Source organism: Papaver somniferum, chromosome 1, assembly GCF_003573695.1.
Source record: "Papaver somniferum cultivar HN1 chromosome 1, ASM357369v1, whole genome shotgun sequence".
Classification (NCBI taxonomy): domain Eukaryota; kingdom Viridiplantae; phylum Streptophyta; class Magnoliopsida; order Ranunculales; family Papaveraceae; genus Papaver; species Papaver somniferum.
The window spans coordinates 44837890-44909978 of NC_039358.1; the positions used below are offsets into that span (position 1 = coordinate 44837890).

General features: G+C 37.8%; 2 protein-coding genes and 1 long non-coding RNA gene across 5 annotated transcripts; all 3 read right to left on the reverse strand.

Moving 5' to 3' along the window:
* Positions 1-14917: 14917 nt before the first annotated feature.
* On the reverse strand, positions 14918-18839 carry LOC113284774 (F-box protein At3g07870-like). Its single transcript, XM_026534180.1, has 2 exons — positions 17451-18839; positions 14918-15044 (listed from the first exon to the last, which is right to left on the reverse strand). The coding sequence occupies exon 1, from the start codon at positions 18759-18761 to the stop codon at positions 17487-17489; it is 1275 nt and encodes a 424-aa protein (XP_026389965.1). The 5' UTR covers positions 18762-18839; the 3' UTR covers positions 14918-15044; positions 17451-17486.
* Positions 18840-50297: 31458 nt separating this feature from the next.
* Positions 50298-54106, reverse strand: LOC113284790. The gene is made up of 2 exons (XM_026534181.1): positions 51991-54106; positions 50298-51859 (listed from the first exon to the last, which is right to left on the reverse strand). The coding sequence occupies exon 1, from the start codon at positions 52977-52979 to the stop codon at positions 52050-52052; it is 930 nt and encodes a 309-aa protein (XP_026389966.1). The 5' UTR covers positions 52980-54106; the 3' UTR covers positions 50298-51859; positions 51991-52049.
* Positions 54107-55182: 1076 nt separating this feature from the next.
* Positions 55183-58377, reverse strand: LOC113284806. Of its 3 annotated transcripts, none has more exons than XR_003328405.1 (3): positions 57959-58377; positions 55711-57828; positions 55183-55592 (listed from the first exon to the last, which is right to left on the reverse strand). It is a non-coding gene; the product is annotated as an uncharacterized LOC113284806 (long non-coding RNA). The 3 variants fall into 3 exon arrangements; XR_003328403.1 differs by having other exon boundaries at positions 55711-55872; positions 56125-58377; XR_003328402.1 differs by having other exon boundaries at positions 55711-58377.
* Between the last annotated feature and the right edge of the window lie 13712 nt (positions 58378-72089).

Below are 72089 nucleotides of genomic sequence, written 5' to 3' on the forward strand. Positions count from 1 at the left end.
TATTCCAGGTGAAGTATGGTCCCTCGTAACCGAAATCTTCCAAAGTAGACCTTTTAAGGAGCGTATTGCACGGTTCAACCAAAAAATGGCTATTTGGTTGCTATCTGTTTTATAATATATAAACCAAGTGTCGTGGATGAAGCTCAGTGGAGAACCCATCAATCACTTAAAACCAGAAAGAAAAAAAACTATTCTGACAACACAAAAAGTAAAAAGATATAAAAGTAATCCAAAATTTATCTCATAGTCTTAAATACGACATTGTAATCTAAAATTTATCTTGTGACCCAAATTTACTTCAAGATCTAAAATTTATATTATCAGCAAAAAGAAATTAACCAACTCCTAAAAATTTATGTTGTAACTAAATTATGTTATGCGACCAAATTAGTTCTTGATTCAAAATCTAAGTTACCAAAGATAAAGTTACTGAGTGATGATACCAGTGACCTAAGTTCGAAACTCGCCAGCACCAAATTTAAAAAATAAAATAAAATCTAAGTTACGACTCAGAATCTATCACCTTTCTGCACCTCCATCTAAAACTTGGATTGTCGACTTGTCTTCAGGGATCTATCACTCTAACCCAAAATTTACACAGCCTCGTTACCTAAAATTTTCACATATACCCCTACCTTTGTGACTCAAAACGTGTCTCATAACCCAAAGAATGTCTCGTCCGCAAAGAATTACTCCACAACCCACAATCAACGTCTGGACGTAAAATTGCACCCTGATAATCGGCCACTTCATGAGAAAATATGTCTAAGATTATTACCCAAAATCCGCTAGTGTGACTTAAAATTCATTTTGTGGCCGAAAATCGCATGGGGACCTATATTATACCTCAATTATCCAAAATCTGGGGTGTGGTTCAAACTTTACCCCATGACCCAAAATCTTTTTGTTAACTTGAATCTTGTATCGAATCTAAAATCTGCCACTACGACGCTAATTTTGTTTCGTGACTTAACATTTGAAATATAACGAAGCCTCGATAGTTGCTATGCATGTAAACACACAAATCACGAAGGCATCCGAATGCTCACAACCAATCATCGTAATCTAGAGAGATTTGTGATGATGATATCCTAGTGTTGATTCCTTGGCTCAAAACCTTCGGGTTTATCATAGCCTCATCTAACAACTCCATGCGAGGCGTTTGCGCACGGTATATAGGTAAAAACAAAGAAAGCAAAACGTATAAGTAAAGATACATGGGATTAGACAAATATAAAGTGCTGAAATGTAAACAAGACCGAGGTTTACGTGGTTCAGCACTAAGGCCTACGTCCACGGGGTTTGTTGTTTCACTATATTTTTCACGGTTACAAGAGTAGTCGAATGACTTTTGGGTTTACATGTTTTTTCTCTTCTAAAGGATTAACTTACACTTGCAATCTCTCTCTCCTTCCCTTCCTGATTTTTCCGATCCCCCTTCCTCTTGGTGGAGAGGGGGTATTTATAGGGTTAGAGTGTGGGACCCATCTCTGAAGGCCGTTGGAACCTTATCTTCTAGTGTCTTGTGTCCATCACGCAGAGGTCTGCGTTTGCCACTTGATCACGCAGAGACATCCTCGCTCGTTCCACGGGTTGATCGACACGTATACTGCTCAGAGTGTTTAATGAAGGTGGTTGAGATGCCTGCTCGTGTCAGACAAGTGTCTTCTGCCCCTGTCACGTTCGTGTCAGCTAACTTTCTCTCCACCGTTGATCTTAGTTTCTTTTGGGATGAGATAAAGTAACTCCTTGGGGTTTATTTGGTGTTCCGTAGTGCATCGTATTTTGATGTCCTGGCCTGCATGCTTTCCACGTATTTTTCTATATACACGTGTCTGATGGTGAGATATATGTATACACAATTTGCCCCTTTTCTTCGGGCTTGAATGTTTAATGGGTGCATTGAAGATAACAAGTGTTGCATATTCTTCTATCTCTCCTAATAACTTTTCCTAGATACTTGGGCACGTCTTTTATTTGTGCATTAACTGCTCATGTAACGGGCACGTTTCCCATTCCTCCATTAATTTCCTTCTCTTTCTTTCGGGTATATTAAGGAGAGAAAGAAAATTAATTTCATTCTTCCTAAACATTCTCTCGATTTTAATTCTTCATTCTTCAGCCCTTAAATTCTCTGTCAGTCTTCATTCTTCAGCCCTTAAATTCTCTGGCAGTCTTCATTCTTCCGCCCTTAAATTCTCTGTCAGTCTTCATTCTTCAGCCCTTAAATTCTTTCCACTGAGCATTAATCACGCTTGCCTCCTCTTTATTTCTGATTTGTTCTTTCTGCTGCTGTTTTTACTGGTAAGTTTTTCTTTTCTTTGTTTCCATGGTTTTACGCTTTGTTGATTTGCAAGTTTTCTGTTACTGTTGTTCCTTGTTTGTGATGAAGAACTTCTTTCAATGCTTGCATGCTATTTTGCCCCTGTTCTTCGTCTTAAATCAAGGAAGCCATTGTTAGGGTAGGGATTTTATGGAATTTCGATCACGTATGCTAATTTTAGGGTTTCTGCGTTGTCGTGTGTGGATTTCTATTTATGTGTTTTTTTGATCGTTGGTAATGTCCCCGAGTTTGTTTTTGACTTGTTTATGATTAATCTTTTCGTAGCCATGTCTGACCGTCCGCGGCTTCCTTATCAGACTCATGGTTCTGGTCTATCGATATCTCCTCCGCGTAGAGAGTCTCAAGATGATGTTCGTAGAAGTCGAGTTTCTTCTGGGGCGAAGGCCTCATCTTCTAGGGAAGAAGTTCCTTTGACAAATCTTTCTGGGGCTCGAAAAGTCTTTGATCGCGCGGTGTCTCGTCCTCGTGATGATGTTAGGAGTACGCAGACACCGACTCGTGCTGTCGCTTTTGATGTTCCTCCTCTACGTTCTCTAGTGCCCGAGCATCCTCTGCCGCCCCCTCCTACAACTTCTTTTAAAGGGAAGAGTAAAAAAGGTGGTGTTCCGAGGGCTGAATCTTCAAAAAATCCTTCTTTGAAGAGAAAGGCTTCCGAGGCGTTCATTGGTTTATCCGGTCCCGCCGAGGAGGATGAGGCTGCCCCATTGATACGCAGCGTTTCGGTCAGCAAGAAAAAAGTAACGTTCAAGCATATTGATCTCGAGATTTTCAAGGAAAAGCATGAGATTCAAGCCTTCGAGGTTCGTTTCTATGCCCCTGAGGATGATATTACTTATGAGCTTATCTCAAAGTATGAGTTCGATGAATTTCATTTGTTGACCACGGTTGGTGCATTCGAAGCTGGTCTTACGCTGCCGTTGTACAAGTCAGGTGATTCCTTCTACTATGATGTTCTTGCTAGTCATGAAGGCTCTTCCACCAATACTCACAGCCGTTCTGAATCGCAACTATCGGGGAATTATCTCCGCGCCCTGAAGGAATGCTATCTGCGGAGTAAGGGGGAGACGACAATGACTTGTTACGTTCCCAATCCCGCGGAGAAGGAATGGTATACTCCTGAGAATTTCAATAACTCCTTCGGTGATTATGTCAACAGTAGGAACCGTAAGCCGTGGAGTGTCAGCCTCCGGAATCTCTCTGCTCCTCGGGGTGAAATTCGTTTGTTAAATGAGGTCAGCGATGCCAAGCTGAAGTATGTTCCCGGCACGGAGGGGTCTAGTCAGCGGAAACTTTTCCCGGCCCGCGAGAGGATCAAGCGCGACCATGACTACGAGTGGCACGCTACCGTTATCGAAGTGGTTGGTCCATGGGCGTACGGTTGGATCCCTGGTCCCCGCGGTTGGCGTCCTACTGAGAGTAGCAAGCCGCGTGAATCTCCTCCTGCTCGTTATGGAGATTTCTGTCCCTGGCGTTTAAACTTCGCAGGTATGAATTTTCCTTATGACCTTGACGTTGTGGAGGGAGACGAGGAGGAAGGTTTCGGTGCTATACTTCCACCGAGGAGTACCTCGACTGCTCAGGTACGCGGATTCTAGCTGCGCTTCTTCTTCTTTAGAAAATCAACTGTTCGGGAAAAATAATTCTTTTGTGGTGTGGGTTTTCAGGTGTCAAAGAAGAAAAAGATTAAGCCGAAGCAGTCTTCTACCATTGTGATGGGTGAGTCTAAGGCCCATGAAGAAGTTACAAGTCCAGTGAACGAAGAGTTTGCTGAGGACGAGGAGATTACAGATGGGGAGGAATGTACTGGTACTTCCCCTATCAATGTCGAAGAAGAGGTCTGTGTGGGTCAAGATGGTGATGAAGGGAGAAAAAACGCCGTGGTAGCTGATGTCGGTGTTGTTGGTGATATTTCTGTCCCTGTTGGGGATGCCACGGATACTCTCCCCACCCTTTCTCAAGAGTTTTCTTTTGATCGGCTGTATTCTACAGGGGAGTTTATGGATGATGCCCTCGATTTTCCTGAGGACTTCTCTCTACTGTCCCCCAATGATGATTGGGATGTCCTCGGGGGTGCTAGTAACGGAGACGCTGTTGTTCAAGATGGTGGCGCGGAGGAGCATGGTGCGCATGTGGGTGTCGACATTTGTGCTGATGGGGCCGAGTCAGAAAAGGGGAAGTCGGTGGTTGATTCGCCTGCTGCGGATCTCCCTCATTCGCCGACATCTGAGGGTGAGGACGCCATAATGGATTGGCTTAAGGAAAAGAATCTGCTATTTGTTCCTCATCCCGCCCCTGTTGTTGTTAGTGAAAAGGATTCTGATGCGTATACCCGTCGTATGATGGAAATGTCTTCCAAGGCGCGGGTGTCTGAGGCCTGGGGAAGAAATTTGAGTGTTCCCGAAGCTACCCTTGTGTCGAAGCCTCCTACTTCCGTTGCAGATATGATGGCCATAGCCGACAGGTATCAATATGGATTTCCTCAGCAGCGTGTCTTAGAGGTAAATTTTCGTACGTACTTCTAAGTGACGGTCCAATTCTTCGGTGAAATAATGTTTTTCGTCTTGATGTGTAGATGATGAGGAGTGAGCATTGTAACCACGTGCTGTATCAGTTCTTCAAAGCGAAATCTCTGAAGCTCGAGGCTAAGCTTCGTCACAGAGAAAAGAAATTATCTGCGGCCGAGGTGGAAATAGAAGAGCTGAAGAAAAGCCTCAAGGAGAAAGAAAAGCTGGGTGAAGCGGAGGCCAGTCTTCGTTCAGAGCTTGTTGCTGTTCGCGCTGAGTTAGAGCAAACTCACGGCCAAGTTTCAGCTTTCACAGGTTTGGTTCTTTTTTTTCTCTTTTTCCCTCGCAGTGTGTCGTCATTCCTCTATTTCTTAGTTGTTCTGTCTGAGTCTCCCCACCCTATCTCCAGTGGGTGGTGTCCCCGAGCTGATATGGCTTCGAAACGAAAGGGCACGGCAGAAATCTCGTATTAAAGAACTTGTTCAGAAAATTAAAAGTGAAGCCAAGAAATGGGATGCTCGGGCTGAGGTATGGCGCGCAAGGCATGTTCAGATGGTCGACATGCAAAATCTATATAACCATGACCGTGCTTTATTTAATGGTACGCTGCTGTGGACACGTGATAGTCTGCGGGAATCCCGTGAGCGTACTTCTTTGTTGGAGTCTAGGATACAACTTCTGGAAGAGGAATTACAAAAGGCTCGATCCCTCCCTTTTCCAGGAGTTGAGGATAGTGCGCGGTGTCTTATCAGAGAAAGGGACAATGCCCGTGCCGAAGCCCATGCTCTAAGCAAGGCCCTTGCCGCGTCCCGCGTTGAAGTAGCTCGTCAGGCTGAGTCTGAGAGGAATCTTGAAGTGTGTATGTACAGATTGAGCAAGGGGGTATCAGAGATAAACAAAGAAGTCGACCACCTTCGTCACATGGATTCGATGAAGCAGGTAGAATTAGATGCCAGTCAATTTACTCTCACAAACCTTCAGCTAGATTATAATAAATTATCCGCAGAATATGATCATCTTGATGAAGCGCGAGATGCAGTTGTTAATGAGTATGAAGAGGCTTCGACTTGTGTCGAAGGTATAACCCTATTCCATCGAGTGTGATTGTATCTTTTCTGTGCTAACTCCCTGGTGTTGTCTTTTTTAGACTTCGAGGGACAACTTCGCGTTGCTAATGAAAAACTTGAAAAGGCTCAATCTTCCTTAGCGCAGCAGGAAGAACAAACTAAGCATTTTAAGAGTTTGGCGACATCCCGCGAAGAGGCCGTCGGTGCTGCTTCTAAAGAAGTGAGTTGTCTGTCTTTATTGTTATCCCAAGCCCAACAACGGACGATAGTTATTAAGCACAAGGCTCGGTGTCAATTGGCTGAGGAGACGAACAAGATGCTAGAGAAGATAGAACTTGGCCTAAAGAACGAGCATGGTCTTTTGAAGAATTATCTGCGTCGTCCAGTTCCTGCTGCCTTTCCTGGCTCCTCGGGACCCTCATCTGGTGGGAGCGTCCCTTCAAGTCTTCGGAACGATCCTGCTGATGGGGCGACATCATCTAGGTAGAGACCGCTGCATTTTGTAGAGACCGCAGCGTCATTATCCCTCCACTTTTTGTAATTATGTAAAAAGAATATTTTTTGCTAGCATCATATATAAGGAATATTTTTTGACGTGTACTCTTCCTTGAATTGGCCCTTCACTTTTTGCTATCGTCCTTTATGAAATGGATCCTTTTCTTGATATACCTGCAATGTTGGTTTGTTTTTATTTTATGCATTGTGATGAAAGACTCTAAAAATAAAAAAGGATTTTAAGTGTTTGGGTGCGATCCCGAAGGGAGGTACCTTCGTGATCGGCTTGAGACCTGTCTCCCCGCTGGCGAACCCTTGGCCAGAGGATTCCCAGACGGTGGGGGCCGAGGCAACGTTCTAGGATATGGGGTTAAAAAATTTACATACACCCATTCCGTCGACCCGTTGCCTTAAGATTGGTTGGGTATCTCTTTCTGCTGGGTGCCTTCCCTCTGGTCTTACACTTATGGACACTGACGGGGGAGCCCTGAGAGATTGTAGATTAACTACTTTCCCCAATATTGTCGATAGGTTTAGTGGATACATAAAAATCTTGTTTGATTGATAGGTTGAGGCCTGCAATTCCTCGTCCAGAGATAGAAACATGTAGAGTGTTCACACTCCCTTCTTCTTCTGGTACCCTTCACGCAGTTGCAAGGCTGCGTTGCACCTATGGGAAGTATGGTTTGAGCCACATAGCATTCCAAGGATGTCGGAGGACTTCGCCTTTCAGATTACGAAGGTAGTAGGAACCACTTCCCGCAATATCATGTATTATAAAAGGTCCTCCCCACGTAGGTGCTAACTTTCCCCATCTCTTCTCTCGTTGATACTGTGGGATTGTTCTTAACACATACTGCCCTTCTACAAAATTACGAAGCTTTAACTTTTTATTGTACTCCCTTGCAAGTCTTCGCTGGTAATTTTCCATCTTCTGTAATGCTGCTTCCCTTCTTTCTTCTAGGTCGTCCAATCTCTCTAACATCATGTCTGTTGTGAGATTTTTCTCCCACGCTTCGGTCTTTGTGGTTGGCATGAGTATCTCTGTAGGGATGACTGCTTCAGCTCCATAAGTGAGAAGAAACGGGGATTCCCCAGTGGCGGATCTTCGCGTTGTCCTGTATGCCCATAACACATTGTGCAGCTGTTCACACCATCTCCTTTTATGCTCATCTAATTGTTTTTTGAGTATAAGGGCGAGGGTCTTATTGGTAGCTTACGCTTGCCCATTGCTTTGAGGGTATATGGGGGTGGACTTGTTCTTTCTTATCTTGAAAGTATCGAAGAGCATGTCTATATTTTTCCCCTGTAATTGTTTACCATTATCAGATACAATTTCGGCGGGTATACCGAATCTGCAAATGATGTTCTGGAATATGAAAGTAAATACATCCACGTCTCTGATCCTGGCCAAGGCCTTAGCCTCCACCCATTTACTGAAGTAGTCCGTGGCTACTATCAAAAATCGTCTTTTCCCTGATCCTTCGATGAAAGGTCCAACGATGTCTACGCCCCATTTTGAAAATGGCCACGGGCTATCGGCGGAGTTTAACATTGTTGCCGGCGCGTGGATCTTTTTGGCGAAGCGCTGACATTCTTCACACCGTCGGGACATCCTCGCGGCGTCCTGTATCATTGTCGGCCAGTAATATCCTTGCGTTTTTGCTTTGTCAGCTAGTGATCTCATGCCGCTATGATTCCCTGCGTCACCATAATGGATATCTTTTAGAATTCGATGCCCCTCTTTCCGGGACAAGCAACGTAGTAATGGTCCAAGGAAGGATTTCTTGTACAGGACCCCATCCCGAAGATCATATCTTCCTACTTTGGAGAGTATCTTCCTAGCTTGTTTCTGATCCGCAGGTAAGCTTCCCTTTTCGAGAAAGGCATGGATCATCACTCTCCAGTCATCTTCGTTGCTGAAGTCTTCGTCTTGATTTGCTCTTGATAGGATATCTTCTTCGTCAAAGTCGTTATGGATGTCTTCTCCTACTTGGTCTTCGATATTTTCTTCCACTGTATCTTGATTGGTAGCGAAGGAGAATTGAGATGCAATCGAAGGCTCGTATACCCTTGCTATTTTAATAGCTTCGACGTTTTTATCCCTCAGCATGGATGATATATATGCTAGGGCATCCGTGTGCCTGAGGTCCCTTCTGCATAAGTGCCGGAACTTAATGTTCGGGATTTGCGATGCCAATGTTTGGACCAAGGCCATGTAAGCTGAGAGGGTGTCATCGTACACATTATACTCGAGCCCTATTTGCCGTATGACAAGCTGCGAATCACTTGTCAGCCTTACATCGGTTACCCCCATCTCTATTATTATACGGAGGGCATGTACGACAGCTTCGTATTCAACGATGTTGTTGGTATGCTCTTTGAATTCTAACCTAAGTTCCTGTATAATCCTTTCTCCGGTTGGGGTGATAATGACAATGCCTATTCCTGCTCCTTCCTTATTTTTGGATCCGTCGACGAAGACTTCCCATTGTCTTTGACTCGCAGGTTCGAGGATATCCATTGGATCCTTGTTTTCTTCCTCAGCTTCTGGTATTCCCTTAATCTCTTCGTCGTTGTCAAGGGGGAGGTCTGCTAAGAAATCCGCCAGAACTTGGGACTTCCGAGAATGTTGAATTTCATGAATGATATTGAATTGGTCCAGATGGGTGTTCCATTTGGCTATTCGGCCCACTTTTCCCGTGCTTTTGAGGACTGCTTCCAATGATGCTTTGCAGGGGACCCTGACGAGGTGAGTTAGGAAATAGGTTCTCAGTTTTTGAGTAGCCCACACCAATGCGAGGATGAGATGTTCAATCTTAGTATAGTTCCTTTCCGCAGAATTGAGGGTCTTGCTGACGTAATAGATAGGTTGTTCTATCTTTGTATTGGTTTTGACCAATACTGCGCTGACTGCGTCTTCTGTTGCTGCTATGTACAGTGCCAAAACCTCGTCAGGATCTGGCTTCTGCAGGATCGGGATTGAGGCTAGGTGTTCTTTTATTTTTTGGAATGCTTCCTCGCATTCAACGGTCCATTCGAACCTGCTCCCTTTTTTGAGAATATTGAAGAAATGTTTGCATTTGTCCGAGGACCGGGCAATAAATCTGCCCAAAGCTGCTATGGATCCATTGAGTTTCTGTACTTCCTTTAAATTCTTTGGGGACGGCATCTCTACTATGGCTTGAATCTTTGCTGGGTCTACCTCGATGCCCCTTTTTGTTACCAGATACCCGAGGAATTTCCCCGAGGTGACACCGAAAGTACATTTCTCCGGATTCACTTTCATGTGATGTTTTCTCATTGCTTCGAAGATATTCCTCAGATCCTGGTGATGATCTTTACGCAGCTTGCTTTTGACGAGCATGTCGTCAACGTAGACTTCTAAGGTTCCTCCAATCCATGGCTTGAAGATAGCATCGACCATCCTTTGGTATGTTGCCCCTGCGTTTCGAAGTCCGAAGGGCATTCTAGTGTAGCAATAAAGGCCATGTGGGGTGTAGAACGCTGTGTGTGGCTGATCTTCTTCTGCCATGGCCACTTGGTTGTAGCCAGAATGTCCATCCATGAATGATAGTTCTTCATATCCTTCTACTGCTTCTACCAGCTGGTCTATGCTCGGCAGGGGATAGCTGTCCTTTGGACATGCCTTGTTGAGATTAGTAAAGTCGATGCATATTCTAACCCCTCCATTTTTCTTAGGAACAATGACCATGTTGGAGATCCAGGTAGGGTACTTGACTTCCTTGATAAATCCTGCGTCTAGTAGTTTCCGAAGTTCTGTTTCTACTGCCTCATGATACTCTGGAGCTACTTTTCGTATTTTCTGCCTGAACGGGGGCGTGACCGGTTTGATGCGTAGCTCGTGTTGGATTACTTTTGGGTCAATCCCCGGCATATCTCCTAGCTTCCGCGTATTCCTTAAGTAATTTGGTTAAAGAATCTTCCCTTCCTTCGTTCATTATGGTCCCTATTTTGATCATCTTCGGGTTTTCTTCCGTTCCTATGTTGATTTCTTTTACGGGCTCCACTGGTGTGAACACAGGCTTCGGATTTCCGAGGACTTGGACGTTCTTTAATTGCTATTTAGCGTGTTTCTGTTCTTCGCTGGTTGTTGAAGTACTTTTCTCTGTGCTTAGGACATTATCATCTTTCGTCAAGCCCTTCCCTGTAGTTTCCCTGAGGAACAGGTCTATGGCCTTCTCTTTCGCGGTTTCTTTTTTTTTTACTCTTCGGATTTTTCGCTGCTCTTCTTGCTCGTTGTTGATATGATCCTGGGTGGCCTGGCACTCTCTCGTAGTGACCCGATCTCCCTTGATTTCCATTACTCCCTCAGGTGTTGGAAATCTGAGATATTGGTGGTACGTTGCCGCAACTCCTTTGAGTTTATGTATCCATTTTCGTCCAATAATAGCGTTGTAGGGGGAATGGGTGTCCACCACACTGAATCGGGTTTCTAGTTTCATGGGCCCTGCGTTAACCTGCAACACGATGTCTCCCAAGGGCTTCGTGGATGCTCCACTGAATCCATAGATGGTGTAATAAGAGGTCATTAACTGTTCATCATGGAGCTTCATCCGTTTGAATGCATCGTAAAATAGGACGTTTACGGAGCTTCCCCCGTCTATGAGGATCTTTTTGAGGTTATCCAGCTACTGGTAGCGTTAGGACCAAGGGATCGTTATGGTCTTCCATATCTTCTTCGATATCCTCGGCATCGAAGATGATAGGAGATTCCATCCATTCTTCGTGCTCGTCCACCACTATCCCATCGACCTTATACAATTCGCAGCGGTCTTTGAATTGCTTCCGTAACCTCTTTCCTATCTGCGTTGTAAGTGAGGGCCCTGTGGCTTCGGAACACGAGATGGTGTTGACTGTTCGGTTTCCTTCCAGAAGTTGGACTGGTTTGGTTCGCTTGGATCTATCCTCGGTAACATCCTTTCGTACGTAATGTTTGATCTCTCCCGCATCAATTAATTTTTGGATCATTATTTTAAGGTTCTTGCACTTTTCGGTTTGGTGTCCGTTGAAACAATGATATTCACAGTAATCTTTAGACTTCTCGGATCTCGGGGGCTGCTTTCCCTTAGACCATGGCCACTCCAGGTTTTCCCTCCCTTTGATCTCTCGTAGGATACGAGCATAGCTAGCGTTGAGTTTCGTGTAAACTTGATCTTCGAATTTTCGGTCACCTGTTCTTCGTTCATCCCTTCGTTCCTTCCTATCTTCGTGAGGTCTCTCCACTGAGCAACTCCTTTTGGCCCCATTGGTTTGTTCCGCTGAATTGGTGCGGTGAGATCTCTGCGGATATGCCCTCGGGTTTTCCCGTTGAATTTCTTCAAGTCGAGCGTGCTTTTCGATAATTATTCGAAGATCTCCCTCTGTCTTAGGCACGCTTCCATGAATTTCAACAAATAGGGGACTCATCCGGTCTAATCCCCATTTGTAGCAATTGATGCTTACCACTGGGTCCACGCTTCCTATGGCTTGGCAGATCTTGTGCCATCTGTTAGTGTACTCCCTCGTGGTTTCCTTGTAGCCAATCGCTAGTGAAAAGAGCTTATCCATTCCGGTGTTTACAGTCTTGTTGTACATGTATGTTCTTAAGAATTTCTCTGCGAGTTGGTCGTATGAGTGGATGAAGTTTGGTGGCAGATTATCAAACCATGATAATGCCGATCCCTTCAGGCTTGACGGGAAGTATCTGCAGAGTACGACGTCGTTCTGACCCCATCTAGCTAAGACACGGTTGTAGTACCGAATATGTGCAGCAGGGTCACTGGATCCATCATAGCATTCGAACGTTGGGACAGGGCATTTCAGTGGAATAGGGGTGTTGGCCAAGCGATGCGTTAAGGGCGTACAGTTAGCTTCTCTCATGACCTCTTCTAACCTCCACCCGCCTTGTATATTTTTTAATTGCCTGATCTCGGCCATCATCTCATCTCGTAGCTCTTCCATCGCGCGGTGGTGCCCTAAGTTATTCTGCTCGTTACCGTCTAACTCTCCGTCGTCATAATCCGGGTCGGATACGCTACTTTCCCTAGTCGCGTCTCCATTAGCCGCTATGACGACTCTACAGTCTCGGTTTGGCTCTGGTGCTTTGGAATTTGCTTCATCAAGTTGTTGGCTGGTCTTCGTGCTTAGAGCAATCCGCTCCTTTAAATCTTGATTTTCTCTGGCCAACAGGGCTACATCATCTGCGTAAACCTGCTGGCTCTTCTTCAGTTCCTCAAGCTCGGCCATCAGTCGATGTGATTGGTTGGACCCCTGATTGGGAGTCCCAGCGCGTGCCACTACGGCCATGGTGCCGCCTTCCTCTACGGTCTGCACTAAAGGTGGCAGAGGTTCAGCTTCGGTTGCTGGCATTTCCAAATAGGGGTGAGTGCCCCTCTGCGGTGCTAGAGCCGCCGATATGGTTTGATTTTGATCATTTGTTGGTGGCATTCCAAAAGTTGGAAGGTGCACGGGTTGGAATATTCTGGATTCATCCACCCTTTCTCTTGGTTGATGAAGTTGATTCATAGCGCAAGTTTTGCTAGCCTCTGCAGCCTTCGGGACTACCGCAGCCGCACCGTACTTTGTCGCCGCTGCTCTGAGAGCCGCTGCTGCAACTGAATTAGCGTTCATAGGTGAAGTGATTTCCGCAGTATCTTGCCTTTGACTAGTCATTTTAGCTTTGTCTCCTTTCTGCTTGCTTCGGGTGATGACCGGGGTTGTCCTGGGTGTTTCCTTTGACGAAGCTTTGGCTTTTCCTGCTTCCTGCGTCTTTTCCATCACGGGTCCTTTTGTCGACAATGAAATCTCGCAGAAACTCGCCTTCTTTCCTCACAATACGTTCGTTCTGCACAAGGAATTTCAAACAACGAAAAACGGGAATATCCGCGTGAATCGGGTTAGTTGGCGAAATATCTTCTTCCAGGAGAGGATTAATACATACGAGTTACAATACACGGGTTAAAGTTTTATTAAAAGAGATCCTTTTAAAAATGCAAGTAGATCTTTTTTTTTAAAAACTACGAAAACCCCCCTGAGAGGGTTCGCACGAGATCTAAAGAAAAACGTAAATCCACGGATCAAAACAATAAATCTTATCGAAGATAATAGGTGGGTTTTTGAATATAATAAAGTTAACAAATGATCTATACGGTCCGAGCTGATAAATCAGAGCAATCATATGCCAATTTAAAATGAAATCACAGGACAAGATAAATCTTTTACCGGGACGAAGTCCCTGTTTCTAGCGCCAAATTGTAAACACACAAATCACGAAGGCATCCGAATGCTCACAACCAATCATCGTAATCTAGAGAGATTTGTGATGATTGGTTGTGAGCATTCGGATGCCTTCGTGATTTGTGTGTTTACAATGCATGTTTTCATAATTTCAAGGAGAAAATTTTCAAAGGGGTTAAGGTCAGAGGGTAACCAAGCGGTGCTGCAATTCTCGTTCTCTTACCCATATCATGGTTTATTGCATCTCTTTGTCCAACTTTGGTTTGAATATTGGTTTTCTTCAATCTGCTTTGAAGTTCTTAGAAACAATTTTTTTCTAGACATGGTTCAGACTCCGAGTTGGCCTCTCACGAGGGCTGGACTCCACTAATACTCTACTTTTTTGGGGTCCTTGCACGTACCAGAGAGCCCTTTTGGAGAGTGGGAGTATTTGGTTGGGCCGAACGTCATCAGCACACGGACCACTTCAACCCTAAGGCTTATTTCCAACTACTATGCTGCTGAAACAGGATTTTATGCAGCTGAGTAATGCAAAGTACAAACAGAGAAATTTCAATACCCGATATACACACCAGTCCCTTACCTACACCTGTTGCACCAGAAGATGTCCTAACATGATTACGCTAATAACCCTATTAGCCATCATGAAGCTAAAAAGCTGGAGTGATTTAATAGTCAAACAAAACCCATAGCCCCCACCATCTCTGCAATTCAAAACTTCTCAATCACACATCAGAGCCCCCAAAACGACATATCATTCAGTACCTTTACCCATCAGGAAAAAAAAAATCACACAAATATGCAAGATTTTTCAGCCATGATCATTGTCAGAATTAGATACAACAAAGGATTTGAAAAGTATAATACACCATATATCCTCAAATATCAAAAGGCCAGCTAATTCCTAAAGCTGAGTCTCAGAACCAAAAAACAACTGAGAGTCCCCCTGCAAGCTTTGTTTTGGCTCAAAGAAATTGGGTATATCCCAGTAAAGGTCCAACAAGAGTAGTTAAGCCAGCTGGGGTTTACCAAAAGCAAGATAACCCTTTTGGCACAAACATTTTGGATAAAAATGTTATGATGCGAGTTATGGTGGACCTTAAGAAGAAAGTTGCAAGAAAAATGGCTGCAGTGACTGAGGATAAGGAATAAACTATTATCAGACTTGAATGTGACAACTTACCTCTCTTGGGGTAAGATTCAGACAATATCCCCATATTTTACAGACGTGCCAAACTGAATAATCGGAATGCAGCTAACTTTCAAGGATGCAGAACCGGATATATGAAAAAGCAATTATCTTCCTTAAGGGACCAAGGATGTGGTGGAGTCTCTGACAACAAATGGAAGTCGTGTGCCATGTTCAGATCTGCTTAGGCTGGATCCAGACAGAGACTGTATATACACTAAAATGAAACAAACCTGAGGAAACTAATTATTTAGAAGGAATACTTAAACTATTCTAACTGCAGCAAATTTCAATGTGTTGAATGGTTCAGATACTAAGGTGGGTGGCATTCCCCTGATTGGTTGCTGGTAACGATGCAGAACTTGATGCAACCATTCTAATAAAGCAAAATATTCCAAGTGTTTTGGCCTTGAAAGAAGACAGAGAGATGCTCAAGATGTACCCTAACAATAGTAAGAACTCAATCTTGAACGTTAGATGAATGCAAGTCTGTGACTTAAGCACTGAGTTCGTAAGCATGTATCAGTGCGACTAATAACAAGAACACTACTGTATTAACAGTATAAAGAACCTAACTACATCGTTTGCAGACATACAATTCAGTAATGGCATGTGTGAAGTGGGTGTATCAACTATTTGTAAGTGCACTCATCTTTACAGACAAAGAAACCAAAACCCTTGATGCCAGCGTAAACATTATTTGTTCTAATTCCAAGTAGTAGGTGCAAGGAGCCTAGCTATGATAGAGCCTTATCGTGGAGACCGGAATGTAATGTAGACAAATAAATCATGTTGGTAGAGCCTAACTAAAAGACGGACAATTAGCTTAATTGCAGATAAAGCAGTGTCGAAACATAAATCATGTTGGTAGTCACAGAGAATGAAACATTTTAACTTATGTATCTATAGCTATATATTCATGTACAACAGACTTGTGCCATACTGCCATCTAGAGAGAGTTGTGTCATATAATGCATTATACTACCTAGCTACAACATATAAATCATTTTGCTAGCGAATACGGTGATGAACTGCAGATGCTAATGTATGCCTCTAAGTTCTAGCCTTACTCTACTTTTAAAAATCCATCACCAAATATAAAAGTAGCTATAAAATGCACAAGGCATCACACTTAAAATTCAATACAAGTAGACAGCGACATAAAGAGAAGCACAACTAGCAAAGCACTGAACTTCAATTTCGAAACTCAAAAATTTAGCCGTTATACATGACACAGCAATTATGTGAGACCCAACAGTCTCAAAATTGGGAAAAATTTAAAGTGGTTTCACAATCTGGGAATAAGACGCAATCATGATTCTGACTCGACCTAAAGTCACATACGATCCTGGGTATGACAAAAACCAGAGTTGGCCATGAGCTACATTTGGAACCAGATGTTTCAGGAACAACTGGTTGGGTAGGAATAGAACTGAACAGTCGAGCAGCGGGTAACTTTTAAGTATGCAGAACCAGATACAAAATAGCAATTAAATTCCTCAAGGGAGCAAAAGATGGGAAGGGAGGAGCTATAACAAATGGAAGTAGTCCAAAATCCAAATCCAAATCTGCTTGAGAGGGATACAGACATATACTGTATATATCCTAACAATTGCACTGAAGTTCAATGTGTTGAATTGTTTCAAATATTGAGGATGCTGGTATGGTGCTAACTGGTTGCTGGTAAAGGTGCAGAACCGGATGCAACCATTCTGATGAAGCAAAATATACTAAGTGCTTTGGCCATGAAAGAAAAGAGATTACTTTAAACAGACAGAGAGAAGTAGCTAGTGGTCAAGTACTCTAAACAATATTCAGAACTCTATCTAGAATGTCAGATTAATGCAAGTCTTTAACTAAAGCACTAAGTTCGTAAGCATATATCGGTAAGACTAATAACAAATTTCTACTGCATTAGCAATATTAGATAACCTAAGTACAGGGTTTGCAGACATACAGTTCCATACATGCATTCATAAAGTGGGTGTATCCACTATTTATACTTGCACTGATCCTCTAAGACAAACAAGCTGAAATCCTTGCTGACAACATAAACATGAGTTTTTCTGATTCCTAGTATCATGGTGCAAGGAGCCTACCTATAAGTGAGCCGTGTCTTGGAGAAGGAAATCAAATGTAGCATTATTAAAAGACACACAATTAAGTAAGTTCATTGCAGTTAATAAAGTGTAGAAGTATGAACCATGTTGTTTGTTACAGAGAATAAAACATTTCTAATTCATAAATCCATATCTTTATATTCATGCAGAGTTGTGGCACAATGTCATTTTAGGTGAGCTGGGCCATATAATGCACATTACTACGTAGCCACAACATACGAAACTCATTTTGTTGGTGAATAAGGTGTCTATTGCTGATAATACAGTATGCTCAAAGCTGTAACCTTACTCTACGGTAAAACTTCATCACCAAATACAAAAGTAGCTATAATATATGTATCCCATTAAAATTTAATCCAAGTAGACAGTGGTAGAAAAGAAGCATAAATAACCAAGGATGATAGCTAAACTCCGATTTGGATACTCAGAAAGAAAGAAGATAAACATTAACATGGTACTTCATATAAGACCACAAATATCAACGAAAATTACCAGATTAAATGTGGGCACTGGCAGATACATTCCTTCCTACTGCTGCCTACACGATTGATAAAACTTATCGGCCCCATCCTGCACACGCTTTTGATAAAACATTTCCTCCCATGGGTTTTCAAAGTTCACCTCTTCTGGTAGTGGTACGCCAACCGTTTCCATTGTTTTTGTATTTTCTTCTCCTAATGCTTTCAACGAAACCAAGGTGTTCATATGCGGGATTGCTTGAAATATAGCTTTATCCTTACCAAAATCCACAAGCACTTTTGAAGATGAAGAATTTAGGTCATGAATTAGGACCTTTGTCTCTGAGCGACATAGAACTGTACCCCTATTCGTGAGGACAAGCGGATCTATGACAATTTCTTGTGTATCTGTGTTGCTTATACTGAACTCTTTAATCCAACCCAATGACCCATCTTCATTCTTCTTCAATAGAAATATATCAGAAGTTTTCTTATCTTTATCGTAGTGGTCAGCCGATAAATAACCCCCCAAAACCCCAAGTGAAAATTTCCAATCAGTGGGAAAAGCTGTAGGTATTTCCGCAAATTCTTCAGTAGCCAAATCAAAAGCAACAATTTCACCATTGTTAAGCTTCCAATAAAGAGATTCATTCACAAGCTCACCACCGGTATTAATGAACAAATCCAGGTCTTTGCTGAATTTCTTCCCTGTGTTCCTCCATCCCTTACCACTTCCAAGTGTGTACACCTCAACATGTACACAATTGGGTTCTTTCCACAGTTTATACAATCTCACAACCTTGTACTCATTAGATGAAGAAACATAACCAAATCCAGACACCAATTGTTGACTAGGACCAGGTGTTCTCTTAAATTCTGGCAGGAAAACACATTCTCTAGTGATGGGATTACATATATAAATAGGTTCATAGTTGACCCAGTCATTATCATGGCATCCATCCAGACAAACTAAACCATTGCAAGAACCAGTAATAGTGTAAAACTTAAACGGAGCAGGGTTTAGTTTCATTCTTGTAATTCTATGGCAAGGTTGTTCCTCTGAAGACGAATTATCAGCATCATTAAATTCTAGATAATGAAACAGTCTGTATGCATAGATTGGATTGTCATTCGCCAAAAGGAAAGTAAACTTACCACCAGAAGAACCACGAGCAGAATCAAGATCTTTAAGGCAACGATTCAGGTGAGATTGAGAAAATTGTTGACGACTGATGACTTTATTCCATGATTTAGAGACTAACTTGCAGTCTAGGACTGATTCTGTTGGTAAACGTGTTAAGATGTTGGAGATGATATCTACTGGAAGCATTTTAAAGTTACCCATTTCAAACCCTCCTAGTGTAAGACAAACGATCTACAGAGTATTAATGGCACAAAACGATCTGAATAAGGGATGACAGTAATTAACGTAGGGTTTTATGATGAAATGGGATTTGTTGTGGAGACGAGGAGTGCCTAGGGCTGCACATACTCCGGTACGGCCCGGTTCTCTTATGGAACCGATCCCTGTACTTGGTGTTGACCGGTACCTAGGATTGAACATGGTTTCGGTTTTCCGCTGGAACCGGATCAAACCAGACCAATTAGGAAGAAACCAATCCGAACCGTTTACTAATGGATTGGTTGCGGTGTAGAAAATGAAAAACCGATAGTGTTGGTTTTGGTTTGGTTTGACTTCTAAAACCGAACCAAAAATCATTGGAAAACCGATTAATTTTTAAACTTAGTTTCTGCCGTCGATTTACAAGTATTAGATTTTACCCATGGATTTAGAGGATAAATAGAAACCCTAAATCTAATATTTCATTATGATACTCTCCCTCTTTCTCTTTCTCCTTCTCTCAGTCGCCTCCCTTCTCCACCCCCAACTACAGCTGCTGCTACTCGACTTTTTTCTTCCCGTCTTCCTTCTCGCCTTTTTTGTCAATAAATAAATTAAGATATATTATATATCTTCTTTTGATCTCTAGAATTAGAGTAAGCTTTAACTATTCTTGATATTTATTTTATTTTATTTTTTTTGTCTGTAAATTTGTGTAAACCAATACTATCGGCAACTACGATTTTTTTATTTGTAAATTTGTGTATTTTTTTTTTGGTTTGACATAATTATTGGTTAACCAAAAACCACTGGGACAAACCGAAACCAACTGGAACCATTTGGAAACCGAACCAATGGTTAATGGATTGGTTTGGTTTAGATTTTTAGAAACCAATAGTATTGGTTTCGGTTTTGGTTTGGCTAGGAACCGAACCAAAACCGACCATGAACAGCCCTACCGGCGGTACCTCATTTTGAGGATCGGTCCTTGTACTTGTACCTGGAGATGTACCGGTCCTCCGGTACCGGTCTGGTACAAGACCGGTACCGGGTTTTTTACCTGAAAAATATTACAAAATATAATACAACATTTTCATAAGTTCAATGTTCAACAATCCAAAATAAGTTCAGGTTGCATACATACTTAAGTTCAACATTTCCATAACTTCAAAACAACAATCCAAAATAAGTTCAGTTTGCTAAAAAGTAAAAACAACATTTCCACAACCATATAAGTCTGTCTACGACAAGTCGACAAGAAATGAAATGCGATCATTGCAAACGAAAATGGATGGCTGCACAACCTGCACTTGCAAGTTGCAATCCTAGGCCACAAATCTGCACTTTCCCCTCCAATAAGGCCATTGATTGGATAGCACAACCTCAACCTCTGTGTATTACAAGTTTACAACCAGTTCAGAACAAATAGCAAGCAAATACATAAGAAGTTCATAACTACAGTTGAATTTGTGTAGATTGAATATTTTCAGTCCATTCATTTCCATAGATTAAATAGTAGCAATGAGAATTTGATATACAAATGAATCCAAATTATGTTTCAACAAGGACAGCAAGATAAAGAAAGTTACCAACCTTCCATTTCTTAACAAGGAGCAAAGGAACAAACTTCAATCTTTTAGGAGATTCTCAATTATGACTGCAACAGGCAAAAAATTTTTTTAACAAGAAGTAAGTACCAATACAAGAAAAGTAAGTACTATTAAAGAAAAAAAAAAGAAGAAAAACCTAAATAAGTACCTGCCGCATCTTTACCATCATCATCAGGTACATAATCATATAGAAGATCAAGAGAAATGGGCTTTTGTAAATAGCTTTGTGTACAAAGCAATGCCTCAACTGTCGTTGTAGATATAGAAGCTCTCCATGAAGTAAGGACGTGCTTCCTGGTGCTAAAAGCTGATTCAGGGGCTACTGTAGACACAGGCATGGCTAATATATCTCTTGCCATGTATGACAGTACCTTATACATGTTTGCATTAGCCTGCCACCAAGCCAATATGTCAAAGTCATCATCTTGATCTACTTCACGCATTTTTCCATCCATCACATCTGTCAAGTACCTATCTAACTTCGTTGTTCTTGCTTCTTCAACACAACTTGGGTTGTCCCAATGTTGTCTCTTCCTTGATTGAATTCTATATTTCAAGTCTTGAGATTGCGTGCTAACCTAACTGGCAACTACCGGAGCAGCACTAGATGACCCTTCCTCATGAGTTGAATACACTGACCTATAATCATCAAAGAGTTCCTGAAATTCTAATTTCATCTTTCTCATGATTCTTTGAACCTCCCACGAATTGTTCTCAAACAAACAGTTAAGAGTAAATTCTAGCCCCTTTAGTTTTGGATCCAACAGTTGAGCAAAAAACATAACATAATTCATTTTCTCATACACACCCCAATACTTATTGTACTTGGAAAACATAAGACGAGACATACATGCAATAAATGGATCTGATGCTACATTTTCTCTAAATTCAATTAACTGTTCATGGATGAATACCAATTCCCATAAAAAAGAATGAGTAGTGACCTGTGTAGATGCAGAAAAATTCACAGTTGCATCGAAGAATACCTTTAAACACTTCACAAGGCCTCTAGTATATTTCCAATCTTCTGCATAAGGAGCATGAGTCTGTACTTTCTTCTTCTTCTTCTTGCCCGTTGTATCTACCTCTTCAACCTCTTCTTCCATATCCTAAACATCTTCATCTTCTTCCATATCCTCAACCACTTCTTCCACGATATCATCACTAGCTATAGCTTCCTAAATATCAACATCACTTGGTAAAACAAATTCCTTGTTTTGCTAAAAAATAAACCTCTCTTGAAAGTCCTTATCAATCTGTGCTAACATTTAAAAAACTTTTTCATATCTTTGAGAAGCTTCTAACATCAAGTAAGTGTTATTCCATCATGTGTATGCATCTAAAGTCAGTGCTTTCTTGTAATTTACCTTTGCTAGGGAAGCACATAATTAAACTTTTCATACCTAGAAGGAGAACCAAGAACATATTTTACAACTGACCTTATCCTTTTAACTGATTCATTAAAGAGTCATACTACATCTTTTATGACAAGAGCAAGAACATGGGCTGGACACCTCACCTGATAACAAATAATCAAGAAAAATTAGTCATAAGATGCCTGTGAGTCTGTGACAAATTCACACACAAATTCAGAACTATGTGTATAAAAGAAAACCACACACAAATTAAGAAGAATCGGAACTATGCCTAATTGTCTATAAGTAATACTAAGGATGGATTGATTGACAATGATAATATACCAATGCGAATAGTGTATATTGCCTGTGGTCATGTAATCATTGATCTTATATCACCAAAAGAACCAGTACATACTCAACAGTCAACACACATTACACTAAAGCAAGATAAAAAAAACAAATCATCTATGATTACTAAAGAACATGTATTAATGATGTGAAATGAGAATCTTACATGTAAATATTTAGCTCTGATTGGTGATCATGTCCAGCTAGTAACAACTTGGTTCAGATGATCCATAACTACTGTGTTGGCGCTGACATTGTCTAGAGTGACACCAAATATATCTTTTATACCCCAATCTTTCAAACAATCCACTAGCTTCTCACCGATTGCATTACCTGTGTGACCTTCATTCAACTTGACAAAACATGAGTATTCTCTTCTGCAGTTTCCAGTTCTGATCAATGTAATGAGCGGTTACACAAATATAATTAAAATTATTTGGTGATGTCCATGTGTCAGTTGTAAAATATACCCTCTGCTTAGATTTCAAGAAGTAAGTTTTTAGGTTACTCTTCTCTTCTACATACATCTTTAACATATCCCTATAAATTGTCATACGTCCTGGAACCTTGAACCTAGGCTGTGCCTCTTGCATCATTGCCACAAAGCCTGACCCTTCTACTTTTCTAAAAGGAATTTCATCCGTAATTATCCACTCAACAAGACGCCTTCTTAACCTATCATAACTGTAAGTATGAGCAATAAGTTTACCATCCTGACCTGGTTTTGGGGGTGGCATCAACAGAGATGGTTGTCCCTTTTCTTTCTTCCTGTTAGGATTCTTTTGACATTTATTCAAATGCTTTCGTAATCCAGAAGTGCCATTATTGTCACTGTGAGCTTTGTATTTGTGGTGGCAATGATGACATTCAGACCACTCATCATCTATCCTAGTCATTTCCAACCAAACAGTTGATCTCACTTTGCCGTGCTTCTTTTTGTTATCACCAACTTCAACTGCTTTAGCTGTACTTGTTGGAGTTGCAGTTTCAAATTCATTTGTGTGAGATGCAGCTTGAGAGGATGATCCAACTTCTGTTTGTTGAGTTGTACTTGTAGTTGGAGTTGCATTTGTAGTTGGAGTTGCATTTGATATGATCATCTAACAAAAAGAAAATGATATGATAATCAAACATAATTTTACATAACAAGCATCAAGTAAGCATAATTCATATGGTTTCAAAGAGTTGAACTTAACAATCATCTGAATATTATCAACATACAGACATACTGACATACAAACTCAATATTATCAACAAATCCAAGTTAGGAAATACCTCCAGTGAGACATTCACATATTGATACTGTCATACAAGAAAGATACAACTAATTGCAAAATCATTCATAGAATCACAGTTATCACTTATCACACAGTAGTACAGAGTACAATCAATCTATGTATTCATTATAACATATTAACATGTATTGCTCAATCAATCTGAATTCTCAAACCCTAAATCGATCTCAAACTCTCAATCAATGTCAAACCCTAAATCATTCACATCAACAAGGTTAATCTCATAAGATAGATTGCTCAATCAGAAGAACAAGAATAAGTAAAGACTGTAAAGTACCTTTGAAACAAAAAGGTTTAGATTGAATCTGATAGACGAAGAAGAAATTGGTATCCTTGGCAGTCACCACTTAACCTGCGTGAGTATAAACACTAGGGTTAGTTGATTAATCAAGCGATAACTACTTAAAATCGTTTACAATTCCTAGGGTTTCCTTTTGTTGAAACAGAAAGGAAATCGAAAAGATTACCTGATTGATTGATAGCTACTAACTAGTAAGACTTGAATCACTTGATGATGATCGTGAATTGGTGATTTTCCGATTGATTGGTGAGGGTAGCCGTAGTTACTTAGAGATGAAGAGGCTGCTCTTCATAGCCTCAAAGAGAAAAAAAACGAAGAAGAAAGAAAACTGAGAGTGAGAGAGTTATTCAGAGTTAGCGATTAGTATTAGGGTTATCTATATTGGACGGATAGGATTAAAACTAGTTAGGATCTTAACGGTTGAAATTAAACGGTACATATGGGCCGGTTCCTACCGGTACTCCCCCTATAACCGGGTCTAGACCGGTTCTCAACTTTCAGTACTGGTGTCTGTACCGGCTAGACCAGTTCCGGTACCGGTTCGGTATTTCCGGTTCACTCCAGTCCAGGTCCTCCCAACGGTTCTTGTGCATCCCTAGAAGTGACTCTTCGAGAAATGCAAAGGGGTTCTTTTCCCTTCTTCTTAAGGACTGATTAGGGTTTAGGGGGAAAAAACTCGATGGACAATCCTAAGATTTATAAAAACTAAAAAAGCCCACTCAAGTAGGACTTAATGGATAGACCTTTAACATTAGCTAGGATACTAGAAGTGCTTTTGTTTCCTTGCGTCTTTAGAGCTTCTCCAATATGATGTATGTGAAGATAAATGTCTAAATCCATATAGGATAGACATTCATTTTCACTAAAAATCTTCTCCAACCCAACTTTTTAAATCAATGTGAAGATGACATGGCTTAATTTTTGTTAGACATTGTCAAGGTGAATGTCAAGTTTTAGACATTCACCTTGACAATGTCAAGCTATCCTAGTAAGCTTTTGCTTCCTAAAATTAATTACAATATTTTAAATAGCCCTCTTTAGGTGTAATAAAATCTAAAATTTACTAAAAATAAAAAATGCATTTAATTCATAAAAAATCACCAACAACAACATTGGAGATGAAATGTTTTTCTCCCCTATATTTAAGAAAAAATTGGAATGAGGATGTCTTGTTTGGGTTGCCACCTAGGAAACACACACAACCACCATTGGAGAAGCTCTTAGGGGCCACCCCGAAAGAATTAGGAGCGATTAATAAGCGGAAAATGGGTTATTTGTCCAAATATTTTTAAAACATGGTTCCAATGGACGATTAAAAATTAGTATGGGTGAAATGGACACAAAAAAAATAGCAAGAATGAAACTGGATTCATCCTGGCTTAAACTTTAAAGAGAGCGAGGATGAAACTAGATGCATCCTGATGTAAATTAAAAATAAGAAAAAATATTTGAAAATGGGTAGGATGAAACTGTTTACATCCTAACTATTTTTACATTCTCGTCCATTTAAACATTATCAAATTTTACATGGCTTTTTCACCCAGGAATTGTTGATTTTGGTCTTTTTAACCAATTTTGTGATTAATAAGACCAAAAAAATTGGAAAATACTTATGTCCCTTTGTAATCGGTAGTTCAGTATTGGTTTATTATCTGCCGATTGTGAAAATAGAGAAATCCAAAATTCCGTTGGTTTTTGAAAAAATTGAATTTGGGGATACTACCATAATCGGTAGATAAATAATATAACGAGACTCACGAAACTACTGATTGTGGAAATAGCGAAATTCGAAATTCCATCGGTTTTTGAAAATTTTGAATTCGGGGCTACTACCACAATCGGTAGATAAATAACATCATAAGACTACCGATTGTTAATAAACATCACGAACTATCGATAATGGAAATAAAGAAATTCAAAATTCCATTGGTTTTTGAAAAATTTGATTTTGGAGCTACTACCACAATCGGTAGATAAAGAACATAACGAGACTCGCGAAAATACCGATTGTGGAAATAGAGAAATTCAAAATTCCATTGGTTTTTAAAAATTTTGAATTTGGGATACTACCACAATAGGTAGAAAATTAACATCACGAGATTACCATTTTAACTACCGATTATAAATTTCGTAAAACAAACCAATATACATCAATATAAACTACCGATTGTAGTATTATCTACTAATTATAGAGGGCATTTTAGATATTTAGAAATATTTGAGATAAGGGGTGATTTTATTTTAGTTTTGGGTGACCCTTTTTTGTCTTATTAGTCGCCCCTAAAGACGCCAGGTTTTGTTTCTCCAGAAGCAAAAATCAATCCAAAAGTCAGAAGAAAAAATATTTTGCTTCGTAATAGATTAACACTTTTACTTTCTATAAGTAGTTTTTAAAGTGTATTCACAAAATCACTTCTGATATCTACTGAATGCATATTAAAATTCCACATTTCAAACCCTTCTTAGTGCAGAACTATTGATCTACAAAATATTAATTGTTGAAGAAGAAAATATCGCAATTTGAAGAAGAAGGGATGACAATTATTTTAGGGTTTTAAGAAGAAATGGGCTTTTGTTGTGGAGAAAAGTGTAAGTAAGCGAATGATCGACTTTGAAAAATAAATAAACAGATACTTTCCCTGTTTTTGAACGCTGATTTTAGGCTTACTGAAATCTTTCTAGACATACTGAACAAAGATAAAAAAGGTTGTGAAATAACAAAATCAGATATCCCCTTAACCCAAATTTTTTTAATGGCAAATCTATCCTTTATGTATTAGTGTTAGTAATCTGAAAATACATATCAACTACAACAATGATTCCCAAATGGCTGATTTCTTAGATTATGAGAATGATTTTACACAAACTCAAACTAAAGCTCAAACTCAAACACAAACCCAAGATGATGATTTTTATGAGCCAAATCCAGATCATGAGTACATATATGAGGAACCCAATGCTTCTAATACACAGATACGCTTCTATCTTATGCTCAATCTCACTTCTATAGCTCGAAATTTTCTAAAGTTTGGATTTTTGCTTCATGGTTCGGAAATCCAGGTTGAGGTTCGGTTCACATCTATGAGCCGAATCAACCAAATGATGAACGGTTCGGCTCACTGAATATGTTTACAGCATGCGCCGAACCTATAATTTTAAATTCCAACCCTTTTGCTAGACACTAGTTCGGCTTATATGAAAGTTTCATAATAAGCCGAACAACATCCTGAATAGCCCGGAATAAAAATAATTATTGGTTCAGCTTATATATTCAAAATCGTATGAGCCGAACATGAATTTTTTAATTTTTGGGTTAAAATATTGTTATTGGTTCGGCATATATTGAGAATATCGTATAAGCCGAAACCTCTAAATGTTCAAGGTTCGACACATAATATGATTATCGTATGAGCCGAAAATAAATTTGTTAATTTTTGGGTTGAAATATTATTCGTGGTTCGGCACATATTGAAAATATCGTATAAGCCGAAACCTGTAAATGTTCATGGTTCGGCACATAATATGATTATCGAATGAGCTGAACATTGCTATTATATTCCTTTTCTAGTATTTAACCTTGTGATATTCTTTGTTGATCGTGCTTGGCGGACCTGTACCCATGGAAAATCAACCTGATCCAGTAGACATAATTCACGAGGATACCAAGGATCACTTCCAAAATGATTTGGTATGTAAGAACTTTTTGTTTACCTTAATGTTGTCGGAATATTCCAAAGTTTTTCTTACAAATTATTTGTTTTGGAATGAACGTAGAGATGGAAAACTAAACCCGAAGTTCTTGATTGGGTTGAGGAACACGCGATGAAGGTAAATTGTGTACTAGTTAAAGGACAACAAAGCCGAGGGGATCGGTTTGAAATGATTTGTGAGCGTAGTGGAACCGGCGGTAGCAAGGTTAAAAAGTATACCGTATATGTTGGGAAGACCGGGAGAAATAATAGGATGAAGACGAAGAAAACAAATTGCCCTTTCAAGATCGTTTTCAACCTCAAGAATAAGTCCTTGAACAAAGAAGATCAATATTGGATAATGAATAAAGATATGGATTGTCATCATAACCACCCACGTCCCAAAGACCTTCATGGACATGCGAAAGTAGCGCGACTCAAACCCGACGAGATGCTAGAAGTGGATAAAATGACACGAGCACGTTTGCCACCGTCTAAGATTCTTAGCAAATTGAAGGCGGACAACAAAACCTTGCAATGATGGTGTAAAGGATAGAAGACTTGTTCTTGGATTTGTTCAAAATTGTCATTTTATCGGCCTCAAACTTAGACCCGGTTGCCCATTACCACCCTTGATGAGTGCAGCCTTTTGGCCTAGATTTGAAAATAATTTTGCGATGGATTGGTGTGCAAATTATGCGACGGAAATGGATCTTTGGATATCTTTGAATGTGCAGCCTCCAAGTGGACAAGTAATTATGTTTTCAAGTGATGAGGATGAAGATGATAAGCAAGAGGTCAGTGAAGATGATGAGAATGAGGTCAGTGAAGAGGATGAGAAAGAGGTCAGTGAAGAGGATGAGATTCGTTTAGGATCTCCATAAAAATGTTTCATGGATTTATCCGCGTATTTTGTGTCTTTTGATTATCGTGTATGATGAGGATGATATTTTGACTAGAATTGCAGTTACATGTACCCATCAAAAAGAAATACTTGAATGATTTACTTTTTGGTTATGGAACGTGTCGTTTTCTGGAAACTGGAACCATGAACACAGGAGAAGGTTCGGCTTGTACCATTAATTCAAGGAAAGCCAAACCCGAGAGAGTGATAAAAAGCCAGAGTTTTTCTGTCAGGTTCCGCTTGTAGTATTATTTTGATGAAAGCCGAACCTGACAGAAAAAAAACCATAGTTAGTCTGCTAGGTTCGGATTGTAGTATATTTTTGAATAAAGCCGAACCTGACAAAATTTAAAAAAAAAACAGTGTTTCTTTATTAGGTTCGGCTTGTAACAGTATTTCAATGAAATCCGAATCTGGCATGATTCATGAACACAAGAATTATTATATCATTCCAAATAGACTTTTCAAATTCATAGAAAATTTGGATTACATCCCCGCTACATAGTAGCCTTTCAATAAATTTCTAATATCCTAAACGGGTAATGAGAAACCTTCTAAGAATGTGGTAGTGATCTTCATATTTGAAATTCTTTCCCTTCCATCGTCGCCATTCCTCTAGAGCTCGAACTTTAGTCTCAGATTTTGTTTCACCCTTGAGTCGATATCGACTCACAATCCAAACTAAAGCTATGAAGTCTGTAACTTTTTTCTTAATACTTTCAATTCGGCAAAACAAGGACGCACTATCCCGGTTGTGAGGATTACCTGTTCCGTGCAGAAGGCTTCATGAATTCTAACCAAGTAGTACATACTCATCAGACCTTTCACTCGTCGTTCTTCACCCTTCTTTGGATAGTATGCTACATAATCAGTGCAAAGAGATAAATCTTCTTCTAGAGTATACTTAGGAGTTGGGGGTGCCATTTTTTGAGAATATGTGCTTAAGAATATGAAAAAACATGTAGGTATATATAGAATATAGTTTTACAACGGCTATATCTTTCAAAAAATTTACAGGTTCGGCTCACTATATCGGTGAGATTTAAGACGAACTATATAAGTAACGACTATTTTTTTGAAAAATTTTACAGGTTAGAATAACCATATCGGTGAGATTTAAGCCGAACTATATACTGGATTACACGCCAATAATGATTTTTAAGGCTCAGATTATAACTCAAATTATAGAGCAAGCCGAACCTTAGACATACACGATTCGGCTTACAACTACAATTACAGGACAAGCTGAACCTAACAAAGAATATTAGAATTTCCAGGAAACCAACTTAAATAATTAACTATTACGCTATCGATTAAAACATGAAATTCAAGGTGTCCATGACACGAATCCAGTGCACTTACGCAAACATTAAAAAGATAGTTCAACACCTAAAAGTCAAAGAACTTGCAAAGTGTACTTAATACTTAAGAAATCACTAAAAAGAACTTGGCAAACTTAAATATGCACTTAACGACGACCCTTCTTGTTAGTTCCACGACCACCTCCTCTTCCTCCTTGGCGTTCATCTTCCGACGCATCATCCCTAATACCACCTCCATTTGTACCTTCACCATCTTGTCGAGACCTCTTAGTGGTAGGCCTTTGTGTGGGTACCTCGGATTCCTCGGGTCCTTTTCCTTTGTCTATAATTGCATCCCACTTGTTGTGAGGTATTTCTGTTCTTCAATAGTCATAGGTGTTTTGCAACCAAGTTTATTCTTCATTTTTTTCAACATCTCCCTACCCGCAGCAACCTATTTTCATTTGACAACAACTTCCAACCGTGAGTACGAAGACATTTTTACCATGAACTTATATATGCAAGAGTATAGAGTGAAATCATTCTTACCATTATCTTGAAAGCCATCACTACTTCTTCGGAAGTAGACTTGGCAGAGATCTTGATTGCCTTCGCCTTCGCCTTATCAGCTTTTTTTGACTTTTCTTATTGATAATGAAGGGATGAGAAATCTGGTTATACCAATCCATGTAGCCCGGATCCTCTTCACATAGATCATCACCTAAAGGTACTAACTTGGTAACATCTAATTTGTTAGTATCTAAATTATTCCAATACTCAAGGGTAGGGTCGGGATCATACTTTGGTTCCCATTATGAAGTGGTGCTTTTAGTTCCATTACCACCCTTTGGCAACAACATGAATTTCTCGTCAAACAAAGGAACCTTTTGGATGCATCCTAATTGACGAAGTATTCTCATTTTCAACAATTTCATCTTCTTCATCTTCCTTCACATATGGTTGAAAAACGACGTCATCAACACCCATTGTATCTAACTTCTCCCTCAAACTTGCCACCAACTGTTTTTTGTTCCTTTTCTTCGAGTCCTCATACTCGTACCTTGCTGTTGTTGGCTCTGTATCAACCCACTCAACATCCTTTTCAAACATTTTGGCCAATTCCAAAATTGGAAAATGGTCATATACCCACACCTACATCCAAATAACCACATAACTAACTTAAAATGATTGAATTAATAGAAACATAACAGTAGACATTGTTTTCTTTGACACAACAAAGTAATAAAGAAATTTGAAAACTCAGTGCATTGTTCGGCTTAAAACATTGGATGGCTTATAAGCCGAACCTGAGAAAACTTATGGTTCGGCTTACGTGTAACCACAGTAATAAGCCGAACCATACACTGATGACCCAGAAAATTTCAAGTTTGATCGTCGAGAATTACCTGAAGCATAGTGAAATTTCCTCCAATGTTTGTGCTTGTCAACCTAGAAGCGGCCGCAAGTTGGTCCAGTAGTTAAGCCAACGAAGCCGTTCCCCAAGCATACTTGTTAACGGTTTCAATATTCTTTACCAATTGGAGATAATTAGCATTTACCTTGTTTCCGGTAAGGTCAGGAAAGATATCTCTGCCAAGAGTATAAAGCAAGTATGCGGTTCCGGTTTGCTTCACTTTGATATCGTCCATTACCAACACCCCCTGCTTTACTTTCTCCTTTGTGCACTCAAATTCCTTTTTCAAGTTAGTTAGCTTGATCTTATTCTTCTTATTCCTTCCACCAGGTATGCAAATGGAATCGACATCTCTAACGGATCGACAAAACTCCAACTCAGTTTTGAATGAACTCCAACCAAGAGTTTCCTCGAACAACTTGTACATCTCTTCCCAACTCATGTCATAATAATCAGCATCCACGCTTCTACCCCTTGTTTTAAGGCTTGTAATCTTACTCGATTCATCAGGAGAGATTGACATCTCTCCAAAAGGAAATTGAAATGTGTAAGTCTCTGGACTAAATCTTTCTGAAAAACAGGAGGTTGTCACACTATCATATTCTTGATGTCCATATTGAATGGCAGGCCATAAAGCAGAGGATTGTACGTAAGCAACCACCTCATCAACCTTTTCCATTCTGCTGCCCTCTGGTATACTCAATACTCTGACTGCACGGTTATGATCAGGAGTATCATAAATCCTTTTTGCGCAAGATTCGGCGTAACCAATCAACACATTTCCTCCATCTTCCGGAAGACCGTGAGGCTCACCATCCGATCTAGGTGAAATTACATCATCTTCATCAGAAATGTGAAAACCTGTAGCACGTTGTTCTGCAACTTTGTTCACTAACTCTGGTTGTGCAACCTTCTTACCTTTCTCGGGTTTTCTTTGGGGTTGTGTTTCTTGAATATCATAAACTTCTTCATCATCATAAATTCCTTCTTCTTGTATTCCAACTCTTCCTTGTTCATCTACTTCTTCTATGTAAGTTCCTCTACGGTTCACTCCCAATTTTTTCATACCTCCTCCTCGAGGATCGGGAGTTTTAGAAGTAAAAGGTGTTACCTCCATATTCTTCTTATTTTTAGCTATATTGTTCCTGACATAAGCATAAAACTTATAAGCCTAATACTTCGAACAACAAAGGAATACAAACTATATGAAATATGTATTTGATTATTGTTTACAGAAAGTAGTTCGGCTTATATGCACAACATACTTCCAATCCGAACATATACATTCGGCACAAAACTACTATTATCGAATAAGATGAATCCATATTTACGAATTAAAACAACTATTCGTCGCATAACGATTTCATAAAATGAGACGAACCTCTACACTTGCAAAAATAAAGAATTCTAACAACACATATTCGGCTCAAAACAAATAATATTGAATAAGACGAATCTATACTTAGAAATTGTAACATATGTTCGGCGCATAATAATATCATAGGATACGCCAAGCCTATACACTTGAACAATCTATGAAATTCTATAAATACATGTTCGGCTCAAATCTAATTGTATCGAATAAGCCGATCCTAAATACAAGGCTTCTATTTAACAAAGTTCGGCTCAAATCTCATCTAAACTTTTAAGCCGAACTGTTCATATGCATTTTCAGAGTTCAGTTACAAGAATAGTTCGGCGCAAATATGGGAAGACTTTTAAGCCGAGCCCTACCCTGTAACCGCCGCAAAACCCTAATTTTTGACTATTAAACCTATTATACCAATCAAAAACATCAAATACGAGATGGGTTTGTAGAAACTTACTTTCTTATTCTCATTTCAGGTGTTGGTTATTCATTTTGTTCTTCCGGTTCGATTTGTGGTTGGATTTCACTTTGTTCTACATCTTCATCTTCAATTGGTACTTCAATTGATCTATTAGAATGAGTTACAGTTATGACGACCCATTATATAGTAGAGTTTAATCGACGATCAATTTTTCATGAATCGATGATTATCAGTTTCACGGCGATGCGATGCGATATGAAGTAAGGGAGTCAGAGGAGGGAAGGAAGAAGAAGACTAGAAAACTAATTTAGTGTTTTTTGTATTAGGGTTAGGGATAGATTAGTAATTTAAAAGATTTAAAGGCATATAAGTAATTGAACTACCCATAGGGTACCCCTTATAAGGTCACCCAAGTTAGGACTGTTGCTTTTGTATGCCTAGAAAGATTTTGGCATTCCCAAAATCAGCGTTCCTATTTTTTAAGGGACAATCTGGGTTCAAAGGACTTCTTTGGTTTTTATAAGGGTTTTTAGGGCCACAAACTTTAGGGTGTTCATGTGTTGGGTCAAGCACCAAATGAACGGCTAAGGTTGGTCAGTAGGTTTTTTCTTGGTCCAGCGGCCATGCTTTGGCCGTTTGGTCCTAGCTATTTTTTTGATGGCTAGTTGATCTAAAGGTTATAATTGTATCTCCCATATATACTCATCTACCATCTGATTTCAAATCACATTTTTTTTACACTCTAATTTCGGACGAGTTTCTACAAATTTCTTTTAAATATTTTTTCAGGTATTCAACGTTTTCTCTTCTCCAAAGATGTGTAATTTATATTACCTTTCCCAGAGATCACTAATTAGCAAAACCTCCTATTGTTAGGTTATATATCTAAGTTTATGTTAGGTGAGTCATCATTAATTTGTTTGCATTGTCCCCCTATAAAATATATAATTTGCATACCTCTCTTAATAGTGACCCACCTAACAGACACATAGGCGGCTAACTTATGTTAATTAGCGATCTCTAGTAGATATAATGCAAATTTGACATCTTTAAAAGGGAGGAAACACAAAATACCCATTTTTAAATATATTTGAAAAAACGGGGGTCTAACAACCATAACCAATATTTTGCTTAGCAATCTGTATGGACTAACTCCAATATACTTTTAAGAGAATCAACTAGTCAATCAGACTCAATATTAATAAAAGTATATCAAAGAGTTATATCTCACTTTCTCGATTCATTACTGACTCAAAAAAATAGAAATCTGCGAGTCTAATTGAATACAAGAGAAATCACTTGAACGGTACCAAAGACCAATGTTATAGGATCAATCAATTTCAATCAGCAACCAAATATTGGATTTCTCAATTGACTGATTCAACGCACAACCAGTGATATTCAATTATATAACAAAATATAATGCGGAAAAGAAATAACACGAACACCAGAAGTTTTGTTAACGAGGAAACCGCAAATGCAGAAAAACCTCGGGACCTAGTCCAGATTGAACACACACTGTATTAAGCCGCTACAGACACTAGCCTACTACAAACTAACTTTGGTCTAGACTGTAGTTGAATCCCAATCAATCTCACACTGATCCAAGGTACAGTTGTGCTCCTTACGTCTCTGATCCCAGCAAGATACTACGCACTTGATTCCCTTAGATGATCTCACCCACAACTAAGAGTTGCTACGACCCAAAGTCGAAGACTTTAATAAACAAATCTGTATCACACATAAAAGTCTACGGTAATAGATAAATCTGTCTCCCACAGAAATACCTACGAGTTTTTGTTCCGTCTTTGATAAATCAAGGTGAACAGGAACCAATTTATAACCCAGACTTATATTCCCAAAGAACAGCCTAGAATTATCAATCACCTCACAATAATATTAATCGACTAGCGAAAGAAGATATTGCGGAATCACAAACAATGAGATGAAGGTGTTTGTGACTTCTTTTATATCTTTCATATCAGAGAAATCAATCTCAATCCAATCTCACAATTGTACTCAAATACGATGGAAACAACAAGATCAGATCGCGCAACTGCAAAGAAAATAGTTGGGTCTGGCTTCACAATCCTAATGAAGTCTTCAAGTCGTTAACCTACAAGGTCTCGAGAAGAAACCTAAGGTTAAAGGAGAATCGACTCTAGCTTATACAACTAGTATCATACAAGAGGTGTGGGGATTAGGTTTCCCAGTTGCTAGAGTTCTCCTTTATATAGACTTTCAAATCATGGTTTGCAATCAATGTTATCTTAGTAACAAAGCATTCAATATTCACCGTTAGATGAAAACCTGATTAGATTCAAGCTAATATCTTTCAACCGTTAGATTGAACTTAGCTTGTTACACACAAGTGAAATTCACGTTTATTTAGGTTTGTGTAACCGTACCCAAACATGTACACTTAGTTGGTTCAACAGTAGTTAACCAAATGGTTAATTAGCCATATGAGCACTTCCATATCAACCATATTCTTCTTTACCACAACTAGTTCAAATGACTCAAATGAACTAGTTAGAGAGTTTTTCAATTGCTTAGATCTTATAGAAGTATACAAGACACAAAACAAAAATGATTTGAGTCACTCGAATCAATTCATGAACTTTATAGCCACGATTTGAAAATATGCATTCCTTACTTTATATAAGTTTAAGTTCACGAATAACCGTTTTTAGAAAATAACCAACTTAAGTACACATACTGGTCCGCGGACTTAAGTACCCGGAATAAGTTTGTTTTCAGTTCACAAACTCCAACATAAATTCACGGGACGTGAACTTCCGACAGTGCGCATACTGGTACGCGGACTTTAGTTCCGGTTTTCCTGAGCAGCAAAGTACGCATACTTTTGTTCAAGGAATAAGGACTTACACACATATGTGTTACCACACAATGTTTATATCCTTCCAAGGTTATATATTCTAAACTCTCATTTAAACCATTGAAACATTCTTAGAGGACGTTATATAGTTGTTTTTCACAAACCATTTTTCTTCAAAGCAATTTTCAAGTAATTGAAACTTAGTATGACTTTCGTCACTAGTAAAGATGAACTTGGCCTAAGCGAAAGCTTACCAACACATATTTTGAGAAATAGATAAGCGTGATAAACTCGGCTCGAAATAGCAAAATGTGTATAATCAAAGTATATATAACAATACGACTTTTATCTCAAGATAGGAGATAAAGTAGATAGACTTTTGAGGGATAGATAAATTCAAGTCTCCATATACCTTTTAGTCGATGAAGTTCCACAAGTTCCTTGAGTAGTTTGTATGATGATCGCCATGGAGTCTTGAGCCCAACTACACTTTCTATCCTAGTCCGAGACTTAGCTAATAGTAGACTAGAAATCAAGACTTATAGTTTTGATCACTAACATTGACAAACATGCTTGAGATAGAAACATGCAAGTTCGACCGAGCAGTGCTCTAAAAATCTCCCCCTTTGTCAATTTTAGTGACAAAACTATCAATACATATGGAATACAAAATAAATAAATAAACTTTTGTAGCTTCTCTTCCACATGCATGATCTCCTTGGTTCTTCAACATTACTCGAAATCTTCGTCACTTCCAAGTACTCCAATAATTCCAAAGGTTGTAAGTTTATAGTATAGTACATACCAGAAGAAAGCAAACTAGTTGATGGATTTTAAGATAGGGTTTAAGTTTCGTCAAAAACTTAAAAAAAACTGATTCTAGGATCAAGAATTTAGAGTTTGATAAGATAATAAAATTGAAAATTGATTAATAATAAGATGTGTTCTTGAAAAAAGAGACCTAGCCTTTATATAGGCTTACATGAGCTGATAAAAGGAAAGAGTTTAACGTAAAGTAAAAAAGGAAATACTTGCAAAGCAAACAAACTTAAACTGACGTAAGGGATCAACTGTCATAGTTGATCCATAATCATGGGATCAACTGTTAAAGTTGATACAGAAGAAAAGGATCAACAACCATTGTTGTTACAGAGAAAGATGTACTACATCAGTCCCACCCTTCTTGAAAGAAAACTCTTCCTCGAGTTAATGAATAGAAAGAACGTCACTCTCTCCATGAAAAGTAAAAATTTCCTGCACATTGAATATATTAGAGATGTTCCAATTAGATAGAAGATCAATAACATATGCATTATCACTGATTTTCTTCAAAATCTTGAATGGTCCATATTTCTTCATCTTGGTCTTGTTGTGAGTACCAGTAGGAAACCTTTCCTTTTTGAGATGAATCAAAACTAATTTTCCTTCATCAAAAGTCTTAAGTTTTCTATGTTGATTTGCATCTTCCTTGTATTTGTTATTAGATTCTGCAAGCTTGGACTTAACTTCTTGATGTACGAGTGAAGCTTTCTCAACAAAGTTATCTGCCTTATCATTTGATTTACGCAGCTTAGGAAGCACCACCAAATCTAAAATATGATTAGGAACCTTAGAATAAACAATTTCAAAAGGTGTCTTACCTGTGGATCGATTGACTGAAGTATTATAAGCAAATTCCATGTTTGGGAGAAAATTATCCCATTTCTTCTCTTTTCCTCCAATAACTTTGGCTCTAATCAGATTTCTCAAAGATCGATTGACTACTTCAGTTTGTCCATCTGTTTGAGGGTGAGCAGTTGTACTATACTGAAGTTTAGTTCCCAAACGCATCCATAAAGACTTCCAGAAATAGCTTAAAAATTTAGTGTCTCTATCAGAAGTAATTGTCTTGGGAATTCCATGCAGACGTACCACTTCTTTGAAAAATAAGTAAGCAATTTTGGAGGCATCTGTAGTTTTCTTGCATGCTATGAAGTGAGCCATTTTTGAATAACGATCAACAACTACTAAAATAGAATCATTTCCCCTGGCAGTACGTGGTAATCCAAGTACAAAATCCATGCTAATATCCACCCAAGGAGCATCTGGAATTGGAAGTGGAGTATATAAACATGTATTTTGAATATTCCCTTTGGACTGTTGGCAAACCATACATTTTTTTTACGGACCTTTGAACGTCCCTTTTAAGAGATGTCCATAAATAACGTTCTTCAACCAAAGCTATAGTTTTATCACGTCCAAAATGTCCTCCAAGGCCACTTCCATGTAATTCTTGGATTAAATGAAGACGTAAAGAAAACTGTGGTATACATAAACGATTCCCCTTAAAAAGAAAACCATCTTGAATGAGAAAATCATCAACTCTGCCTATTGAAAAACCACACTTTTCCCAGAGTGCCTGAAATTCATTGTCTTCACTATACAAATCTTTCAAGAAATCAAAGGCTAAACTCTGATGTTTAAGAGTAACTAGAAGATGAGTTCTCCTACTCAAATCATCAACAACTTGATTAAGTTTTCCACTATGATATTTAATGGAAAAGGTATATTGATTGATAATATATAACCACCTATCATGCATCCTATTGACCTTTGCTGAAGTTTTCAGAAACTTGAGAGCTTGATTATCAGTGTTGACAACGAACTCACTGTGAATAAGATAAGGATGCCAATTCTTAAGAGCTTGAACTAGAGCAATTAATTCCAACTCATAAGTAGACCACTTCTTCCTTGTATCTGAATTCTTTTCACTATAATATGCAACTGGATGTCCTTCCTGAGATAACACAGCACCAATTCCAACAACATAAGCATCACAATGAATCTCAAAAGGCTTATCAAAATTTGGCATGGCATGAACAGGTGGGCTGCACAATTTTTCCTTGAGAATATTAAAGCTCTTATCAGCTTCTTCAGTCCATTCAAATGTATCACACTTCAAACAATCTGTCAAACCAACTGTAATTGTGCTGAAATTTCTCACAAATCTTCTATAAAAGGAATCTAACCCATGAAAACTCCGTACTTCTCGTATAGATGTTGGAGTAGGCCATCCTACAATTGCTTTCACCTTAGAATCATCCACATAAATACCAATATCTGACACAACATATCCCAAGAAAGTAACTTTGTTTGTAAAGAAAGTGCACTTCTTTAGATTCACATACAAAACATTGTCCTGAAGTGCCTTAAAGACTTGAGATAAATGTGAAATATGCTCTTCTTCATTGTTACTAAAAATCAGTATGTCATCAAAATATACTATGACAAACTTTCCAAGAAAAGGTTGCAGAACTTGATTCATGAGGCGCATAAAATTACTAGGAGCATTAAAATCAAAAGGCATTACTAACCATTCATATAAGCCTTCCTTTTTCTTGAATGTTGTTTTCCACTCATCACCTTCACGAATACGTATTTGATGATATCCACCACGTAAATCAAGCTTGGTAAAGACTTTAGCACCAGAAAGCATATCAATCATATCATCAATTCTTGGTATAGGAAACCTATATGGTATAGTAACTTTATTTAAAGCTTTACAGTCTATACACATACGATGTCCACCATCCTTTTTGTTTACTAAAAAGGCTGGACTAGCACAAGGACTTTTGCTAAGTCTTATCAAACCTTTTTGTATAAAATCATCAACCTGACCTTGTAATATCTCATGCTATTTAGGACTTAACCCATAATGAGGTTGATTAGGAATAGAAGTTTCAGGTATAAAGTCTATCTGATGTTGTAAATCTCTCAGTGGAGGCAAAGTATTTGGTAACTCAGTAGGAAATAAGTCACTAAAAGAAGACAATAAAGGTTTTACCTTTTCTGGAATCTCCACAATAGGTTTAGTAACTTCATGAGAGCTCAAAGAATGAGTATTCAAAGATTGAACAATAGTAGCTACTAACGCCGTTGTCTTCTTGTCTGCTGGTTCTTTGAGAGAAGAAAAAGATTGTAAAGGCCACAAAACTTTGGTAAATCCTTCATGAACAAAGGTATAAGTATTCTCATAACAATTATGAATTGCACGAATGTCATATTGCCATGGTCTTCCCAATAATAAGCTCGCTGCTTCCATGTTAATAACATCACATAAAGCATAATCTGAATATCTAGGGAAAGAAAACTTTACTAAGCATTGATGAGTGATTTTCTGAGTGGAAGAGCTATTTATCCAACCAACTGAATACGGTTTTGGATGAAGAGTAACAGGTAAACCAAGCTTCTCAACCAATTGTGCAGAAACATAGTTTTCTGTACTTCCACTATCAATTATCATGTTGCAAAGCTTCTCCTTAATGATACAATGAGACTTAAAAATATGATGCCTTTGTGTAATACAAGGTTCAGTGATTAAAACTGGTCGGATTACTCCAAGAAAATCTGCATCATAAGTCTCATGTTCTTGTAAATAATTAAACTTACCATCTCCTAATTCTTCTTGTTCTTGTGTTTCTTCTTGAATTTCATTAATGTAAGCATGAAACTTGCGACAATCACTAGAAGTATGGCTAGTTTGGTTGCACTTGTTACATTTATCTCCTCGAAACTTTGAATAAGGATTAGAGGGTTTAGATAATGGTGGAAATTATTGTTGAAATTGATTACCTCTAGTATTGCGAGTAACATCTTGTTGTGGACTAGCCTGAGGTAGCTTAGCAGATGGTATACGCATCATTGGAGAAGATTCTGAAGGAACAGATATTGTATGTTGTTGCTGATGCGGTTGGCTGGCGCCTCTGTTATGTGGATCAACAAAGGCAGTTGATCCTTGTGAATATGGATCAACAAAGACTGTTGATCCTTTATCACCCTGGTAACCATATGAGGTATATGGTCTGGCAGCTTTATAAAAATATTGATAACGAGCTTGTCGTTGATTTGCTTGTCTAAAAGTATTGAGGACACGCCTTTCAACTTTAATGGCTTGTTGTATAGCTTCAACCATAGTATACACAGATTGTGTCATCCCTTGTTGAATTAAGTTGTTCAAACCATCTATAAAATGCGCAACTAACTGCTCTTCAGTCTCATTCAGTTGGTTAGGTGCAACTAAACTGTAAAATTCAGCTACATATTCTTCAACCAACCTAGCTCCTTGGCGACAGTTTTGCAGTTTGAGAAACAGTTGCTGCATATAATCTTTAGGTAAAAACTTATCTCTTAACAGGTCTCTCATTCTTTTCCACATACGTATATGAGGTTTGAGATATTTTCTACGATCATCACAAAGTTTGTCCCACCAAGCTGCAACACCACCTTTCAGTTTATATGCAACCAGTTTAACTTTAGAAGAATCAGGTACCTCCATGAAGTTGAAAAACGACTCTACTTCATAAAACCAATCTAACAATTCTTCTATATGTAAACCACCATGGAAGTTGGGTATATCAGCTTTCAATTTATATTCTGGTAAAGACCCATAAGAATTAGATTTCAATCTTCTTTCGCCTTCCCAGCTTTTTTCTAATTCTGCTTCAACCTTGTCTTCATCTTCATCACTGTTTATTATCACAGTTGCAGGTTTCTTATAAGGACTATTACGAAAGCTCTCAAATTGTTCTGTGAACGTAAGAAACTTGGAAATTTCTTCTGGAACAAAATTATCTTGAACAAAAGGATTCTTCTTACTTTTAGTTGCGTCATCGTCTTTTGTTTCTCCTGATTTCTTTTCTTCAGTATTGACATCCTTATTATCAGTTAAACCTGGCATACCTTCCTCATCTAGACCCGTATGTTTCAATAACTTAATAAGATAGTGTTCATGTGATTCAAGTTTCTTTTCTACGATAGATACTTGTTTCAATTTATGGTTTAAGCTCTGTGATGAGGGCTGTTGATAATGGTTTCAAAAGTGCTTTGACAAGGGCATCAATATCAGTTTGTGTAAATTTTTCTTCCATTGAAACGAAAAGGTAGGTTGTTTGAAATTTTAGGGTTTTGAGTTGTTGCGGAAGTTGTGTAAATGATCTGTTTCTAGATAAAAATCTAAAAACGCTGTCTCTGATGCCAACTAGTGTAGTACAGACCAGAAGAAAGCAAACTAGTTTCTGGATTTTAAGATAGGGTTTAAGTTTCGTCAGAAACTTAATAAAAACCTGATTCTAGGATCAAGAATTTAGAGTTTGATAAGATAATAAAATTGATAATTGATTAATAATAAGATGTGTTCTTGTAAACAAGATACCTAGCCTTTATATAGGCTTACATGAGCTGATAAAAGGAAAGAGTTTAACGTAAACTATAAAAGGAAATACTTGCAAAGCAAACAAACTTAAACTGACGTAAGGGATCAACTGTCATAGTTGATCCATAAGCATGGGATCAACTGTTAAAGTTGATAAAGAAGAAAAGGATCAACAACCATTGTCGATACAGAGAAAGATGTACTACATCAGTTTAGCATCATTGTTGTTGAAAATTTGTAGCTATAACAATGAGAAAACAAGTATTTTCAATCATTGTTACACAGTGTCACAGTATTATTACACAACATCAAATTCAACTGTATCACAACTTTGACAACAATACTGTGGTGATATGTATCAATACCCTTAGTCAATACTCCATCTCACATGGAAACCACTCCCCCTTATATAATGATGCGAAAACCATATGTATTTGTAGTGTGAACTACACACTAATTCTCCCCCTTTTTGTCAATAAAATTGGCAAAGGTACGAAAACTAGTGGGATCCTAATGAAATTTCCATAGAGATATTTCATGACCAAAAGAAAGCACAACTTTTTAGATGCCATCATATAGCCGAAGCTAAATGCATTCATCAAGGAGTTTATAAAGATACATGATAACCCCTATAATATTCCACAACCGCACTCCCCACAAAGATTTGGCAATTAAGCATGAGTTCAATTAAGAACTCCCCCCCATAAAATGTCATTCCCGAAAGTACAACAAGAGCGACCTTATTTTCACAAGAAAAGAAGGATTTCTTTGGACATAACAAATCATATAGAATATGAGTTTGAATCCAAAAATACTCAATTAAATCAACCACAAGAAAACCCATGATTAATTTAATCGGAAATGATCAACATAAGAGAACTTACGGAGCCTCACAGTATATACACAAAAAATATGAATCAGGGAAGATCAATACTGCGGAATAGACAAGGATTCATCCTATTTTCCATCACTATTTGCACAATGACATACAATACACATTATCCTCGTAAACAAAATTTCATTCTATCTTCCATCAATATTTGCATAATGACATACAATAGGCTTAAATTTTGTAATTTCAAAAGTCTATTCATTCTTTTATCAATATATGCATATCGACATATGAACGACGTAACTTTTGACAAGGTATGGGACAATCATAGTTCACGGACGCCAATACACATATCCCATAACAAATTGCAATATATAAAACCATAAAGATTAATACTACAAAAATCATCTTCCAAACATTTTTTAGAATTTAACCAAATAAACCTAAAAAATAAAGATGAAAACGTTGGACATAGATATGTGTAATCACAATAATGGCTATTCCAAACTCTAGTTATTCTTCCTAAAAACACAAGAATAAAATTCTCATAAGACATTAAGACCTTTCAAGAATTATTTATCATCCCCGAACTCCTTGTCGTCAACAGCCATTGGGACATAAGGTTCATGAAGGTAGGAGTTAATATCAATAAACCTTCTTGACTGATGTCGAACCAGGGCCTTCTGAATCTCATGAGTCTTAAGCACAAAAGCCTTTATTTGTTGAATCTTCTTCCTTGTCTCCTTTAACTCTTCAAGAACATCAGAAAACTTCTGAGAATTTGAAGGAACAACTCTTTGCTTCCTCACATTCCTTCTTTTTCTTTTCAAAGTTGAAGGTATCAGAGATTTCTCTTTTTCCTTCATGATTGGTGGCTTAACAATCATATTAACATCTTTTCTATCAGAAGACATGATGCTTGGAGTATCCATAAGAATATGGGTTTGTGAGAGGAAATCACAATTTTAAACTCAACAAGTAGTCTTAGGAAGAGTTTTAGAGAAGGAAAAAGAAATATAGGGTTACACAACCTTTAAATGGTTCGTGCACGCACAACTCCGAACCCTAGAAAGAGTAGAATTGTCGAGAATAACCCTCCTTTATTGATAGACAGGTAATTCCAATTGTGCATCAAAGAACAAAACTAAGAAAAGAAGAAAACAAAATTTTATTAAAGCCTGAGAGGTGCACAACCTTGTCTCTTTTGATCATGCACGTGAGACAAGATACACAAATCAACACAATCAAGTTATGTTGCGGTGAACAACAATCTGTCCACCATGTTCCTTTTGAGAGGAATCCATAGACCTCTCTGTCTATCAAAACGATTAGACAATACTTTCATCTCTAATGGTCTTGTTTTATCCTTGGAAACTAACTTCTTAGACGAAGATAAAATCTTACATACCTCAGCGGTCTTTTGAGCAAGTTTGAGCTAGTTTGCTAATCCATTTGCTCTTCTTTGAAGTTTGTTGACATGTCTCAATTTGTGTTTGTACTTGTAATACTTTGACAGGTCATGACCTTTGAGTGAAAAGTATGAGCACGTCAAACTTGGATATAATTCAGGCATCTGAGATGTGCAATCTGCTAGACACATAGTGGTACCTGAAATTTCATACACAGAGTTTCCAATAGAAAGGTCAATTTTATCTTCCAGATTGGTTGAGTTTTCTCCTGAAAGAATATCGAGATTGATGTATGTATTGCTGCAATTATCAAAATCGATATTTTCACAAAGAAGTGCAACACTTGAATTTTCGTCTTCATCAGAATCATAGTTGTCAGACATTTCATCAAGAGTTGTAGCAAGGCCTTTGTTCCTAGTGTATTTCTTTTTATTTAGACACTCATTTGCAAAATGACCAAAACCTTTACACTTAAAGCACTGAGGCATATCCTCGTCATTAGTTTCATCATTATCCTTATTTTTAGGAGGAACATGATTATGAGGTTTATCTTATAACTTGGATTTATCTCTGGAGAACCGTTTACATATCTTCAAAAGAAGATCCTTAAACTGTCTTGTGATCAACGAGACTAACTTGTCAAGATCTTCATCTGATAAATCATCCTCAGAAAGATCATCTTCATAGTTGCAAACACTTTTACTTTTATCAAGTAATTTAGTGTTCTTTAGTGCTTTGAAATTCACATCCTTACAAGACTTGGACGTGTGCTCATGATCAAAGATCTTCAGCTTCCCAACCAGAGTATTTCTGGACAGCGTTGCGAGATTATTTCCTTCAACGATGGCATGCTTCTTAGAATCGTATCTAGATGGAAATGATCTGAGAATTTTCATCACAATGTCCTTTTCAGGAATGGTCTTACCCAATGCAAAAGATGCATTAACAATTTCAGACCTTTGTGGTTAAATTCATCAAATGATTCTTCATCTGCCATACGAAGGTTTTCCCAATCAGAATTTAGGTTTTGAAGCCTAACTTCTTTCTCACTGGTATTTCCTTCAAATACGGTTTCTAAGATATCTCAGGCTTCTTTAGACTTAGTGCACGTAGTCACATGGTGCTGAAGATCTGGGGTAATGGCATGTGTGATAGCATTTAAGCCGTCAGAATTTTGCTTTGCAACAAGGATTTCTTCTGGACTATATCTACCAATATCCTTGGGTATAGATACATCGCCTTCTGTATTAACCGGAGGATCATAGCCATTAACAACACATACCCATGTTTGAAAATCACGAGCTTGAAGAAAAGCACGCATAGCAATTTTCCACCTTAAGTAGTTTGAGCAATCAAAGACTGGTGGTACGTTTATGGAGATAAAATTCATGTCCATAGAGTTAGATCGCTACAAACACAGACTTGTAAGGTCTTCGAACGTATTTGCCAGCTCTGATACCAATTGAAAAAACGGGGAGGTCTAACAACCACACCCAATATTTCGCTTAGCAATCTGCATGGACTAAATCCAATATACTTTTAAGAGAATCCACTAGTCAGTCAGACTCAATCTTAATAAAAGTATATCAAAGAATTATATGTCACTTTCTCGATTCAATACTTACTCAAGCAAATATAAAATCTGCGAGTCTAATTGAATACAAGAGAAATCACTTGAACGGTACCAAAGACCAATGTTCAAGGATCAATCAATTTCAATCAATAACCAAAGGTTGGATTTCCCAATTTATAGATTCAACGCACAACTTGTGTTATTTCAATTATATAACAAACTATAATGCGGAAAAGAAATAACACAGACACCAGAAGTTTTGCCAACGAGGAAACCGCAAATCCAGAAAAACCCCGGGACCTAGTCCAAATTGAACACACACTGTATTAAGCCGCTACAACCACTAGCCTAATACAAACTAACTTCGGTCTGGACTGTAGTTGAACCCCAATCAATCTCATACTGATCCAAGGTACAGTTGCGCTCCTTACGTCTCTGATCCCAGAAGGATGCTACACACTTGATTCCCTTAGCTGATCTCACCCACAACTAATAGTTTCTACGACCCAAAGTCGAAGACTTTAATAAACAAATCTGTATCACACAGAAAAGTCTATGGTAATAGATAAATCTTTCTCCCACAAAAATACCTACGAGTTTTTGTTCCGTATTTTGATAAATCAAGGTGAACATGAACCAATTGATAACACAGACTTATATTCCCGAAGAACAACCTAAAATTATCAATCACCTCACAATAATCTTGATCGACTAGGGAAAAAAGATATTGCGGAATCACAAACGATGAGACGGAGGTGTTTGTGAATTTTTTTATATCTTGCCTATCAGAGAAATCAATCTCAAGTCAATCTTACGATTGCACTCAAATACGATAGAAACAACAAGATCAGATCACGCAACTACAAAAAAAATAGTTGGGTCTGGCTTCACAATCCCAATGAAGTCTTCAAGGCATTAACCTACAGGGTCTCGAGAAGAAACCTAAGGTTAAAGGAGAATCGACTCTAGCTTATACAACTAGTATCACATAGGAGGTGTGGGGATTATGTTTCCCAGTTGCTAGAGTTCTGCTTTATATAGACTTTCAAATCAGGGTTTGCAATCAATGTTAGCTTAGTAGCAAAGCATTCAATATTCACTGTTAGATGAAAACCTGATTAGATTCAAGCTAATATCTTTCAACCGTTAGATCGAACTTAGCTTGTTACACATAAATGAAATGCACGTTTATTTAGGTTTGTGTAACCGTACCCAAACATGTACACTTAGTTGGTTTAACAGTAGTTAACCAAATGGTTGGCCATATAAGCACTTCCATATCAACCATATTCTTCTTTACCACAACTAGTTCAAATGACTCAAATGAACTAGTTAGAGAGTTGTTCAATTGCTTAGATCTTATAGAAGTATACAAGACACAATCGAAGCAAAAACGATTTGATTCACTCGAATCAATTCATGAACTTTATAGCTACGGTTTGCAAATATGCATTCCTTAGTTTATATAAGTTTAAGTTCACGAATAAACGTTTTTAGAAAATAAACAACTTAAGTACTCATACTGGTACGCGGACTTAAGTACCCGGAATAAGTTTGTTTACAGTTCACAAACTCCAGCAAAAATTCACGGGACATCAACTTCCGACAGTGCGCGTACTGGTATGCGGACTTTAGTTCCGGTTTTCCTGAGCAGAAAAGTACGCATACTTTGGTTCATGGAATAAGTACTTACACACATATGTGTTACCACATAATGTTTATATCCTTTCAAGGTTGTATATTTTAAACTCTCATTTCAACCATTGAAACATTCTTAGAGGACGTTATACAGTTGTTGTTCACAAACCATTTTTCGCCAAGGAAATTTTCAAGTAATTGAAAATTAATATGACTTTCGTCACTAGTATAGATGAACTTGGCCAAAGCGAAAGCTTACCAACACATATTTCGAGAAATAGATAAGCAAATGTATATAATCACAGTCTATATAGCAATACGAGTTTTGTCTCAAGATAGGAGATAGAGTAGATAGACTTTTGAGTGATAGATAAGTTCAAGTCTCCACATACCTTTTAGTCGATGAAGTTCCACAAGTTCCTTGAGTAGTTCTTCGTCTTTGTATGATGATCGCCATGGAGTCTTGAGCTCAACTACACTTTCTATCCTGGTCCGAGACTTAGCTAATAGTAGACTAGAAATCAAGACTTATAGTTTTGATCACTAACATTGACAAACATGCTTGAGATAACAACGCATGCGAGTTCGACCGAGCAGTACTCTAACAATATTAATTAATAAATAGTAATATAATATAATAGTTCAACAATTTCTTCCTTATTGAAAATATTACATCACATATACTGGACTTTCAAATTCTTTGTTGTAGATGTGTCGACTTATGTTGGGGTTTTTGAATCCTCGTTGCTTTGCTATAGAGTCCGTCGTTGTCTTATGCTCATGTTAGCATGTTCTACCTGAGCCCGAGGGAGATCTTCCGGGACTGATATTGATACATAATTGTATTTTTTGTTTTCCATGGGATATATGTTTCTTTTGTTGATCATATCCGCTAGATGTTTGCAGTTTTTACTATTAAGACACTAGACAAAATGTTATATGTTAGCCATTTACCTGCCTTTAGTAAAGTTTTTGCTTCTACATGAACCGTCGTAGTTTCCCAATATGATCTTGCTGAAATATGCATAAAACATTTCTGATAAACTGAATATAGAATAAAACCATATCCATGAATAAATCTTCCTTTTTGAAGAAAGCATCAACAAATGTTATCCATCGGATTTAATAGACGACTAAAAAGGGTGAGAAATTTTTTCTAATGGATGATGAAATTAGCATGTGAATATATAGATGGGGTGGACTATAAAAAATTTCTAATATGTTCAATCATAACTATCGGGTCCACAATAATTTTTTCAAAAATTACTGACAGCTGTATTTCCAAATAAATCAAAGTACAGTCGTAATTTGTCGATCTTTTCTAAAATTCAAAAACTATTCAAGAAATTTGAAATTCGTGGTTGGCAGATCTGGACGACTATGACTATTCTTGACAGTCTTATTCATGAGGACTACATCCTTTCCTAGTAGTTCATGTCGTGGTGACTACAATTCAGAAACAACAAAGGAAGTCAGTCGGCAAATTCAGGACGACTACGACGGTTTTAAGTTGTCGTAGTCTGGATGACTACGGATGTTATTCCATCATAGGGTTTTGACTATGTAACTTCAAATTATTTTCATCAGTAAATTGGAGACTTCCATAACTTATCAACAAACTGAGTTATGCATTAACGAATTGGTTTGATAAATTTAAAACGATCGATACATTAACAAATTGGTTTGATAAATTTGAAACGAATAATAATAGTCATAAAATCTCGATGAATTAAATGATAAAACATAAAGAAACAATAAGTTTTTTGTGTACTATAATTGAACAAAATTCTAATTAATAACGTTTTATGGTATTGTGATGAAAACGAAGATTACTGAATAAGAAGACGAATAAGAAATAGTTATAGTCAAGCTTAGTTCAGCTTTTGTAGGTGGTATATAGGAAAAAATAGAACTGAAAAGCACAGTCACTTTAAGAATTCTGATAAGGGTGGGAAATAGGAAAATTGTGGATGACAAATAGGTGAAATCTTTAAATTTGTTTATGAAAATAAGTTTGGTTAGTTTGTCGGTCCGTCTAGAATGAAAATAAAGAAAATGGCAACTTTTTTTTTGAGAGTTTCTTTGTATATCCCTAGAAACACTAATGGTATCTCTTTATCTGCCTACCATCTAAAAGAATCTTCCTACACGTCAAAAACATTTATTTTACATACGTAACATACCCCCGGCAAACCACCGATATCATGTCTATTAACTCAAAGAAACTTTGTATATGTATCTTCTAAACTGGGCGCTAGGGTTTTGGATCAGACTCGAGAAATTAATTTCATCAACCACACAAAATCTAACTTCACTAAAATGGCAAAACCCCAACAAAATCGGGTAATCCAATTTTAAAACCCCTTTTAACTTCCTTTAATGAAACGAATCACAAAAACCGGTTTTAGGTTGCTTGTTTTGGATCATTTACAACCCCTTCTGGATTTTAAGACTAAATTAACAAGTTTATGTCCGATAATATTTTTGGATAAAAAAAATACTTGTTATTCTTATTGTTAATTCTGTTGATGGTTAGAGATAGTTGAAGACCTTTAAAAGATGATCAAGAAAGAAGATAAGGTTAGTGACTGTGATATTACTTATATGAGAGTTTTGACTGGGAATGGATGCTAACTGATGGTCTCAATTTTCGACTGTCATGAATTAAAGTATGACCTAAATGTTAAAAAGAAATTATTTTGGGAGAGGACATTTATTTACATCATCATAAAGTTTCTTGCTACCACAGATTTAACGAGGATTGCGCATGCGTGGCTCTCTCGGTTTATTTTTTGTTGGCATGTTTGTTTCCTTTATGTTAAAAAGAATACATAGATAATGGATATTCCATATTAGATGTTTTCTTGTTCTAAGATATCAACTCTACTGGTAAATTCTTTGATTTCTGCTTGATTTTTCATGGTAAGGTCACTCAGGAAAGAGTGCTCTGATACCAATTATAAGGACCTGCCTTACAAATTAGCACAGAAACAACTCAGAATCTCTAAGGATAGAGATTGGATTGGGAAGAAAAGAAATTTGAGAGAGAAAAGATAACTTTACTGATTAATTTTTCATAATGAGTTCTACAACAAATAATGGAAGATAAATGATAGGGTTTCGTGTGCACGTGTGCCACTCACACACACACTCTACTAATCCTACTTAGCAACTAATAATAATGATTAATTAACTACTAATTAAACTAAACAGACTACTAGCACCCCATAACCAGGTGTCCCTTAACTGAACTTGTCAGACCAAGGTTGGGTCCTGAAAAATCCCACTCCTTCCATTTATCCTTGTCCTCAAGGATATGAAATGAGCTCGACCCATAAAGAACAGATCTGTTGCCGACTTGCAGCTCTATCCAAATGTTGTTGCAATTATGAACTTCACAACGTCATGACCTAGGTCCATGAAATGCTGGAAACCACTCAACTGAATGGAATGCATCAAGCTTGGTTGTCCTTCAAAAATAATCGATGTTCCATCTTTCAGCGCAAGAAGAATTTCTCTACTATCAGTTGAGGTATTAACAAGCATATTCGTATTAAATTTTTTGCGATGAAATTGTATGTGAAGATGTAGTCTTAAACCTGCCTTCTCTACTAACATAAAAACTATCACCTGCGTTCCTTTTCTTGGAAAGCCAACTTCTTGTTGGTCTTCAGCTGCTTTTGGCCTTTTGTCGACAAGTGGTGACACCATAATTTTAATTTGCCATTGTTGTTACCTCCCACTAAACTCATTTGCAAGACTACAAAAACAAGAGTCACTGCAGTAAGGAAGCAGTAAGTTTCACCTGCACAATTAGCTGTGTAAACTGAAGATGGAGGACTGAACTCCAAGAAGGAACAATGTTGACGATTTCCAATAAGATAACCAGCTTAAATACTACAGCCCTCAGCACCAACACCCCATACGGCAGTGGCAATTCTTATGTTGTGGTGATTTTGTTTATTGGGAGTACTTGGTTCCAAACCCATTTCTCTATGTTCGTCTCTGTATTGAGTAAGTAACAACTCCACATTTGAGTTTTTTATAAGTCCCCGCCAAATCTGATGATACTCCCACCATCTAATACTCCCACAGCCCATAGAGCTAGGTACTCCCAGTGGAAACTCAACGATAACTAGTATATAACCATTGGTAATTGCCGTACTCCATAATCCGAGAGTGAATACAATGAAACCAAACTGAGATGAGAAAACCAAATAGTTGTATTTCTGTAGAATGGTCAGTTCCCATACCAGAAGCATAACACTAACTGGGAAGAGTGTTCCATCTGCGTGAACCCTTGCGAAGCTCCTTTCATTTGAATATGACATCCAACCAGCAACTGATAAGAAGTTCCTTGTGCATTATCAGATTTATTTTCCTTTGTCACATGAAGTCTCAAAATAGTAAAGAGAACTTGCTGCATGGATTCATCAATTAATTCGCAAGCCTCTATGCTGCCACCATTTGTAACGAACAAAAACACCTTTGAGATCCCAATTAACCACCCCAAATGGTGTCCAAATTCCAAAATTAGCTCATAAGCATCCATGAAAAACAACCCATTACAAATAAACAAACAAGAAGTAGTGTAGAATTTGGAAATATTCCTGTCATGAGAAGAACACCTCGCATCAAGTTCAGTTGTTTTACCACGACCCAATAAGACTCGAATATACTTATCATCGGATAAACCAGCACATACTAAAGTAATCAGAACTATGTATATGAAGAAAGATACCTTGGTAAACCTGATTGTGTATGAAGGAAAATGAGTTAGGGTATCATCACGAATAGGCTTCAGAGATTTAACCGTGAAGTTCGGACTTCCTGTGTGAAATACTTCATCATATAATACGCAAGTCCATCACCGTGGTTCAGGAGACTACTATGAAATCCTTGGGCTTTAACTAACATTGCTACTCTGCTAGAATGCATTTTGTCCCGCCACCAACGTGCTAGATGTTGAGCAGTGACCAAAATAAGCATACGCTGAACAAGTAAAACACATCTCAACTGCAAGTTTATAGTATAATCTTCTTTATACAGAGCTCTCATAACTCTTGCAATCACATCTTTAACCCTTCTTGTTTCAATATTGTCTTGAACCCTTTGAGTACAAGGTAGAGCACCATCAACACTCATTTCCTCAGCTTTTACGACTCTGTTCAAGATACCCCATCCCCATTCATATGATTCCACTTTGTTGGAACTCCCAGCATTACTGCCACAAATGATAAGGCTTGGTGACCCAAGTATTAGCATGAAAACCCATTTTAAACCACTACCATTTGTCTTTACAAACATCTTTTTGATTCCCACTACCCTTTTAAGGGATTCCTGGCCACGTAAACTCCATTCATTACCAGGCTTGTTGTTCCTTGTCGAATGGAGTATCAGTTTATCCCTAGGAGCACATTCTAGCTGCATTATTTTACCAACCAGCATACTAGCATTTCCACTATCACCATTTATACCAAACAAAAACATATACAAATACTCAAATAGCACTTCAAAACAGTACCAGACTCCCAGAATTAGCTCATATACATAATTCCCACTTCTTAGTACATCAATTTTCTTTACCGGATCAAACACAATGCGAATAGAATCGAATTTAAGGAAGGGACATTTATCAACAGAAGAATTGTAACTCTCCAGACCCCTTTGAAGTTTTAGAAGAAAATCAGCTCTGCTATAGCTCAAACTCCAATCTACACTGTCAGACATTTTAATAAAATATATCCGAGCAGTACCAACAACGCCACTTTAGTTACTATACCAGGAATTGTTTCACTGAACATCAAATCTGACCAGTACCCATGTTAACAAACCATCTCATTAACACATTTTCCATCATAATCATTCATTAGAACTGACCCATAAAAATTAACCAAGCAAGAAGTAAGCATATCAAAACTGAACTTAGAACTGCTTCTAACACAATAAGGATACCTTTCAACAACTTCAAGATATTTCCCACGATTAAATAACACACGGCCAGAATCAGAACTAGGTAAAACAACATATATAAAAAGTAATTCCAGATATGAATAAGATGGATGACATCTCAATTTTCGGAACCTTTCTCACTATGAAACCCTATTCGGCACTAGGGAATTTACTTTCAAAAATGAAGGGTTTACCTTCCTGGTAGGCTAGGAACCTTGAATCCCCTTTCTGAATTTCACCAACATCCCCAGCTCCGTCGATTTTAGAAGGAATTAATCTGACTGCATCAGTGGTTGAATCGTCTTTTTCTTCATCGAAAAAAAACGACGAATTAATCACGAATTCCAGATTGAGAGAATCGTCTCATGCTTCCTCTGATGGAATTGAAGAGTTTTGATTAACATCAGTTATCATTTCTTCCATCATAACCTCATCCTCCATCTTCTTAGCTTCCGGATCCCCAACCTCCTCAATTTGTAGAGACTCCAACTTTTTCTCGGTGATGGAAATGAGAATATCAATTTGTAGATGATTGAAATCATGATCTGGTGAATTTTTATCCCAGATTAGACTTATAGACTTCATTCTCAAATCGAATAATTCATGGTATAATGCTATTCTGGCTTCATATATATCGTGTTCTAAGATATCAACTCTACTGGTAAATTCTTTGATTTCTGCTTGATTTTTCATGGTAAGGTCACTCAGGAAAGAGTGCTCTAATACCAATTGTAAGGACATGCCTTACAAATTAGCACAGAAACAACTCAGAATCTCTAAGGATAGAGATTGGATTGGGAAGAACAGAAATTTGAGAAAGAAAATATAACTTTACTGATTAATTTTTCATAATGAGTTCTACAACAAAGAATGGAAGATAAATGATAGGGTTTGGTGTGCACGTATGCCAGTCACACACACACTCTACTAATCCTACTTAGCAACTAATAATAACTAGATTTTGTGCCCGGGCTATGCCCGGGCGACTTCGCAAACTTGGTTCACCAATTCAATCTATAACTACAAATAGAACGACATAGTTATGCACCAACTACAAATACAATGCATCACTGCCTCTTTCTTTGAACCATATTTTTGATTTGGTAAAGCTCGGCTTCACCTCGCTCCGTCTCGATATGATTTGGTAAAACTGGGCTTCGGCTTTTCCTTGCCCAGACTCGATATGATTTGGTAAATCTCGGCTTCGCCTCGCCCTGTCCCGATTTGATCCGATTCATTTTTTTTATTTCGTGTCGCCAATTTCTGTATAAAATTGGGTTTCGATAACGGTACATGCTACGCATCGGGCATCTTTTTTTCTGAACCATATTTTTTTATTTGGTGTGATGTATCTTAGTCTCGTCCCGTCATGCATTTTTATCTGGTTTCGCAGGGCTTTGCCCCGCCCTGCCACGATACATTTTTGATTTGGTGTGGCTCGGATTGGTCCAGCTCCGTCCCGAAGCATTATTGATTTGGCGTTGCGCGGCTTCGCCCTATTCTGATGCATTTTTAATCTGGCGTGGTTCGCGTTTCGCCTTTCCCATTGGTGTGGCTCGGCTTCGCCTCGCCCGTCGCTTTAATCTGGCGTGGTTCGTGTTTCGCCTTTCCCATTGGTGTGGCTCGGTTTTGCCTCGCCCGTCACTTAGGATTTTTGATTAGGTGTGGCTCGGCTTCGCCTCTCCCCGTCCCGAACTCCCGATGCATTTTCGATTTAGTATCGTGTGGCTTCGTCCTAGTGCATTTTTTATTTTGCTGTCACATGATTTTGATGTGGTAAACCTTGAATCAACAGTAAACCCAAATCCAAGGAAAGATTGGTTATTTTTTAATCATTTATTCACTACCAGTAAAATAACCTTAGTTGTTCGAATCAAGATATATTTCTCAAATAGTTACGGAGAAGTCTTGTTAATGCAAGACTTCAGACTTGCTTTTGGGTTCAAAACTAAATGGAATCGAGTATGCTGATTAAGAGTTATACAAAAATAAATAAAAATATGAATTATGACCTGCTTTTACATTAATATTCTGAACACATAAGGGTAAATTATACATAGTATTTTACAAACAGATATACTCTTTGATCTCTCATACCCCATTGACTGCTTCATTTCAATTATGTCCTCATCTTCTTTGACTGTTCAAAAAGTGATCAGCTTAGTGCGTGTATAAAGTTTTCCCTAAGCTTTCCATAATAAAATCAACAACAAAGCTTTCCACTCCTTACGCAACAGGTGCTTGCACAAAGACAATTTCCACATATGAGTTTACCAAAGACAGATCTTAGCAAACACATCATGTCTAGGATGCCATGTCGGTTATTCCATAAAAATAACGGCTCTGGTTCTTGGATTGTGAGTTATGAGCACCATTTAGTGAACCCACACCCTGCGATAGACAAAAACCAAGAATGTATGTAAAGCGATCAATAGAAAGAGGAAACTTAGCACAAAAATATTCACAATGACCACATTGTTAATATATAAAATAAAACTTGAGAAGGTACCTGATATCAGCAGAAAAAAAAATGGCCTTTCTCCCTCCAAGTTAAGCATTAACACGATAAGAACAAATATATAATTAAAAGGTAGTGTGTGAAATCTTTCCGATTTTACGAAGAAGAAAAGGCCAAGCACTGTATGAGAACGTCCACATTTCAACTTATCGACTGAAATATGGTCAAATAATTAAAATGAGTACTCTTGAACATTGTAAATGAGTACTCAATCAAAATATGATAATTAAAATTATCTCTAGAAGTTAACTCATCTGAAAGGACGATATCGAGTTGGGTCATCACCACAAACATTAAAAACATTGTTGAGTAACAATGAGATGATGTATGAAAGATTAACAATGATAACATCAATATCATATGTAGTTCTAAGTGTAAGCAATATATGAACCAAAAATGGACTACCTGAAGTTCTCTGATCCTGCTAAATGCTAATGTGCGTCAGCTGATTCCATTAATTTTAGTTCATTCACCTGCAATGGAACTAAAAACCAACTCGATAGGATAGAAATATTGTATTCAAGGAGTGAAAAGGCCTGCTGGTAGTAATACAATTAAATGGTGTTTGAAAAGCGGACCACCAAACTTGATCCGATGTAATTGCAGAAACCCTAAGCCATTATCAATACTCCTTACTCATAGTATTATGAATAATAGCTCAGAAGCCAATCAGCGAAAGTAGCTACTTCGAATACCCAATGTGAGCAAAACCACAACCCCTTCAAAGAGTAATAACTTAGAAACCAACAAATTCCTTCCATGACACTATAAGCATTCAGTGTGCATATAAGATCATACCCCAGCAAAGAGTAATAGCTTATAAACCAACAAATTCCTTCCATGCCACTGTAAGCATTCAGTGTGCATATAAGAAGATCATACCCTTGCAAAGAGTAACAGTAGAAACCAACAAATTCCTTCCATGCCACTGTAAGCATTCAGTGTGCGTATAAGAAGATTATGCTTACCAAGATATCCACTATCTCTATCTCTCAAACCATAAAAAGAATAGAATAGAATGATGGAAGATGATGAATCTTGGCTGAAGAAGATCAACCTTTGTTATTTAAAAAGGATACAGAGTATTGCTTAACCATCTCCATTTCTTTGTGATCAGTTAACTGTTGACTTGGATAAATTAGCACCTGCAACCAAACAATAGGGAACTATAACTGAATAACACTGGAACCGACAACCAAATTAAGAAGATTGCTTCCTCCACCGAGTATACCTTAACCTGCTATCTAAACCCAAGGTAATTGTATTTCGAAATCAATGATGAAACAAAAACAAAAGCAAAATAATTAATAAAAAACATAACTCAGACCTTTGGATAATATGTAATACGATTATGCAAAATGGTGTTAACCAACACACCTTCTTGTAAGTTGTTTAACTATCTACTTTTAAAAGTAAATATACCAAAATTAGTATTCAAATATACATAACGGCATAACTGAACTTAAAAAATATACAACCTGGTGGAGAGAAAAACAGTTTCAAACCTGCACATGGAAAATCCACTGTTTGAACTAATCATAATCTAACTTGTATTTCCATCATTTTCTTACTTGAAAAATATTCAAAGCACAACGACATATCACTATATCAGACACATCTACAATTACCTTTTAACAAAAATAAAATAACCAATTAACAAAGCAATTGAATGAGATACTATGAATCTGCTGAAGCTTTCACTTGGCCATTTTTCACACTATCTAGTTTCACTTAATGCAAAAAGTAGGAAACCTTATGATATTATAACAATAACACTCTGACAGGAAATTCAATAATATCACAAACCTAATAAAGTTTCAATTCTTCAATAAAATATGTTCTTCAATTATCCAAAACACAATAATTTCATAAAAATCAAAACCCCAAACTTCAAACCTGTTATAACATAAGAACCCTATTAAGAAATTAGCATATGAAGAACAGGAAAATCATTTACTTTTCTCAAAAGTAAACTGAAAATAAAACGAAACTACTGATTTATCTTACCAATCAAATCATTCTCTCTTTCTCTCTGACTACTCATAGGCATACACAGATCCAAATTCTTGAATAATCTACTTCATTACCTCAAGAAAAGTTTGTGAAACCCTACAGATCCAAATTCTTGAATAATGATTTTAGGTTATACTGAGTTTTCAACGAAAAAGATGGAATTTCGGTGATTCACAGCCATTAAATTGAACCAAATTGGTCCTAAGCTTTAAACCTTAAACCCTACCTGCAACCTTCACCACCGCTATTAATGGAACCTTCAAACCTGGTTAGGGATCTGACTGAGTTCATATAGATGAAAGAATAAACATTGTTATAATTCACAATATCAAACCGTAAAAAGAAGAACCTAAAATCAACACAGGAGAATATGCTTCCCTCCAATTATAACCAACAATATGATGCCGTAAGAAAAGAAGAACCGTAACTGATATTCCCTGTACAATGAAAATCAAGAAGAAACCCTAGCCGAAAACTAATAGTGAAGAAGAGAGAAGGAGAACGGAAATAGGACTTTTGAGGGTTTTTTTCTCTCGATTTTTTTTGGTTTTTGTTTCCGTGATGAATAAACAAATTTCTGTATATTTTGTGAAAAGAAGCCTTGTTTTTCTCTCTAGTAAAAGTGAAGCGGAGCAATTCTGTGAGTGGGTGATGGTCACAGTTCAACATGAAACCTTATGAGCTTAGGATTTTAAAGGAATTAGATGATTAATTAACTACTAATTAAACTAAACAGACTACTAGCACCCCATAACCAGGTGTCCCTTAACTGAACTTGTCAGACCAAGGTTGGATCCTGAGATTAATATTTTGTTTGTTTGAAGGAAACATCTTTGGTTTCATTAATATGGTAAAACTGAATACATCAATGCCAAATACATCGGAGATGAAAACAATGAAAAATGACATATATATATTTGAAAAATGGCATATGAAATAATATTCTGCTATTGGAGTTTATCTTATTCATTATCATGATCACTTCTTGTACCCATTGATCTTTAAAGAATTGTAGAACCGTGTACGACTAATAACAGAAGACTTACTAGTAAAGGTATTAGGATACACGTGCACGGTATTTCCATATCAGGTTCTGCCTGTAAAAGCAGGACAATCCTCTAGAAAGAGGCAGAGCTTTTCAGAGAATTGTAATGTGTATTGGGATTAGTTTCCTTTCAACCTTATAATAATATTAGGGTGTTTACATCAGGAACATGCCATTTATGATTTATGAGACTCGTGGCTGTACAAGTTCAGTATATTTGGTTCCACATTTTTCCTTTCATCCTGTAAACCACCTTCAAAGACCAACTGCATAATTCTAGCCTTAAACCTTCACACACTTGGCTTGCTACCCTAAAAATATTACCTTGTTTCTTTGGAACATAGTTCCCAGATTGTAGTACAAGCAGCAGTTGGCCACACCTCCTTCACAAATGGACTTTTCTGTTTTACAGAGGACATTACCTCTTAAAAAAATGTATTCAAGAAAGCCAAAAATACCTCCCAACCGTTTCCAGAAAATGTGACTGAAATTACATAAGCACAGCAAGTGAGGCATGGTATCTTGCTCATGGCAACAAACAACACCTAGATGCTAGCTGAAAGCCGTCGCCAGACATCTTCTCATAATGTTCATAAACTCCTTGTTGCAGCTAGCTACCACACATTGCTAGCAATACTTTGCTGTAAAAAATGGTTTCCATAAATTCACAGGGCAATTCAATTAGGCTCTCTAGTTCTTATTTTACCAACTGCAGATGCAGTAGTGACCTGACCGCTGATATAACTGTCAAGATTAATATAACTAACACAAAAACTAACAAAAACATATGTAACTTACTCCATTCATAAGAGCCCAAAGCATAGAGTAATCCACAGATTTCCTGTTGCAGCGTCATAAATAAACATCTGAGTCTCACAATTGGGAAGATTGAACCAGCTCGGCCTTGAGCTACACTTGGAACCAGATGTTTCAGCAACATCTGCTTCAGTAGGATCCAGACAAAATCCCCATATCTTAGAGAGAAAAGGAACTGAATAATCGAGCTGCGGGTAATTTTCAAGGATGCAGAACCAGATACAAAATAGCAATTAACTTTTTCAAGGGAACAAAAGATGGGAGGAGCTACAACAAATGGAAGTAATCCCAAATCCAAATCCAAATCCAAATCTGCTTGGGTGGGATCCAGACATACACTGTATATATCCTAACAACTGCACTGCAGTTCAATGTGTTGAATTGTTTAAATATTGAGGAGGCTGGTATTGCGCTAATTGGTTGCTGGTAAAAGTGCAGAACCGGATGCAACCATTCTGATGAAGCAAAATATACCAAATGCTTTGGCCGTGAAAGAAAAGAGGTAACTTTAAACAGACAGAGAGAAGTAGCTAGTGGTCAAGTACTCTAAACAATATTCAGAACTCAATCTAGAATGTTAGATTAATGCAAGTCTTTAACTAAAGCACTAAGTTCGTAAGCATGTATCGGTAAGACTACTGCATTAGCAATATTAGAGAACCTAAGTACAGGGTTTGCAGACATACAATTCCATACAGGCAGGCGTTAAGTGGGTGTATCAACCATTTATAAGTGCACTCGTCCTCTCAGACAAAGAAGCCGGAATCCTGACTGCCAACAGAAACATAATTTTCTAATTCCTAGTAATATGGTTCAAGGAGCCTTGTCTTGGAGAGGGAAATCAAACACAGCATTATTAAAAAACAGACAATCAACTTAATTCATGGTACGTAATACAGTGTATAAGCATAAATCGTGTTAATCGTTACAGAGAATGAAACAATGCTAGCTTATAAATCCATATCTTTAAATTCATGCTAAAATAAGCAGTCGCAGACTGTCATAATAGGTGATTTGGGTCATATAATGCATATTACTACCAAGCAACAACATACAAAAATGCATTTTGCTAGTGAATAAGTGTATAATTGCCAATAATACAGAATGCCTCTAAGTCGTAATACAAAAGTAGCTATAAAATATGTATCACGTTAAACTTACAGCGGTAGGAAAAAGAAGCACAAATAGCCAAGAAACATAGCTAAACTCTGCTTTGGAAACCCAAAAAGAAAGAAGATAAACATGAAATAGTACTTTATGCAAGACCCACACTCACAAGAAAATTACCAGATTAATGTAGGTACGGACAGATACATTCCTTTCTACTGCTGCCTACAGGCCCTACACATTTGATAAACCTCATCGTCCCCTTCCTGCAAGCGCAATTGATAAAACCTATCCTCCCATGGGTTTTCAAATTTAACCTCTTCAGGTAGTGGTACATCAACAATTTCCATTGTTTTTGTATTTTCTTCTCCTAGTGCTTTCAATGAAACCGAGGTGTTCATATGCGGGATTGCTTGATGTGTACGTTTATCCTTACCAAAATCCACAAGCACTTTTGAAGATGAAGAATATAGGTCATGAATTAGGACCTTTGTCTCTGAGCGACATAGAACTGTGCCCCTACTCGTGAGGACAAGGGGATCTATGACAGTTTCTTGAGCATCTGTGTTGCTTATACTGAACTCTTCAATCCAACCCAATGACCCATCTTCATTCTTCTTCAGTAGAAATATATCAGAAGTTTTCATATCTTTATCATAGCAGTCAGCTGATAAGTAACCCCCCAAAACCCCAAGTCTGAAATTCCAATTAGTGGGAAAAGCTGTAGGTATTTCCGCAAATTCTTCATTAGCCAAATCAAAAGCCACAATTTCACCATTTTTAAGCTTCCAATAAAGAGATTCATTCACAAGCTCACCACGCGTATTAATAAACAAATACAGGTCTTTGTTGAATTTCTTCCCTGTGTTCCTCCATTCCTCGCCCCTGCCAAGTGTGTACACCTCAACATGTACAGAATTGGGTTCTTTCCACAGTTTATACATTCTCACAACCTTGTACTCATTCGTCTTAGAAACATAACCAAATCCAGTCACCAATCGATCACCATGACCATAAGTTCTCTCAAATTCCGGGAGAAACACACATTCCCTGGTAATAGGATTACATATATACACAGGTTCATAGTAGCCCCCCTCGTTATCATGGCATCCACTTAGACAAACTAAACCATTACAGGAACCGGCGATATCGTAACACATAAACCATGGCATCCTTTGCAGGGTTTAGTTTCATTCTTGTAACTCTATGGCAGGGTTGTTCCTCTGAAGAATAATTCTCATCAAAAAATTCTACATAATGAAATTGTCTGTATGCATAAATTGGATTGTCATTCACAATAAGGAAAGTAAACTTACCACCAGCAGAATCAAGATTGTTAAGGAGGTGATTCAAGTGAGACTGAGAAAATTGTTGACGACTGATGACATTATTCCATGATTTGGAGACTAACTTGCAGTCTAGAACCGATTTGTTGGTAAACGTGTTAAGATGTTGGAGATTAAATTTACTGAAAGCATACTAAAGTTCCCCATTTCAAACCCTCCTAGTGTATGGCAGACGATCTACAGAGAGTATTGATGGCTGAAGAAGAAGAAGGGATCTCAATCACTTTAGGGTTTTAGCAAGAAATGTTTTTCGTTGTCGAGAATCGAGATGTGAGTAGCCGACTTTGAGAAACATAACGGGTACCTTATTTATATGTCCTTACTTTTGACACCCAATAAATATATCCTTATACAAAAATAAATATGTCCATACTTTTAATAACCTTATTCATTTAAAATTAGATTACCTTAATACTCTCACCCATATAATATTTTCTTTATTTCAAAATGGAACAAATTTCTTCCTCTACCACGTCACCACCACCACTAGCACCACCACCACCAACATTCAACTACCATTCCACCACCACCGTTCAACAACCACCACCTACCAACCGCCACCACCACTAATATTCCACCACCACCACCACTCCTTCACCACCACCATTACACCACCACCACTAGTCCGTCGCCGCCACTACCGCCACCGGTTCAAATATCTGTGTATCAACAACAATAATTGATCCAGATAAAAATAAAACCAACAGTAGAAGTTGAACAAATTTAGGGGATCAACAACAGTAGTTGATCCAAAAAAAAGGATCAACAGTAGACGTTGATCCAATATAGGGGATCAACAATGGTAGTTGATCCCCTAAATTGGATCAACAAAGAAAGTTGATCCATATAAATGGAGTGAACTTGGCGTGACTCGAACACACATCTTCTAACATGGAGTCATTCATGCTACCATTGCACCACAAGTTCAACATTGGAAGAAATTTACATGATTTAAACTATAAGCATGACATAAACTACAAGCATGATTTAAACTAGCATAATTATACTTATCCAAAGGACATATTGTCAACAATAGGAATTGAAAGGATCAACAATAGTAGTTGATTCCATAAAAAATTGGGTCAACAACAGGAGTTGATCCAATAAATTGGACCAACAATAGTAGTTGATCCAATAAAAAAATGGGTCAACAACAGTAATTGATCCAATAAAAAAGTGGATCAACAACCGAAATTGATCCCATAAAAACCGAAGTCCAAAGATATACATAAACAAAAATGGTAATGCTTGATCATTTTAAAATGTTGGAAAACAACAAAATGATATCCCATAAAAAAAATTAGTTATACCTCGCATGTTGGAGGCAGACATTGACGAAGGAATGCAATCTCCTCCTTCCCAATTCTGAAATTAGCTATAAAACGTGTGAATTCCTCTAGACCAGCAAAGATAGTGTATTCACCACCAAAAGGGTTCCATAAATAGGATCAATGTAGTTGATCCCATAAAAACCATCACCATCACCTGCACTGCAACAAACATCCACCACCACCGTTGTATAAACACCTTCCACCATCTTCCACCACTACTAACACAATAATAAAAGAAGAAAAAATGTTTTTTATCACAAGGAAAAAAACATCCACTAGGTATCGTACACCACAACATCCACCTGCACTATAATGTGACAAGTTATTAGGTGTAAGCAGCTGATCCAATGCAGAATATTTTGGTCAGAACACCACTACACATCAGGCATTTAGGCCAATATTCTTCTGTAATGCAAATACCTAGTATAACAATTTTTCTGGAAATTTCTGGAAAACATGAACCAAGCATAAAAAACGAAGATCACTACTGCAAATCTAGATCAAAAGAATATTAAGACTAAAGAAGTTTCGGTCGATGTCAAGAATTTACGAACACGGGTAGGAAAAGATAAGAAATTTGACTAGAACGCATATCAAGATAGGAATGTTGTAGAAAGTAGACAAGTAAAGTGTTGTGTACCACCAGATTCAAGGTTATCATTGTGACACCAGCTAATTATGATGAGTAATTTCTATAAACAAAAAAGCAATACTCAAAACATGAGAAAACATGGATAATTAGAACTACAAAACGAACTAAAAGATAGGTCAAGATTCATAATCAAAAACCTAGAAGGATGGTCCGGCAATCGTTCCCTAGATTCATTTCTGATGTTTCGTTTGATGCACATACTAACAAACAATCTCCATTCTCTATCTGTATCTTTTCATCTTTCATTTCTAGTCTACAACTTCTTCATCTTCATCGTTTAACTTCATTTTTCATAAACAACTCGTTTATAACAAAGGAATCGGTACCTTTATAACATATCCATAAAACTTCATTTTAAGAAATCAGTACCTGAGCTGTTATCATTGTTTTGGACAATTAAATTTTCAGTTCCAATAAATGATGACGATTTTCATTCTCTTCTTAAATCGGTGCGGAAAAATCTTTAAAAACTAACAGGGGGTTAGTCCTCGAGTGATTTCTGGGGAGTTGAGTGTATTTTAAATCTCAGGAATTTTGAGAGATTTTGAGAGAGTGTAAGGAGTTTGAGAGAGTTTATTAGAGGGAGTTTGGGGGAGTGTAGGGAGTTTGAGAGAGTTTATTAGAGGGAGTTTGGGGGAGTTTGAGAGAGTTCACTCCTAACTCATTCTCTTTTAAGAAACAATAAACCCTCATTTGCAAATAACATTGATCTTTAATCAAAAGAAAAAAAATAAATGAAAATGATCATATCTCTGTATCAATAGTATGTTATTTTGTGCAACGAGATAAATTTTTTTCCCTTCAATTTAACGGTCTCCATACAATTCTAACTCCCTTTGTTCACGAACATTTTTCCACATTTTCTTGTTGAAGTTTTTACTAACTGTCCACCGAGAGCGACCAAATGTGTCATGTATTGTGATGGAACTAAAATTTGGTTCAAAATCTTTTCTCCGAGCTATAGCATTTATTGAATCTTATTTATTTCTAAAATTAGGGTTCTTATTTGGGGTGGTTAAGGGAGTAGTGGTTGGTTATAGGTGGTGATGGTAGTGGTGAGAAAATAGTTTTGACGGTGGTTGCAGAAGTGGTAATGTAATTCAACTCAGGGAAGCGCTAATTGTGAAGACTTCTACGTTTTTTTTTTCTGGTGCATCTTACGGGATATGTAGATCTAAACAAATCAATATATCCACACGTTTTCATGGACTCTAGATCACTATCCTAATATTTTCCTAGAAATGTTTCACCGTATCATAATGGCCATCATCTGACAATCATTTCATCATTTGGGAACAACATTTTTGTTGGTGAGATTTGAGAAATCCGTATGATTTGAAAAGAAAGATTTTGAACCAAATTTGGTTGTGAGACCAAAATACACTAAAATCTCTACTCTTTTGAGAGATTTGTTGTGAGACCAAAATACACTAAAAACTCCTTCGAACTCCCCAAAGCAACCAACTCCCTAGTATTGTAGGGTTTTATGACTAACAGGGAGTTCAAGAGCTTTTTTTTAAACTCTCCAGCGACTAACAGGTGTTTTCTAGGGAGTTTAGGAGACTCCTCTAAACTCCCCCACGACTAACGGGGATTTGGAGAGACTCCCTCAAACTTCCTCAGGACTAACAGGAGAAAACCCAAATACATTAAAATCTCTCGAACTCTCCCACGACTAACCCCCTGTAACTGTTATCATTGATTTAACGTTCTTCAAGACAAATCCAATTGATATCGAATTGGATCTGAGCTTTAGATTCGGTTGGAGAATTTAATTTCTCGCCGGTTTGTTGACCTAAATAGATTGTCCAGGATGTGGTGGTGGTGGATTTGGTAGAAGTACAAGAGGTTGTGATGGGATTATTGGAGGTGTTCCTGAATTTATTTGCGGTGGCGGAGGTGATGGCGGACGAGGTGGAAGTGGTGGTTTTCGTTGGATAGAGAGAGACAGTTTCAATATCTAAAGAAACGAATAAAAACGATTGCTTCAAGTCTATCGTGTAGTGGGGGTAAATATGGAAACAACAAAAAATGTTAATGGACCCGAATAATTTTATAGATGGAGAGGGATATATTTATTATATGATAAGGATATTTGTATACTCCGTCAAAAGTAGGGACAAATATTCAATTACCACAAACATAAAGGGATACTTTTCTCTTCTTTTAAGGGACTGTTTGGGTTTTAGGGAAAGAAACTTTAGGGTGTCTACGTATTAGGGTCAAGCATCAATCGAGCGGCTAAGGTTGGTCGGTAGGTTGTTTCTTGGTTTGGCGGCCATGCTTTGGCCGCTCGGCAGAATCCGAGTCGGCACAATTTTTTCATACTTAAATTTCAAACGAATTTCTACAAATTTAGTACTTGAAATATATTTTTTTATCTCAATATTTTTTGAAAAAGATGACTTTCCAAAGAGTTCGTGATCCAAACTATATTACGGAAGAAGATGTTGCAATTTGCAGAAATCGGGTACCCTTTATATTGGATCAATGGTGTCAATAAGTGGAAAATAATCTTAACCCCATTAGAAGTGCAGTGAGCTCTGATCCGTCATCGTGACGTCAGATTTTCTCAAGAACTTCAGATGCAATTTAGTGATTTTCATAGCAATTCTAGGAACTCCTGCTCAATTATTAACAGTTTACTAAGGTTCTTCATTGTTCTTCTTACTAATTGGTGCATCTCCATTACAAGATTCAAAAGTAAATATTTTCAGAAAACTAAAATCATCAACACTACCATTCAAAGTACCAAAAACAACTTCAAACATATCCCAACCCCGTCTGTCTTTTTTACAGACCTACAATTTGATACCCATTACCTAATTTACAATAAAATATCCCAGTACCAAGACATCACTGATCAAAACAAACATATATCTACCATCATCAACTTCACAAAAAAAGCAATACCATTACTTGTAACCCACGAAAAGGAACAAAAACTTCACTTACCAAAACCAGCCGAAAAGAAAGCACCACCAAAAAACTGTTTACCAACATCACCAGCAAAATTCAAAAGACAAGGAGTAAGCATAGAGGCAACCATCTGGGAAAAAAATTGTTAATCATAATCAAACTTTTTTCAAAGTCTGAAAGCCTAGCCCCCCTTTATACCCCAAAAGAGAACTTTAATAGTCGTCCTCATTGTAACTCCAGTCCTCCTCATCCTCCTCATATCGTTCATTGCAGCTGCTACCTGATGAAGCAGAGGATGTATCACTATCTCCTGATGACGAATCTTCATCATCCTCTTCATCACTGGACGCATCAAAATTACTGGAACAAGCAACTCGAGGGTGAATTATCACAGGATCTTTCTTCTCAACCCTGGGTTCTCCTTCATGCATGGTTCTGGCAAATATCTTGGGATTGGCTATCTCAAACTCAAAACGCCTCCGTAGCTTCCTCAAGATATTTCTCCATCTTTCTCTTATCTTCAGCAGCACCATAATCCTCCTCACTGGTATTTATCTCTTCTAATGGGTACTCAAATCCTGCATCAGATCCTCCCTCAGAGTCACTTTCAATTGCACTGCCATACTTTGGACCTTTCTGATACCTTTCAGATCGCTCCTCTTCCTTCCGATCAAATCGTGCAAAATGATGTGGTAACCATGCACAATAGAGTGACTCAGTTTCTTCTTCTTCTCTTCTTCTCGTCCTTTTCTCTTTGTCGTTGTGCCTCTTCACTTGCACGCCTGTTTATCTCACTTTGAACCTCATCTTTCAACCTCATTAATTCATCTATCGGAAGTGAAAAAGCTCGAGTCTTGGCTAATTGGTATTGATCAGAATTTGCAGCATCGGCCGGAATGGGGTTACTGGAACTTTCCATACTTACAGATCCTATATCTAATTTTTCCTTCTTCTGGTAAAATTGCTAATGGTTATGTTAATCTCATCCAAAACCAACCTTTTAAAGGCAAAAATGCATTCATTAACTACCATTTATGGCCTTTGGTAATCATTCTCGTCGCTTGGTTACTCATGCCCCTTCAAAGCCATGCGTACTCCATCCAATTTCCTCATCATAATTACCTTATAAACCGCTATTTTCAACACCTAACCCCTTCACTACCCATAACTTCCCATGAAACTGCCTTCAAGTGGTGCATTGGTAGGCCGTCTAACTCTTACAAAGTATTTTGGGGTCTAATTAAAATTTTGTGTTTTATGCAGACTAGAAGAATGAAGCACCGGTCGATAGGTACCATTGCGGTCTAGGGCATGTCTGCCAGATGGGTGACTAGCTCTAATACCAAAATGCCACATATTGAACCACAACAATCCCTTCAAATCCATCAACTACATCATTATTTTTCCCCCCATTCTCCCGCGGAAAGATGGGACCGAATCTAATCTTTACTCCCCATTCTACATCTCTTCTACCATTATTATGTTTGGGAGTTTGTACTACCATACCTATGTCTATCAAACAAAACACAAACCCATTAAATATCCACCTACCACAAACTACGTCAGGCATTACCACCCTCCTCTACCTTAGGAAAGCCAACAATGTATTATTGGGTTTGTCCTTACTTGGATTTATTATCATCAAACTCATGTGAATATCTTAAATCTGATGGTGTCCATAAAGCATGGATACGAAAGTGACATCCCATATGATAAACCTCTACCCCAACACAGTTTTTGCAGTACATCAACAACTACCTTGCACCAAATTTCTCCTGAAACTGTACCAAATATTAGTCAACAGTCTTCCCATTCCATTTTTAAGGTTCAAATACATAAACAAATAAACCCCTCTGGCCTTTTCTTCATTCATATTGTCTGTGATCAATATCAGTACAATACCAACAAGAGATTCTTTTCTCTAAAACTGTATTTTATATTAGTTACTTGGAACACTGATCTCAATCAAACCAAATTCATATATATCCAATTCTCTTACCTGATGGAAATCCCAAACTCAACAAAGAACACTCAAAACTTGTATCAAGATATTCAAACCCTTTCTGCTAAAATGGCTGAGAAATTAACCTTACCATCCTCCCTTTCCGAACCAGTTTTCGTTGATAAGAAAGTTGTTCTAGCGGAATCTGATAGTAACTGGAAATGGTGTATGGTGGGATACTTATGCTGTGAAACACTAGTTCCTACATCCTCAATCAGGTTCTACATATGCAATAATTGGCCTTTAACTCAACCTCCTACAGTCACCACATTCAGTGGTTTGCGTAAAAAAGTTCTCATTCGTTTCTTAGCTGAAGATGATTTTAACAAAATCAAGTCTCAGAGACCATGGTTTGTTTGTGGTTATCTAATGGTGTTAAAAGTGGTTCCAACTGAAGGATGGCCAGCAAATCATCAACTCTACTTTGATGAAGAAATAATGTGATTTATTCTATGCAACATTCCAAATGAGTGTACAAAATTTGAAGATCTTCAGAAACTTACTTTCAAAACGGGTGAACTCATTGAAGCTCAAAATCCGTTTGGCAAACATCCTCTAAAGAAGAATGTTAAGGTGTGCCTCAGAATTCCAGTGCAGAAAGCTTTACCAGTGGGAATTTCCCTCTTTACTAGTGGTAGAAATCAACCATTTCTGATTGAATGTAGATACATTAAGGTTCCAAGATATTTCTTCACTTCATGCCATGTTCTCGATCACAAAGATCAGAATCGCCCAGCTTGGAAACTAAAGCAGAAAAAAATCAAAGAAATTGAAGCCTCTAGTAGCAAGTATGTTCTCCCTGCTGTATCAAGACTAATGATGCCTTCGCCAACGGTAACCAAGCAAGTAGATTCTTCCTCTACTTCTATGACAGATACCATCATGCAACAAACTGAAGTTGTACCAGAAACTCAAATCGATTCTCCTGCTATCAAAATATGCAATAAAGGAAAAGCTAAGGATATTGAACAGAGAATGGAGAATACTACTCAAAAGGGTTTGTCAAACACTTTTCAGATGGGTCCATTTGTAAACAGGTCCACAACTCTGAAGATTTTTGATGTAGGTCATGTTCAACATCAATCGACTCAACTAGAGAACGGTCTTCCAATTATTTTCAAACAGGTTACCACTCAAAATGTTACTGTTGAAGCTTCTATTTCTAGTTCCGAGCCAACTCCTAGTGAACCGATCCGCACTACCAACTCTTCAAGAAAATTCAAGACTGCTGCAGTCCCAAATACCAACCCAATGGTCATTAGAGGAGCTCTAAATTCTACTGAACACGATGCTCTAGCTAATCTTAAAAGGAAGATTAATCCCAGGGCTGATTTGAGGAAACGTACAAGAGCTAACTCTACTCTGTCTAGTATAGTGGTTATTCCTGATGAACATGCCACTAATGATCCTGATTATGCTCAATTGTGTCCTCCAATTACTGAGTTGGGGGATTTACCTGTTATTGATCTTTCTACCTGTTCTTTCAATACCCAACCGATGATTAACTCTTATGGTAGCTATAATGTACCTGCTGACAATTCCCCAAGCAACAATGGTGTCCGCAATAATTCTCTTCTTAATGCTGCTACTTCTAGTCTCGATTCTTCCCAAAATGCTTCTCAAAGTGGTGATGATACCAGTGCCTCTCTTGGTGGTGGATCTGACTTTACCATTCAGTTAAACCATCCTCACCCAACCCATTTAATTGATACTGCAAATAATACTATAAACCATTCCCCTCTCAATAATATCAATCTGATTGCTTGGAACATTAGAGGTTTTGGGAAAAAATCTGCTAACAAGGAACTTAGTCTACTATGTAGGAATGTCAACCCTGACATCATTTTTCTCTCTGAAACTAAAATGAACAAAGATATGTCTGCTAGAAAGTAAATAAATATGGGATTCCCTTGTACTTTTAACATCCCTAGTATTGGTAGAAGTGGTGGTCTTGCTCTTGCTTGTAAGAAGGAAATTCATCTCAACATTGTTTCATCCAGTATGAGGGGTATCTATGTTACATCTACTGACATCATCCATTCTAAGACCCGTCATATTCATTTCATGTATGGTGAACCCAATAGTATTCTAAGACAAGCCTTTTGGGAACAACAATGTCAACAGACTAATGCTCCCTTAGATGAACCTGTTTTCTTTATAGGAGATTTTAATGCTCTCTTAGGAACTGAAGACAAAAATGGTGGCCTAGAAGTTGAAGATCCTGATTTTGAAAATCTTAGAAATTTCTGTTTTGTCTTTAATCTGCATGATCATGAATTCTCTGGACCTAGGTTTACTTGGTCCAACATGCAACAAGGTCCTGATTTAATTCTTGAAAGACTAGATAGATGTATTATAAACCAAACTGCTGAAGATCTTTGTCCTAAATTTTGTGTCAACAATCTCCCCAGGGATTCTCTGATCATTTCCCAATGCATATATGTTTTAATTATGAGGATATCTGTATGCCTAGACCTTTTCATTTTATGGCTATGTGGATAGAGGATCCTACCTGCAGAGGCATCATTGCTAACTCTTGGTCTGTCAATGTGGTAGGATCCCCTGCCTATAAGCTCAAAGCTAAACTGTTAATTACTAAGAAAGGTCTAAGAGATTGGAATAAGTCTTCTTTTGGTAATATTCAAATCAATATATCTGCCATTAGGAAAGATTTGGCTGATCTCCAACTCTCTAACCCAACTGATCCCAGTAATACTTCTAGACTCAAAGCTAGACTTGAGTACCTTTACAATTTAGAAGAGTTATATTGTAAAGACAAATCTAGGGAGGTTTGGCTCTTGGAAGGTGACAGAAATTCACCCTATTTCCATAACACTGGGATATTGTGGGAGATTCTGTCATTGATATGACACAAACCTGCTTCAGAACAAGACATATTGCTAAGTTCTTTAACCATACCAATATTGCTCTTATTCCCAAAGTCCCTCTTGCTGAGCTAGTTACTCAATACAGACCTATAGGGCTATGTAACTTTATTTATAAAATTCTTTCAAAAACTCTGGCCAATAGACTTAAAACCTTTATGAACAACATAATTTCCCAAAATCAAAGTGTCTTTATTCCTAAGAGGAGTATTTCTGACAATATACTGCTATCCAATGAGGCCATATATGCTGTC

What these genes read in the sequence shown, in the direction of transcription:
- LOC113284774 (XM_026534180.1), bottom strand. Translation starts at nt 18,761, where the DNA reads ATGGGTAACTTTAAAATGCTTCCAGTAGATATCATCTCCAACATCTTA.
- LOC113284790 (XM_026534181.1), bottom strand. Translation starts at nt 52,979, where the DNA reads ATGTCTGACAGTGTAGATTGGAGTTTGAGCTATAGCAGAGCTGATTTT.